Genomic DNA, 72089 nt, shown 5'->3' with positions numbered 1-72089 from the left:
ATGTTGGGTTCTTGCGTGTTGGTGGACATGTCCGGATTTTCACCATTTTACCTCCATCATTAATACAGGCCCCCATATATAGCCTATCGTGCGCATCTTTGTTTCTGTTTGGATTGTTACTACTCTATTGTATTTAACAAAGTATCCAAAAGAAAACACGCCCAATAAGCTAAGTAAAGTTAACATACAATTTCTCTAAATACAAAATGAACATATAATCGTAACTTACATTATTGTGAACCTAGTCCTAAATAATCCTGAATATCATGTCACAATTCCAAAGAATAAGAATGTATTTCTATACCAATAGTCTTGAATGTGACGATATACCATTGATGCTGTCAATAATGTTTTGTTAAATTATATTTCACCCAGGTGCCTTGTGCGAAAAATTCCTGATGAGAAAGTGTGAAAAACAAAGCCAACAATAATTCAGAAATCCTCTTTCCATAGATTATATACGTTTTCTGAGTTTAGAGTTGGTTTGGAGGCGGGACGTTTCAGAAATGTGTCCATCTATTTAATCTAGTTATCTACTTCATTCATTCATTATTTTCCCACTGAATGCGACGTTTGCATATTGAGACTGTGAAAGACTTGTATGAATTGGTAAAACAATTAAATAAATGCCCCGACGATTTTATAGTTTCAAAATGTTGCCATCTTGACCTCAGCACTGACCACTGATCGTTGTAGTCCAATCAATGGCCTTATATACTAACATATTAATTTTAAAGGTCATCCGTAATTTACTTCTAAAAACTGATATTAAATTTAAATTTAATTTAAAAGAAAATGGTTGGAAAAAATATGCCAGCAAGCAGAAAGATAAAGAAAATACTGACAAAATACTTATCTGATTTCGTTCCCAGGCTAAAATATCCTTGAAATATATTTCCATTTCGTGAAATAGGGAACATTTTCACTAGAATAATTAATACTTTCCTCAGTTGAATGCCAAGTCTATGCTTAGCTAAAACTCTTTCTTGCAAAATGATTTTATTTCCACGGTCATTTATTCCACGGTCATTGTTAAACATTATTTGGATGGAACGAATATTCTGTTTTAACAAAGAATGATTGCTTCCGAATACTAAATGTTTCCTTTTTAGCCCCGTAGATTTCCATCAACGTCCGAACTTGGCAGTGTTGCAATTAGAAGCCGTACATATGGGGTGGGGATTCCGCAAAATACAATATTTGATCAATTGTTAACAAGTGGATCTAATACATTATTTCTAATTTCGAACAAATAAATATTTTTTCTTCTAATTTACTATAAAATGTGTATCTTGTAAACATGTATAGAACATTTTAAACAATAAGAATATCCTTCTCTTCTTAGTGGCCACTACTTTCTGACAGGATATTAAAGATATGCGAATACCTTCCAGGTTGTTTCATAATGAGTCTTGATAGAGGATGAAGGCACATGACAAATGCAAGATATCTGCAGAGTTTATGTTACAGTAGCTAAGGGAAAGGTGAAGCTCAGGACCAGATAAGTGTGAAATTTCAAAGTGACCTTGTATAAACATTCAAACTTAGTAACAAAGAAGTAGTAGCTAAAAGGCTTATGCATCTTTCCAGATTGCATGTTGCGAACGTATTATGTCTAAAATATGAAATTCAATGTTTAAATAATCTTGATTTATTAATAATGTCAACATTTCCTAATAACTTGCCATTCAATGCAAATCAGAGTGAATTTGTTTATAAAGAATACCGAAATAATTCAGTATAATTCTTATTCACAAATGTATTCCTGAGTATAATACAGAACACTATTCAAATATGTTACTGGTTCTATAAAAATGGCAGCATTCAAAGAGGAGGTTGATGAATAGATGGTTAGGTGTTACTAATTTACAATCATCACACAATACAAGTTCAACATGGATAGCTAAACTGTGCTTCAGAGTATTATAGTATGTTCTGAGGAATGATATAACCTCAAGGAGTCACTGTTATATCACATCTGTCTGCGTGAGTTAGAGTCTCGGATTCAGCCAGTGTAGGTATGTGAGAAAGCTTGCCAGTAGTTTGCGTGGGTCGGTGGTTATTTCCAGGGTTTTTTCGGGTTCTTCCTCCACCATTAATACTGGCCGCCATGTATAGCCTATCGTGTACTGGAAAATGGCGTTAAACCGTCAACAACAACAACAACAACAACCTCTATGAGTTATTTTAATAAAAGCTTGCCCACAAGAGCAACAAATCAATATCCAGTAATACATATTGAATCAAGCATAAGGCTCATACAGAAATGCGTATAATTACCAACAACAAAACCCAAAGGTATTAATTTAATTATTATGAAGAAATTGTATCTGCTGCAATCATGAATGACTGCCAATGTCCATTGGTCTAGTTTGGATATGTGGAGGAACGAATGACTTTGATAGTTGAATGTTATCTCTATTTATTTTGCATTTTTTGGCTTTTATCTCATTGGTTATATGTTATGCATATTTGAAAGTTGTAATTGACACCCCGTTTTACCCCAAAATCATGTTCATGATGTACCTTATCAGTGATGTTTGTTTTGTAGACAATATAATAGCTAATATTTCTCTGTGAGTACAGATTAAGCATTAAACATTGATCATTCTTATGGTGACATCCGAAACACAAACAGTCTTACTGTTGTGTTCAGTTTTTATGTTTAGGTGGATTTATTAATTAAATTATTCACTGGAATTACTAAGTGCTAGGTAATATTCTTGAACTTGAACATTAATTTAGTATATTCAGGCAAGGACATGTTTAAATTATGTTATTGTGATGCATCCAAAGACTGCGAACGCATCACCGCATTCCAGGGTGCTGGAACATTTGCACATTTAAGATTACAGCATATCAACACATTTAGTGTTGGAGTTTATTTGGAACATCACTGGGAATTAATTAGGTCTCTATTCATTTGTACTTATGACAAAACGTTTAGGACTATTTGGGTTTTAATTCACAACGCTGCAAGTTCTTTTTAATTTTCACTTTTTGTTCGTGGTAGATACATTATTTGTTGAATTGTACAAACAATTATATTAATCACATCATTGTTAATTCTCATTTCTATTGATACCATGTAACCATATGGTTATACATTAATCAATTATTCAGGTAACCTGTTACTCAAACTTGATATGGTATCCGTCAGCTTTCACAGTTTATTTCAGAAGAAAATGTTCCTAGTATTGGAACATTTCATTGTGAACGAGACTGGAACAAATAATGTTTGATCTATTTTGCTTGGTAGACATAACATTGTTGCCAGAAATAAGCGTTGTAGAAAATTTGTATGTGTTTTCTCGTTAAGTGTTTGAATTTTACATATAGGTCGTGTTTCATTTTTTAGCTCCATAAAAGAGCCCTGCATAGATCATGAAATAAGGATAGCAACAACAATGGTTATTATTTCTAAACACTGAGAAAAAATAATTGCTTCTTTAATCACTTTCTAAACTGACCTATTGGAATTTGGGACAATACTCCACTGGTTGGGCTGGCTTTATTCTTGGAATAAAAACCACACATTTGAAATGCTATTCCCATATAAATAATGGGCTAAATCAAATATTTACTTTTGCAGTGAAATACATATTATATAGACAGCATTCAAGTTATGTGATGATACTATTTTATACCTAATATGAACCGATGAATGTTTATTTTCTCAAACGGTAAAATAATTTATGAATGTCTGAAGAACATGGCTTTAAACTTCCAGTTGTTAAAGTCCATGAGTATTTAACTTTCCTTTATAAGAGTTGTATATAAAATCAGTGCACCAGAAAGGTGAAATAGCTGAGTGCTTGAGGCCTTGCAGCTTTATAAAGATTTTGATTGCCTTATAATTGGACTCCAGTTGAGTGATTCTGACTTAGTCAATATTTATTTGGCAATAACTCTCAGATAATGAAACCACTTATATATTGAGAATTGGAATAACAAAGAACGTTTATTTCAAAAATATGCCTTTTCGTGCAAATAGTGTATACTATATTATAGTAGTTTTTCCTTTGTGATTTTTTTTCTACATTAAAGAGACTGCAAATGACAATTGGAATCATTTGGTTTAGCTCAGTTGAAAACCTTTAAAAACTTATTTAAAAATTTTCACAAAATTCACAATATTAATTTAGCATATTTTTAAAGTTTATAAAGTTCCAGTGAAATAATCATATACATGTATTTACAGAAAATAATGCTACCTATATGTTTACATTAGCAGTTTTAATTTCATGATGTAGCCACTTTAAATGAGACAACATATACATTTTTAATAAACTGGCTAAAACGTACTGGAGAAAGAATTAATAAGCTTAATACTAGACATTCAGAAGGTGATCAAACAAGTTCATGCATACTAATCGTGTCTTCAGTATTTATAGGCTACTGGATTTGTATGGGAAAATATGAATGAGATTTTTGGATGGAAATGCTGTACAACCTTGGGAGTGCAAGTGTGCTTCTGTTCTGTTATTGAATGTTTGAAATTATAATATGGAAAATATATGAAGTCTTTCAATTGCAATTATCCAAAAGAAGCTTATAATGTTTATTTAATTTTGAGTGCAGTAAGGAGCATACAATTGCACTTTCAATATAGTAGAAAATTACAGTACCATTTAGAAATGGTTAATCAAGCTTCAGTACCCATGACATGGCTCATGTAATTCGCATTTGCAGAACTATCAAAAAAGTACATTTTGAGAAAATTCAGGATGTAAAACTGTAAGTATATTGTTTTGCCATTCGTATTACCAGCTAAAAAAGATAGTTTATGCCTTGTCACTTGCATGTTATTTGTAAGAACCCAGTAATTTTATGAAATCTTGCGTTTATCCCCGCCTAAATCCAAAACATTGTAGCAAAAATGTTTAAGCGGGGTTTGGCAAAGCATCTGCTACGTGGCAGTCAACGAAACACTCGCTTTAGTTCATTCTGAAACAAATTTAATCAACCAAAACGTAAAATGCCAACTACGTAGGTGTACATGATTTGTTTACAAAGTAGTTATCATACAACAATCGCTGCACATTTCTGATATCACGTTCAGTCGCCTTTTTCGTTGAAAGTTTTATTTTGACTCTATGAATTCATCCACATTGTCAGTTTGTACATCTCTTCTTTCAAATGGCTCAAACAATTGGTTTACTTCATCCACATATAAATAAAATAAATCAAACGCGCTGGCGTCTGCGTCCATGTTTGTTTGCAAGTATATCTGTTTATCTCAATAACATTTAAATGAAATAAAAAGAAAGAAAAATATTATGAGTTTTAATAAAACATGATTAAATTCAAATTGTCTTTATTTTTATTTGCTGCTGCCTTTTTGTTGTTTCATGTCTTTTTTAACCAAACATCTCTATCTCTCTCTTTCTACCTCAAAAGCTAATATTTTGAAACCTTTAATAACCTATCCATCTTTCTAACATAATACATGATAGGAGAATATTATTAGACGGTTTGTACTACATTATTTTCTCTGAGTCTGCCTGTAAGTATGTGTTTGTCTGATTTTGATTTTTAACATAGGCTTAACAGTTTAGTCATGGCGATAAATAAATGTCTACAGTTTGGCAGATTATAGTGATTTAGTACAGTACAAGATTATCGTGTCCCAGATATATGGCATCATGTCCCACCCATTCACATTATCCTGACACAGGCTTACCAGCTCTAACACTAACCTCCTAATGCTGAGTGCAAGCGAGGCAGTTACTAGTATCATTTGGTATGTTTCGACGGGGGCTTGAACACGCGACCTCCCGCACCCGAGGCGGACGCTCTAGCTGGAGCGGTCTGGTCTGCCTGTAATCTGCATATATCTGAGCAATAAACATTTTAATATAATTTCTCGTAGCTCTGTATTCTTTATGGGAGACTCGATGGATCAGTGGCTAACGTGCCAAACTGGAAAATTAAAGTGTGTGGGTTCGAATCCTACTATCAGAGCAGGCTGGATCAGCTACCATGGTGTATCCTTTAGCAAGGAAATTCACTTCAATTATCTTGGCACTAAATAACCTACTTGTTTTGCTGTCCTGTAAATATATGATCAATAAACATTTTGCTCACATTTCTATCGGTTCTGCTTTTGTGAACATATAAAGAAACGGGACGATGATAACCCTTTCTAATGGTCTGTCCAATGGTAGAATTATTTTTGGGTACTGTTGTGTGGTACTATTTTCTCTGGGACTGCCTGAAAGCATAATTATGTTAAGGAGAGATTGAGTGATACTGTTTTCTCTGGTCTGCCTGTAAGCAGAATTATTTTGAGAAGGAATTGTATGAAATTTCAACTGGTAGCCTGATAGCATAATTCCGTGTAGGAGGGATTGTGTTATGCTATTTTATGTGTGTCTCTGTGATAGAAAATATTGACTAAACTTGACGATATGGAAACAGCCAAATGAAAATGAAAGCATATATATTCCAATAGATGGATAAAAAAGCACTTTGGTCGGTTGGAAATTATTTTCCGTTCTGTTTTATGTATGTATATATATATATATATATATATATATATATATATATATATATATATATATATATATATATATATATATATATATATACATACATAATTGTTTGTTAGTACCCGATACACTCTTTTAGCACTGAAAATTACATTACTGACATGGACCATGTATCTCCAACGTGGACCAACTTGATCTTTTGAGGGAACCTTGATTACAAGTTCGTAAATATTTTCAAAGCAATTTAAAATGTAATTACTAATGTCAAAGATTATGTTTGCATTTCCATAAAGCTATAATTTTTACATAAGTTTTGACAATTATTTTGTTAATTTTAAAACAGAACACTCTTCTTGTTGAATGAGATCTACGTAACGCAGTGAGATGCAAACATGGACAAAACTGAGCAGGTAATTATAGCTTTAAGTTACGATCAGTACAAATTATCTCAAGGCTAATTACTACATGAACATTACATGAAAGATAATTATTGAGAAAAACTGGACCAAAATATTTGCTCTCCCAAAAGAGAGACGGTATCATTCAACATCAGTATGTTCTTATTTTTACGAGTAGACACCAAAATGACCACACAATGATTACCAAAATTGTATGCCGTTTTCATAGGTTAAAACGATGTAGCATATGTAGTTTGTGGTTTGAGTTTATTTCAATACGGAATTTTGGATGCCTTTGTGTTGTGATCCCTAACTTCACTACGGTGTTAAAAGAGAATGTGTCTTCGATTCCAGGCTTTTGACTCACTGAAGCATTTACCTGTACCTTTTCGGAAATGCACTCCATTCATGTGATACATGTGAAAAATCTAATTTCATTTGCAACGTTATTTACTTTAATAAAGCACGCATATCAGATAAAAATGCTTTTCCTAATGGTCCTAGCATGCTATTAAAACGATGAACCCTTGCCAAAATGTTTGTGTACTACGTCAAATGTTTTGACTTCACCGGTGTATACTTCTACATGTGACATATGCATTAGCAAAATAATATGTTATACAGCAACATTAATAGCACTTAGAAAACACAAGTTTATATGAATGATTACGAAAGAAATTTAATTTAGCCTTCCTAATGCGTTACCTATATTTGTTACCTATATTTGTCAGTATGCTTGCATGGAGAAAGATTATATTAAATTCAAAAAGAATAAAACTGGAAACAATAATAGTATAATAAAAAAGTATTACTTGTAAAATAAAAAAATAGATTTAAGTTTAGCGCTGTGTTTATTTGTTTATTGAATTCATTAGCACTGTGGACGTGCAAAACATCAGTCTTGGAATGTACTGTTATTGGAACTTCCAAACTTGCTTGCATCCTTCATAAGTTATTTTTATTGATGTGTACTCAAATTAGTTAGAGAAGACAATTATTTACTTATTTTTATTATGTATTTATTTATTTATGCATTTATTTATTTGTATTTACTTTTTAATTAATTAATTAATTAATTAATTATTATTATTATTATTAGTAGTAGTGGTAGTAGTAGTAGTATTAGTAGTTGTAGTAGTAGTAGTAGTAAAAATTTCCACTATCTACGAATCAAAAAAATTAAATAGGTCAACATATGATCAACATTACGATTCTTTAAAAGACTGGTCACAAGAAATCTACCACAAAGTTATGCAAATCATGTGCTTTAAAAATAATTTGACCCTGATATAGAAAGAACAGTCGATACCCTTTCAATTTTGTTCTGCATGTGCTAAAGGCAATACAACAAACTGTTCCGTACATTATCTTCCTAGGAAGACGGTATCCTTGAAATTATATATTTACATATTGTAATAAATATTGGTCAAGATCGACGTACAACGATATCATTAATTATCTGTTTTAATGTCATTTTGTATCTTGCAATACTGAAGCGTATAAATTTGGGTTTGATATTTTGTTAAATAGGGGAGTTTTATGTTTATTTGTTGTAATATGGTAGTCCTCGGTTTTGACGCACTTAAGCATTCAATTTCGTTGTTCAGAAATGTACACCTTACTCTTACATAGTGATACCTCATAATTCATTGATGCATTAATTATTTTAGGAAAGAGTACATATGACTATGATATATTCCATCATATCCTTCTGCTAGACCATTTGCTTTGTGACAGTCACCATTCATAACAATATGTTTATGAATTATTTCTCTGAAGTGCATATGCTTTTATAGAGGTAAATTACTTTGAAGAATGACAATTGCACAAAGGCAAATAAGATACATTATAATCCAAATATCTAGTAAATTAAGCCCCAGATATGGTACTTTATCGTAATGCAAAGAGGTAAACAGCGGTTAGTTCCTTTACACAGAGTCCACCATAGAGCAAAGAGAGGAAGAAAGAAGGTAGTATAATGTGACTAATGCATTAATAATAGCTTACACATATGAAGAGTCAACCGTAGCAAAAGTCTCAGATACATTTTCCGAAACATTCTAAAAGAATCCCTCACAAGTGAATTATTCTGAAAATATCGCTGAGTAAAAAGACTTGGAAACAAACTGTCTAAATGTCAAATTAGCTAAACCTTTCACTTTCGGAGAGTTACCAGACTCACCTGCTCGAGTCCTTCAGCAGGAAAAGATGATATCTGCTCTCAATTTGTGAAAGATATATCTTATAAGCTCTAAATACTCCACATAAGCTTTATTAAAATTTAGCAAACGTCTCTCAGTCGTGGAGAGAAACAACAATAATGCCAATACTTTAATGTAGAAATGACCAGACAGATCTATTCAGCTATCGCCCCAAAACATTAGAAGCTGCGTTTACAGAACCATGCACCGAATGATAAATTATATACTCCTCTGGCACACTAAGTCCACCACATTATTATCATGTGGATTCAGGGAAACATAATAGACCATCTTGTCAGAAGTCTTGTGGTTGTTGTTAGGCATGGCTAAACGCCATTGTTCAGTACATGATAGACTATACTTGGCGGCTATTATAAATGATGGAGGAAGAACTCGGAAAAAAATCTAGATATGAGCCAGACAGAGGTGAGACCTCTGTAATCTGTAAAGGCGAACGCCACCAAAGGGCCACTAGATACAGATCTTGTTCGACTTTATGAAAAGCATTTATAAAGAAAGGCATATAGTAACCGGCTTTTACGACTATATGATAGCTTAGGACAGCACGTGCATGTACAGCATAATGAATGATTGATGCAAGTTGGGTCGAAGGGACCACCTAACCAGCTATCTTTCCAAATGTTTAAACAATAGAATCTTCAGAGTTAAGGTAGGCAGCATATTTTCTGAAAGCTATCCTCGGGAGTAAGGTGTACCCAGGGCATTAAATCATCAGTCACCCTTTTCAAGATTAAACTTAACAGTGTAGTGAAATGCCTTAACGTATGAGTTGACTGTACATTATAGTCTGACAACTTTTGGACAAGCTATCGATGAAACAAGATGCATACAACTGAGCATACAGTTGAGACTAAAACAAAACCAGAAATGGGTAGAAGTAAACGAGTTTAAATTTTTGAAATCAAAAACTAATTTTATGCGTTAATGCCTATTGCATTGAGTTCTTGATTACCCAAAGGGCTATAGTTAGAATTGTGTTTTTCCTGTTGTTGACGAGAGCAAATCTTTACGGTATATTTTCGATCGTAAACTACCTTATACATATTATATACCTCAAGGACAAATTTTAAAAACCTCGAGATTTAATACACGCAGTGACTAAACGTGGATTGGAGAGATCATTGGAAGTTCTTGCTCCGGTTATAAGTTTCATTAGTAAGAATGAAACTTGAATGAAACTTTACTATGACTCGATCTGCCTGTTAATCATAATTGCAGCTGCTTGATATGATACGCAGATAGAGATTTTCTCATTATGTATGTATATTAGAAATTTAAACTTCAGAAATCCTCTATACTGAGTCCAATGGACCATAAGTTTTTCCCCTGACTCTTCTGTATTCTTCCAAACTATCGTTTATTCCATCTAAATTCAGTGAAATCAGAACATTCTATCGTAGCAATACGTTTGAGCGTACTGATATTCGAAAGAATGATACCAATTTGGAGCTGCAATTGCTCTCCCTCTCCGTCCATTCCATTGGCACATTCTCAAACCAGTTGCCGAATAAATCCTCAATTTCTACTGCATAATTACGGTATCACTCGAGGCTATGCGCTATAATGAAACCTTAAAAATCCCAATTACAACATCTCGAATTCGCTGTCCACAATGAAGGTCTTGCAGAATATTAAACCTGACAAAGGGTTAATAACCAGGATATTACCTGATATGATGTTCCTGTACCATATGAGAACGTATTCTGCAGTGGCAGAGGCCTAATCAGATTTGCATAAAAGGTAATAAAATGGCAGGCAAAGCATCCAAATCTGCCCTGCAGTCACCTCCTAAATGGCGAACCCCCTAGGGAATGTGAACCCTCCCAGTGTCCACTGAGTGTGGGCATATCGCATTTGACAATTTCTACCCAGTAACACAAGAGCATTTTTCTCTTACTGTGCTTGAAGAAACTGTATGAGTTTGTAGGACCATAGGATAGAATATTTAAGCTAATGCGTTTCATACAACAAAGTTTAGTAATGTAGTAATGTAAAATTCCTCCCAGTTCAAATATGCACATATCAACATAAGCATCGTTCATGGGGAACAACTAATGCCAAAACTAATTCAACACATTGCCCATATTGTATTACAATAACACAATCAATACACAGCATAGTGCAACAGATAAAGTTCTCCATAGTATGTGTGTATGTATCTATCCTGACATTATTATATTATACCTTAAACACAGCAGTCTTTCCGTGATGTACCACCAAAACTACTTGTGGATTTTTACTTAAAGAATGTGGACTTTATGAAATATTTTGGCGCTGTGACTTAAGGGTTTTAGCTTTATAGCTGTAACTTATACTTTATATGATTTTTAAAGTATTTTATAACTTTACCATTTGTATTTTATCCTATAGGAGAGTATGTTTATGCTTGATTTGAATGCTTTATCATCTATAAGATTTAAAAGTTTTGCTTTCAAAGCTGTGAGCTTATTTTTAATTGCCACTATACAGCCTGGATATCGCTTAAGACCACTAAACTTTATGAGCAAGATATATTTAACTGAATGGCCTTGCTTATAGGCACATGAATTTGAAGGACCTGGTGCGCTGAATTTCGGAGGAACAGAATCTGTTGCTGAGGGTATATATCCCCATGTTCCAAACAGGAACGGGAATACACACCTAATTTCAAATTTGAATGGAAACACAACCCCTATTCACCTACCAGATGGGCCCCATTTTCAGGAACGTATAGTTGACGATCCTGAGTTGCTGAATTTTGGAGGAACAGAGTCCATTATGGAGGAGATAGGCTTCAACACCAGGCTGTAAAACACGCGCCAATTTTCCAGTGCAATTGTAAACACAGTTAGCATTCCACCATTCGAAAATCTTTTCTTGGATCAATGATATTGCTATTCCATCTTAATACATAATTATACTGTTTTTGCTTTATCTATTTCTTGTTCAATGGGACCATATATTATCGAAATACTATTATTCAAATGTATTAATATGGGCTGACAACATATAATATGAATAAACTGTTCATTTGTAGTGTATGAGTTTGTAATTGTTTCACAAAAACTCGATATACACTAACTCAGCCTTTCTATAGTGTAATTTGAAATATTCTTGAAAATAAATGCAGATAGTACAATGCGACAAGTCGGACAGTGAAATAGCACCAGATTTGATTGATTGAATATAATTATCTCACGCACAACTAATTTGCCTTGAATGGAGCACAGACAACACCAAGTTGTTAAAACTAATCATGGGGAAATGCATATTGAAAGGGGGTTCGTTTTTGTTGCCAATATGACGTATTATTCACTCTGACGTATTAATCACACATCTTTCCTCTCTTCGAATTCTCATCAAGTATGACAGTGTAATTGGCCTTTAAGTATGAGTCTAGAGGAATATGAAATCAAATTAGTGCTCAGGATATAACTTTACACTCCTAGTTTGCATGTTATCCGAAACAGTGCAGTGCATCGTAATCTCTAGAGAATGGTTCTTCTGCACCTATGCTTTGAATTACTTGCTGAGATCATAGCTTTTTGATTCGACTATGACAAGAAAGGACAAGATAGTTCATATAATAAACTGTATGATTGTTTATTAATTATAGTAGCGTGGTAAGTCAAAAGATCGTACGTCTTTTTACAAATACGTTTATTGTGAGAGTATAGAATGTATTAAAACCTGTAACCAACACTTTGTATGCACTGTGTTATGGTCATAAAGTAGATGCCTTTTTCGGACAATAGGCCAGATAGCAAATTGTTGTTTTTTGTATGCATTTTACAACTTTTGGATTTTTCGCACTGTTAAGAAAAACCTCATAGATTTAACAGATCAAAAAGTTAAGGCAGATTTGAATTCATATGACAATCCCCTTGTCAACGTGTGGGCCATTACTCCAATTGTAAATTTGAATTTATTTGTTATCTATTTGGATGTTGGTTTTGACTGATACATGTTATACATATTTTTATTGTTATATAAATTACCTTCTTAATTTACTGGATCTTAGCTGCGGGGTTTTTCAATATTTTTATATAATTTTGAACATTTTGTTTACTTTTTGGCTTGCCCGGGAGCTCATGGTTTAATATTCAAGGTAGGTTTGCAATCTACAAATTGATGATAATACCAGTGACCATTAAGATATAATCAACAAAGTGGAAAAGAAATTAAAGATGTTGATATGGCAAAACAAGAGAATGCGTTTCAAACATCAAGGCACCGCGAGCAGTTTGGCACTATAATTGGACAATTGTTTGCTAGAAGTGTAAATTGCCAACAAAAAGGTTTCAGGCCATCTGCCAAAATGAAGATCAGTGGAGGAAGCATGACTTGTACATAGTTGGACATTGAAGTACTAAGAAATGCCCGGTGGAAAAGTAAACAGCATCAGCTATGAGAACGAAGAACCTAGCTTGCACACCTACGGTTGAACTTACTACTGCGGACATAGACATAGCTGTTTAAATCATCGACAAACGAAGATTAGACGCTTGGTTAATCAAAATAACATTTGGTGGCACTATTTATAGGCAAGTCATCCTTACAGCAAGCAAAATACATTAAGAATTTGGGGAAGTTAGTTTCGAAGAAGTCAAGAGGCCACACGAATTCGTTGTTACTGATATTGTGCAGTTTGCTGTATTGGAATGTGTCTTTTTGGCATAAAAGGAGTACACTCGTTGCACGTGCAGCAGACAATGCAATTGATGGAACAGTGCATATTTCGTAGTTTTAATCCGACAAAAGACAATATACATTTTCACGCTTGTGTTTTGTGTCCTCAAGCAAGTGCAGCATTATACATTACAAGACTTCATACGCTAGTCATAGCAAAACACAATGTAGACAGAAAATCCTTAGGACACAATTTTAATATGCAACTATATATATATATATATATATATATATATATATATATATATATATATATATATATATATATATATATATATATATATATATATATATAGATATAGATATATAGATATATATAGATAGATATATAGATATATAGATATATATAGATATATATATAGATATATAGATATATATAGATATATATATATAGATATATATAGATATAGATATATATAGATAAACGTATACACACTATTAATTAAAAAAAAACTTACAAATAATAAACGAAGGGAATGGAGTTAGCACGAATGATGAAACAGAGCTCAACTATCCAACACCAAACACATACAAACACATATGAACGAGACAATAGATTACATAGCGCTGAAGTATTATCATCCATAATAACACACCACCAAACACTATTTACTATCCAACACCTGCACACAGAAAAAAACAAATTGACAAAGTCCAACAAGAGGAAAGCTGCCTTACCGGCAAAATTGAAATCAGCAGTCTGATCAATACATGTAGCTACAATAATTACAACAAGAGTGAGGACAACAACGAGAGCCAGCGGTGGTTAACTCTGACGACGAACAATTTAAGACAGTTGCAACTGATAATTGAAGATCCATGTCATTTTATGGAACCCTGTTTCAAACCGACGGATATTTTGAAAACTATCCACACATCTTAAAATGTGATAAAGCTCAATCTTTTCCAAAAACAAATAACAATCCTCCCAAAATTTTCAGTCATATAGCTTCGATGTCTGCGTTGTGACAGTTTATTGTGATATCTAGAACTGGGGCATCATGCCACAGATATGTAGCATCATGCCCCACCCATTCACATTATCCTGACATCAGGCCGACCAGTCCTAACACTAAACTGTTATTGTTGAGCGCCAACCGAAATAGCTGCTAGTATCATTTTGATGAGTCTTTGGTATGACTCTGCCGAGGTCGACCCACGACTTTCCTCATCCGAGGTGAACGCTCTAACTACTTAGGCCACTACTCCAAAAACTACTACTACTAATAATAATAATAGAAGTAGTAGTAGTATGCAACATATGAATATTTTGATCTTCCCTTATGTTTGCTATATTCTCGACAATATGAATCACAACTAAATTAAATTTATTTGACTATAGTCCATTTTTCTTGTGTGAGGCTGTCTTATTCTTTTTGTTAAAAAGGAATAACGTCTTATCACTCTGAAATATCTCCTCTCTCACTTATTTTAGCTGCCTTCATTTTCGATTGACTTCCGGGACTTTCGAAGAACACATTGTTTTTGATCATGACACCATATTTCTCTCCTTACTTTGGGTCGGGGGATTGGTTCTACTATTTTAGGATAAGGAGTTCGTTTTCATTCGGCGTTGTGGACATTCTGATTGTCAGTGTGTTTTCCCTTGACAGATATTATTTGAATTTTCACTTATATATATAGAAAATGTACGGTTTTAAAGACGCCCAGACAATTCATTTCTTGTCTTGATCAACAGCAGGCTGCAACGCATTAATCTACACTGCTATTTTGGATGAGATGCTTTCCTTTTCACAGAACAGCAATTCGTAAACCATGTAATCGTTAAAGGACAAATCATTCGACATTTGATGTAAATATGCTCCACTAATTATGTCCTAGTTGTTGAGGTGCTCCTTGTCACACAGGGTACACGAGTTACAACTTAGTAAAGAACCTTTTACTAAAATGAAGTTTCACCAAACTAATTTGTCTCGAGAATATTTTGTCCTCAAAATTGGTATGTGTTTTGGCTTGTTCCGGTGGTAATATGTTATGCATATTTGTATTTTGTAATTGACTGTGTCAAAATTCAAGTTAACGGTCTACCTAACAAGTGACATTTAGTTTGTAAACAACACTTAAGGCGGCTATTATTCCTCTATGATTATATATTAAATACTGAAATCATTATTAATTGAGGTTTACTTGAACCTGAGCTGAGGACATTTGCTTCTTATTTGGAAAGTCCTGAACTTAGAATGTTGTAGAATGGAAACTGACCCTAATCCTGTCTCTGTTAGTGTATCTCATCTTTTATATTAATGTTGACTACTTCAAAATTCATCCGCCCTATCTTAGCATCTGAGGTGGAATGAGTTATTATGTTCAGACTTTAATTTGGGTTAAATTATTTGTTTAAATTATTAACTAAAATTCGTTAATACTTCCTGGATCAAATCACTAACTCAGAATAATAGGGAATTCATTCACGAACAGTTTGGATATTATTATTGTGATATATCAAAATACGTCTGACATATTAACATTTTCGAGACTATAGGCGCGATAGCATATTCAATACCGGAATTTATTTGGAACACCATTGTAATATATTTATAACTGTATTCATCTTGACATGTGATATAATGTTTAGGAGAATTTGGAATTTAGTTCACAATATTGTAATACCCTTTTTACATTTTCACTTTGTGTTCTAGGGAAATAAAGTATTTGTTGAATTTTACAAGACGTGTTGGCTGGTACCCTTTTCTATTACCTAGTTTAAGACTACATAGAAAATTGGTGGCTTTCGTCCGCGATACGAATTTCTTTAAAATATATCAGAGATTTTGAAACTTAAATTTGTTTCAGAATGTTCTAAGTCTCGGGTATTTTAATTTCCCACATTTGATACATATATAGTGAAATCAACAAGCTTTAACCCCCCCCCCCACACACACACACAGAAAGGATAAGAGTTTTTTTTAAAAAAAAGGATGAATTGCTTCAGCTTGCCAAGCAACATGATCTTCATGTAACGAGGGAGTCTTTAACAAAGCAAGAAATAAAAATTAGTTTGTTCCAATATTTAGCGGAAAAGAAAGTTTTCGATTGAAGTGCTTTATATTTGATTAGTTAGTCTCTATCGGCTCTGAGATGAAAGTAATACAACTGAAATCAAAAGACCAGATGGAAAAAAAGCAAATGCAGATGCAATTACAGAGAGAGGAAATAAAGAAACACACGGTAATTTTGTTGCTGAACGAGGAAAGGGTTGAGAAAGAAAGAGAAGAAATGCAAATGAAAAATAAGAGCTGGAAATACAGGGATAAAGAGAATAGAAAGAAAGTGAAATGCAATTTAGATTAAATGAGTTACGAGTTATGACATGAAAAGAGAAAAGTACCCACCTTACACACAAGTTCAGTTTTTGATCCTTTTAGAAATACCAGGTTAGTAGCCCTTTTAAAGACATAGAAGTAGATCAATATTTCCCTCATTTTGAAAATAATGCTGAAAAATTGAAATGACCAAGACAGCATTTGACTACTATTACAAAGTGTACTTACTGGCAATGCTCTTGAAATCAGTCTACACTTCACAGTCAGTACAATAAAGCGCAGATTACGATCTAGTTAAATAATGGATAGTAAAGGGTTATGAGTTTGGTATCAGAGATATTTCGACAAAGTTGTAGAGACTGTAAGAAAGAAATTGTCCAATTCGAATTGTCTGAAAGTGCTTCTCATAGGATGACGATTATTCCTTTTATCAGAGAGATTCATTTGTCACTAAGTCTTCTTTCTGTTAGTTTTTTTAATTTAAAAAACCCCATCACAGGCACATAGTAGAACTTTTAAATCTCAATGTGGCACAACGTATAGGAATCAAATTTCTGCTAAGATTCATCAAATTTCTTATCGCTTCCTACATGCACATATTACACGAAGAAAGGGCTCGTTATTTCTGACTACTACAGATTGAAAAATAAGCAACATAATAAATGCAGAGATATACCAAATGCTATTATTCTAGGACGTCAAGGCCACGGTCGTGCATTGAAGCAACATTTTGGTGGGTCAAACCAACTCTAGTCTGATTTTGTTATGGTGAAATATAAACCATTGATATCGACCAGTTTCATATCAGTTATTTACGATTCTGTCAAGGTTATCACGACTAAAATTTTATGGGATACATGAGCTTCTCTATATCTTGTATTATCAACTATTTTGCCTTTTATTTGAGAAGTCTTCTTCGAGGGAAAGTGTTCTTATTCATGAAGTAGAGTTCGGCGTAGTTAATGTTCCTATCCAGTGCGTCAGACTTACTGCCATGATCAGTGACAGTCGGAATAGTGACGTTGTTACCAATGGATGGTATTCACTTATTACTAGGCGACAATCTATCCAAAGATAAGGTTATTGTTCATTCACTTGTAATTGAAGTCTTGTTTGAATCAGAAAGTCCATCCTAATGAAAGTAAAATCCATGATTTATACCCTGCATGTGCAGTTGCTTGAGCTATGGCAAGAAGAGTTTTTGAGAATGATCATGCTCAGGAAGGTATTCCTATAATTTACACATTTATTGGTCATGCTTTTGATGAGGTCATCTTTCATATTCGTCAATCAAAAGGTATTTATCGCATGGATCCTGTGTTGACTTATCATTATGTTTTTTTTTCTAGTCAGGACGATTAAAGACAGCCAGTCGTTGTCGAACATGAACAAGATGCTGAGGTATCCTGCTTGTTTCAGGGGGCTATTAGCGAAACGGAAGCTACATGAGTACATGTTTCTTCTTTCGTTAAAATTGGGGTGCTTATGAAAAACTGGAGACTACCCGATTTACCTGCTGATAACGAGTGGTCGGTGAACTATGAAATTGTAGTTTCAAAGTAGTATAGACAGGAAATTCTTACTCTAGGACATAAAACTCCTTTATCTGGTCCTTTAGGAGTCAGTTGGACTGATAACAAGATCGTGACACATTTGTATCTTCCGAAAATTAAAAATGATCTTTGTAAATGCTGTAGACCATGTCACGCTTGTCAAATGGTAGCGACATCAAATTAGAAGACACCTAAGGCTCAGCTGCAACCTATTCCTGCATTTTAGAAGAATAATGGTGGACCGTTTCGGTTCTTTACCTAAGACCAAGTCAGGCAATCAATACTTTATGAGAATAATGTGTGCTTCATGAAGATTTCCCGAGGCAATGACTTTTGATACTAGAAAAAGATTAGATGATGGTGTTCATTCGCTTGTGTTTGCATTTAGAGAATACGTTCAAGAATCATTATGTTTTATTCCTTTTGAACTGGACTTTGGCCATAATGTTCGATAACCATTTAAATTATTGAAAGAGAAACTTCTTTCAACTGAAGATTTAGAAATTAATATTCTTGACTAAGTTTCTGATTTCAATAAAATTTGTCATAGGCTTGTGAAGTAGCAAGAAATAATCTTCCTCAGTCTTAGTCAAAAATGATATCAAAGTATGACAAAAATACAAAGGAAAGGAGGTTTCAGCCTGATGCTAGAGTTCTGGCTTTCTTGCCTATACCTCAAAATCCTCTTCAGGTTTAACACTGTGGTCATTATACCGTTGAAAAAATGTAATTGACTTAAGTTATGTAATTAATACTTATAAGATATAAATCAGTTAAAGGAGTCTTTTCGTATAGATAGCAGTGTTCATCATTCACTTAACATACTTGTACCTGCCCCGCACTGTGCGGATTTAAATGATTGAATAAAATCTGACTGTAATACTTTTTGTTTTAAATAATCATCGAAATTCATAAATATTAATTAATCTTGACCATATAATTTCATATAAACACCCTTAAGAAAAGAATGAACTAAAACAGCTATTAGTTGAATATGAGCATTTGTTTACAGATGTTCCGACAAGAACAAGTTAAATCTAATTTGATATTTAAATTATAACTTACACACTTGTGAAACAGCATCCGTACAGGATGAATGCTCTCAAACAGTAAGATTTGAAAACAATTCAGCATTTGCTGGAAAATGATTTCACAGAACCAAATTATGGTAACTCGAGTTCACCATGCTATTCTAGTCTACAGAAAAATGAATATAGTTACTAAAACAGATTTATTTGCACTGTCTAAACTTATGAATAAATTGACAGAATTTAGAAATGCGAAATGTGTCTGCAAGTTTGACATTTTGAAAGGATTCTGGGAAATTATATTGACGAGAGAGGGCAAAAGAAATTTCGGCATTTGTAACTCCAGATGGACTTTATCAATATGAAAGGATGACTTTTGGGATGAAGGGTTAGCTTTGTATTTTCCAATGCTCAATGAACGTGATTATACCCGGTCTAGGAAATTATGGCGCTTATATCGATGACATGGAAAGCTCACTTGGAAAACAATCGGATACAAACTTGACAACTAATCCAAGTAAAAGTGAGTTTTGCCGTATGTGTGTCACATTTTAGGACATATTGTGGGACACGGTCAAACTAAACCTATAGTTTCTATGGTCATAGATATCTCTGAATTACCTGTGCCTATCAATACAAATCAGCCGATGCTAGTTTTGGATATGGTCGGATATTAACGGAGATTTTGCTCCAACTTTTCTATAAATGCTTAACTCCAGACCAGTTTATTGAGTAAGAAATCACAGTTTCGTTTGTTTGAAATAAGCCATGAGGCTTTATATAAGTTAAATGATATACTTAAGAGTGCGCCAGTTCTTTCAGCTCCAAATTTCAAATAGATGTTGCTTCAGTTGATGTTGGGTTGATCATCCAGTGTGTTATGTTCCTAAAAAAATTAAACATCCACCAGAGAAATGATCCCACAAATGTGAATTAATGTTTGGCATTGATATTGACTTTGCACAACTTTGACGAAGGTCTTAGTTCTCATTCTCCGATTATTGCATTTCACAACCCCCTTACTTTCACTAGCATTATGAAAAACAAATCAGAGATTATTTAGGTCAAGTTTCATGTTGCATGAATACTATACCGACATTTAGCACACGAAGGGAAAATATAACTTGATTAAATGTACCCGTTCACGCGTGTAGAACTAGTATATTTCCTAATGCATATTTTGTGCCATTCATCAGACATCATCTGATGTAACTTTAATTTTATGTATATTTGATTTATATGCAAAGAAAGTTTTATTGTTACATCTTGCTTTTCCTTTATACGGGTAGATGCTATTTATATTTAATTGGTATTGTTTACTAGCTTTTATTTCATGTTATATGTTACGTTTATCTGAAATGTTTAATTGACCTTAGTCTAAAATCAAGTTAAAGTATACCCGACTAGTGACATATCTTTTAAATAACATAACATTTCTTTTTGATTATATATACATTACTCAGATCAGTATTAATGAAGGTAAACATCTTTACTTGTATTTGAGCTTACTACATTTGTTATTCACCTGGAAATTCTTGATTTTGTTGACAACGTGGAATATTTTAGAAACGAAACTGAACTACATCTGGGAACTATTATTGTGTCAACTTCTTATATTACTGTTATTTACTTCTAACTTGCTCAGTCTTCCCTTAACATCCAAAGTGGAACCAGTCTTATTGTTTTGTTCAAGTTTAAAGTTGGGTGGATTTATTAGTTTAAATTACTCGCTGGAAGTATAAAGTACTAATTAATAAATCTTGAACCAAATCATTAATTTGGCATTGTAGTGTATTTATTCAAAGACATTTTGTGTTATATTAATGTGATACATCAACCACTTTTGGCACATTAGCACATTCGATACAATTGGGATATCAGCACATTCAATATTGGAATTTATTTGGAACACAACCGGGATTCATGTGGAATTCTGTACATTTGGACTTGTGACTTTTTATGCTATGGAAATAATTAGTTTGATGGATTTTGCAATACTTGTTGGTTTTTGTTTTTAGGTATTACTTAGTTTAAGAGCACAGAGACATAACACTGTAATGGCCAGTAGTGTTGATTTTTAGATGTGGGCAAAGTTCATCAAGACTGTGTTGGCCAGTAAATTGCTGGTGAGAATCAGTAGGTGTATCTGCTGGTCAGTAACACTGTATACTGGTTAGTAAGCTAGTTTAGCATATGGGTTTGTAAGACTGTACGTTGATCTGTAGGTGTGTGTGAATGTTTGTTGGTCAGTAGATGACTTGTGCTGGTTAGTCTCTCTGCGTGTTTGTCTGTATGTTCCTGTTTTCTTTTTACATTAAGAATTTGCTTGTCGCCATATTTCCACACTAATGTTAATCATATAGACCTCTAAGATTAACGCTCCACTTTCTGCCATTGATTCAGTTTTGTACCAACCACCCTCTCAAAATGTAGTTCCAGAGAAGAATTTAATTGAAATTTTTAGCATTAACTTACCGCACAGTGTTATTTTCGCCCAAAAGCAAAACAAAATGTGACATGGGAAATTTGATGTTAATTAATACTACTACCTTTTTGCCATGTAAATGCTAAATTCCTTTGACGCCATTGTGCCACACTATTCTACTGACACATTTTTAATACAATGTAAAATGACCAGTCGTCAACCTGTCTTTGCCTGATCATGCTTGTTTCAATGGATATTATTTTCTCCTACGTGAAGAAAATGTTGTGGAATATTACGGAAGCACCCATCCCCGCACCGCTACCAGAGGTATCTAATTACTCCTTAACAACGCACTGGCCCATATATCTGGCGCCTTGTCAGACCACCTAAAAGACTACAGCATTTAAACGTTGCACCAGTCATCATAATCCCTAACTTAGCTCCAATTGATCTTTGGCTGAATCACATTAACAACGGATCTCTAAGTGGAACACGATTTGAAACCCACGTGCGGTAAGAAGTGGAGTTTTCCTCTGCAACATCATAAGAAAATGGGAAAACAAAATGGCCATTAACAACTAGATAATCAGGTTGAAAACGTGTGTGCAGGTGAACAGGGGTACTTTGAGGGGGTGTACTGATGTTCTGTTCAAAGATGATGAACTTTGTTTAACAGCGCAATACTATTCCGAGGTTTTAAACTACCCCTCGAACAACCTCAACATGGGCGCCGCGCATACGGGCAAGAGGAAAGGAGACACTTGCCCCACTCCGGATTTCACTTTTCAAACATCGTTTGGCCTGCATACCTAAATTTTAATGGCTGACCACTATCGGCGCGCCCCACCCACAAGAAAAAATTTATAGGGGTGCTCTTAATTATCACTGAAATTAGTTTATTAATATATTTCAGCACATAGTAGTTGTGTGCTTCCGCAATGGTAAAGTTTACAGACATTTTCAATATCACCCTCTTCCAAGCTATATTCCCCATCTTTTAATTATATATATATATATATATTAAAGAATATAGATGGTATAAGGGTACATAGTACCATAACCGGTTTGTGTGAACTTCGTGATGGGCATGTGCTATCAAAAAAAAAATATGTTGATCGTATAGGTCTCATTCAGCTGATACCATCTATACACTGAGTTTGTTTAAAATGTTTTGGATTTTGATAAACATATTTCTGTTTTATTGGCATTTGACGTCTGCCCTCTAACCTTTTGCATCCAATAAAACTAAATAATTATATACACAAGATCCCATAAACCATATGTGCTCTTTTGGGAAGATTTGCTTATTCTTAGCTCAATATATGGATTTTGTTATGTCATTTCTTTTCCACAAACAAATGTACATATATCAAATTATGTTGAAGTGATCAAAGAGCACATTCCTCATGAGTTTTGTTGCCATTCTCTATGAAGTTAATAAAATTAGAAAATGTTGATATATTACAATATATGTTCGGAGACTTAAACGTTCAAATGGAGAGAAATAATTGTAAGGAAAAAACTATAGCGAACAGAATAGTGCAATTTGATCATAATTTGAGAGATGAAATGATGTAGTTTGTCTTATGGTAAGAAAAAATAGTTTCTCTCATTTCGGGTAATCAACAATTCGGGGTATGCATTTAGTTGTGAAATGTGTGAAATAAAATCTTCTTAATACAAAATGACATGGAGTGATCTTCCAACATGCTAATGAAACATGAGTTACTACTATGTTGTTTGATAAACATTTAAGCATGTATCAAATAAATCCCCATATATATATATATATATATATATATATATATATATATATATATATATATATATATATATATATATATATATATATATATATATACCTGTAAACAGTCACACATATACATGTCGATAAACATATACATGTGCCCATAAAATATTCATGTTCGTGCCCTTGAACAATGATATTTATATGCTCTTAAACATATACATATTTTCATCAAACGCTCATGTGTATGCCCGTAAACAGATACGTATAATCATTCCCTTAAAGACACAGACACAGATATATATATATATATATATATATATATATATATATATATATATATATATATATATATATATATATATATATATATATATATATATATATATATATATATATATATATATATAACCAATTCAAAACCTTTCAATGACTACCTCATACTGACGGACGATTCTGTTGGACGTAGGCCATTCACCCAAGATAGGTTTGTCAAAAGGTGTTTGTTATCGTCAGCATCATTCCATTTTGCCTACTACTTGCTAAATAAGGATTTTTAAAATCAAGTTTTAAACCAATTGCTTGTCGAAATAGTGCATAAAAACGGAATTGGAAATAAAGTAGTTATGACAGGAAAAAATGTATTTTTAAACATTCTTATCACTTTTCTGTTAGTCAGTGCTTCAAAGTCTGATTTGTTTCATTTTTAGAAGTCCTGGAATAAAACATTTTCTGTAAGAATCTTCTAACCTGGGTGATTGAAAGAAGAGATAATAATGAGTTGTTTCCAATACATAGATATTAAAATATACATGTCCAAAAGATACATAAATATACTTGTTTATAAATATGTATATATTTCCATTTACGACTTATAAAATACAAATTAGTACTAGAAGCAGACGGAATTAACAGCCTGAACATAAATAAATAAATTTGGGAAAAAAATCCTTCCAAAATATTAAAAATGATAAACGTTAAATGGTAAATATGTGAAATGTTTTTATTGTTTTCGAATGATCTAAGATAAGAGATGATGGTAAATCAAAATCATAACAATTTAGGGCAAAAATTGTTAATCTTAACCACATTCCTATGATATTCGCATATTAGTTGCTTATGGTCAGATGTCATGTCAAAGTTTGTTATCAATTAGTCGAGAACAATTTTGAATGATGACCTTTGGAACGCAAAGCCTCAGTAGTAAATCATTGACAAAAATATTTTTAACGATATGAACTTCAAGATGAATCTAAAGTAGCTATTAATAAATTTGAAATCCATGAAATGATTAGTAAAGAACTGTCTGAAAAATACTAGCAAAAACAATTTTCAATTTAGAACACAGTATACATCCTGCACTTTTTTGAATAGAGCTTTATAAAGAAAACTGAAATATGCGTGGAAACCAGTTTTCTTTAGAATGACATAGTCCTCTAAATAAATAAGCTTCTAACCACTGTGTAAGGCATTTTTAACATTGTGCTGAGAGTTTATCTATATGTACTCTTAACATGTAAAGACCATTTTAAAATGACCTTGACCTTTCACTTTTTGACTTTAAAATCATAAGGATTAGCAGCAGAGGAGGTGAACAGATCTTTTTGTAAAAGCGTCCAAATACCGAAAAAAACCTTCCTAAAAAAAGGGATTAATAACCGTAAAAATCAAAATAACTAACAACATTGAGGACTCTCTCAGAGAGTTCTTCTCAAAGAGTCCCTCTTGGGGGGTTATCCACACTATTTCTCCGACCGTAAACTCGTCATTAGTGAATACATTACAAAAACGAACCAAATTGAGGCCGAACCTCCTCTGCTGCTATTAATTTAAAAAAATATTGTTATAATAAAATGGTTTATCCAGAATCTCATACTGCAAGGATAGCTCGAGAACGATTAGAAGTAATCAAAAAGTTTCTTCCTGTTAGAGACTCATTTAGAAAAAACCTACAAGCGCAACAGGAAGCACAAATTCAATATGAAGAAGACATTAACAAGTTATTAAAACCCGTCACTGCAGCTACTGAGAAAGTTACAACTGTCAACAAGGAAGATCTTCTTCCAGTATCAAAACAAACCGCAGAACAAACTTAAAAAATAGCAAGAAAAAACAGACAAAAAAGATTTTACAGGATCTTCCAGCTAAAATAACCGCCGAACAGCCCCAACTCCAATGACAAGCCATTGTCACTGATCCTGTTGAGGGTAAGGAAGAACAAATAAAGGATATTACTTTTTCGGAAAAATTTACTGATGATGGTATACAGGCAATAAAAATTTTTATATTAAAAGCTAATAACGATATAATAGAGTTTGGTTCGTTTGCTGCTGAAAGTTATCTATCAAAACATGATTTTTTAAAAGCCGAATATGTTAAAAATATTAGTCGTAAAACATGGTTTGATTGGGGAAATAAAATAAATCAGGGTATTGATCGAATATCCAAACGAGACAGTATTTATAACGTCTTTTTGGACGGAGTAGCATTGCATAATGAGATACAACCAAAACAAAAAGAACAGAAACAACAAAAACAAGAAGAACAGAAACAACTAAAACAAGAAGAGAGAAAGAAACAGTTGGAAAAAATTAAACAAAAAAGGGAAAAAATGACAAGAAGTGGAGGAAATGACATAAGGAATAAGTAAATTAATACAAAAAAGTAAGGAGTAACTGAAAAGTAAGGAAAAACAGCTAAAAAAGCAACATCCTTCCTATCAACTTCCTCCACCTCTGCAACAGACGGAGACATGAAGAACCAGAAGAAGAATTTCATGATGCACCTGGTGCTACTGGCAGTGGTTTGGGAAGTAATTTTGCTTGTCCTCATAATATCCTCAATGACGTGTCACGGTTAGAAGTTCTCATGGGAGGAAAACGAGCTGGTAATAACTTGCCAGAAATAATTGATGAAGCAGCTGATATTTGTCAACGATTATTTCAAGGTGGTATTATGGATATCGGTGTTTACCGAGAACTTCCTGATGAGCTCGTTGATGGCTAGTTGTCACAATGATTAGATAAATGGCAAATAAAATAAAATGATCGTACACAATAATCATCGTAAGTCCTTACCGGTCAGAGCAGTAAACTCTCGATTACCACTCTACAGAGCAATTTACGGAGATGGACTTGGTGATGTTGTTCAGGGACTATTTAGAAGGTTAGCTCCAAAAGTAGCGCCTGTTGCAAAACAATTATCGATGAAAGCTATTGATGTTGTTCGTGAAAAACTCCTGGTGCAATTGTCAATATTGCTGGTAAGGCTTTCTCGGCGATCAAAGATAGACTAGCACGTTTAATGCGACGAAAATCACACCCACCAGTAAAATTACCAAGTACTGAAATTATGCCCGCAGATGTCAGAAAAATAACAAATCAAGCGCAAATCTAAAACTAGCGGCGTTAGCAGATCAAGGACTCGGTGAACCAGGGAATAATATTTCAAGTTTAATATCAGGAAGCGGAATTTCCCGAAGCGGAGTTTTTCAAACGCGGTAATCAACGTGTTAAACGAGAATAATTATAATAAGATGTTCAAGCGCATGTCCAACACAGCATTTGACATGGAAGCACCTGTCCATAAAGATGAATCTGTACGTGATTATCAGTTTTATTCTTATGACGCACGATTACCAGATCAACGTGGAAGAATTGAACTACAAGTTTATGACACAAGTAGATATTTTCTACCCTCTGAGGCTTTTTGAGGTAGAAGGTAAAATTGTAAGAACAAACGATGCTAATTACGCAGATGCAGTACAAGTTGGTTTTGTCAACAAAGGTATTATGGCATTATTTGATAGCGCCACATATGGAAAAAAGTTAGAATCGATTCAGAAAGATGTCGGCATTGCTACAACAATAATAGGAATGGCAAGATATTCTGATGATTATACAAGATCAGCAAGTCCCACAATGATGTTTGTAAAAGATAATACTGGTCACCCGAATGAAAATCCGTATAATATAAGCCGACCAAGAAATTTTGCAGGAAACGCTGACGCTGATGTGGCGCCAATAGTTCATGGTTCTAATGAAAATTTCAACTTGGGATTTGCAGCGCGTAAAAATATGTTGCTAGGAGGTGATATAAGTTTTTCATGTACAATTCCACTATCGCATATTTTGGGATTTTGTAGGAATGTTAGAAAGTTATTTTTGGAGCTAGACACACGGTTGTTTTTGTAAGAAAGGGTGATGATAACGATGCAATCTGAAGACCTGCTGGTGATGCTGGTAAAGTAAAAATTAACAAATTTTCCTTGTGGAAGCCGGTGATGACTCCAACGATCGCAGAAGAACAAAAATTACTTTCTTTCAAGGACACAGGTGGTAAATCCTTGTTGTCATGGTTGACAACAAGCAAGGATAGCATACAAAGTGTTGCTAACGGTCAGTTTACATGGCATATAGCATCACAACAAGGTTTTTTCTGCACCGCGGCATATTTTTTTATTGCGTTTCAGAACTATGATCGTTTAAATAATCAAGAACGTACTCATATGATATATGACAAACTTGGCATCACAGATATTTCTTTGCGTTGCGAATAAACGTACAACAAGAACTAACATAAATTATACAACTAAATCATTGAGGACGTGTATATCATCATTTGATATCATTCATGGACGTGATCAAAATGTGGATACCGATTTGCAAATATCAAAACATGATTTCAGAACTTTGTATCCGATTTATTATTTCGCTGGAGCATCTTGATCTATCAAAACAATCTGTTGTTGATATACATCTCAAAGCTACATTAAATGCATTTGGTGTTAATTACAGAGTAATCACGGTTATATTCAGCGATAAAGCGACGTTACGTGAAGGTGGTAGTGGTCGAATGAGAGTCGCCGATGCACCAGTAGAAAATCTGTACTCACCATTTGGAAAATAGCAAATGTTTATCATTAAAAAAGTCATACAGTTCTGATAACGTAACTCTGACTCCCGGTCAGGTCAAGAAACTTCAATCAAATTCAACAAAAAAATGCTGAACAAAAATAACGTTAAAACAATATACATTTCTTGTGGTTGTCCAAATAAACTGTCACTAACCAAGAATCAGATTAAAAAGTTCTATAAAGCACTTAAATCAAAAACTGGAGTTCAACTTCATCTTTCTCCGAGTGCCATTAAAGATATTGTTAAAACAGGTGGTATTTTCCCACTTCTTGCAGCAATACCAGCTTTAATAGCTGCCGCCGCTCCAGCCGTAGCAAAAGCAGCTGCGTTAGGTGCTGGTGAAACTGCCGTTGGAATGGCATTTAAGAAAGCAACAGGAAAAGGGTATAAAAAAGGAAGCTGTTCTACGATTACCAGGATCTCTTTGGGGAAGAGGTCTGAGGCTTCCAGGATCACTTCGTTAGACGCTTTAGCATGAAATTTTGATTTCCTTGATGCTGCTAAATAACTAAAAATAAAAAACTTCAGAGGTGTGTTTATGCGAAATCAATTACCACAACGACCAAACGGCGTTGAAACAGGTATTATTAATCTAGACTCGAATTCAGGACCCGGTACTCATTAGGCATCATACGCAATTGATCCACGAGGAATCGTTTATTTCGATTCGTACTGGTTAGCTCTACCTCGTGAGTTTATCAAGTATGTCGCGCTACTTCACGCGCGAGTTTGGTATTCAACGCTACCCACACAAACAATGACAGATCCGCCAATACGCGACCGTGAAGTAATTAATGTACTCGACGCTATATCAAGGTCTTCCGCGGAACCTCATACAAGTAACCGCTTCGTTGAGCGCAAAGCGTTTTAAACAGATCTTAGATCTTATACAATGGTTGATATTTACGGAAGATCTTCTTCTACCGGCGTTAAACAAATGAAAGATAACATTGATCTGTCGAAGTACGCGACTAAAGATAAACTCACTGATATCACTGGACAACAAATTTTTACAAAAGTCATGTTACTGAAATAAAATTAGTCAATTCTTATCAATTTTTATGTGCTGAACACGAATATGACAGTCAAATTGCAAAATTGGCTCTAGTTTTTTTGTAATCTGCAAGAAATTAATGTTTACATAACGAAATGCATTCCAATAGTAAAAGGTCAACTGTAATAGCCTACCTATAAAAAATCAAGTCATTGACTACATCTTAGATTTCTTCGCCTGTCTCTTGTACAGCTGTTCGGGAGCATCTCTGAGGAGTGTCCAGCAGTAGTCAGCCAGCATTGTAGTGGACCATTTTCCCTGGTATCTTTGTTCCATTGTTGCGATATCTTGATGAAAACGTTCGCCGTGTTCATCACTAACAATACCACAGTTGCTAGGAAAGAAATCCAAATGGGAATGAAGGAAGTGAATCTTTAGAGACATATTGCAGCCAAGTTTCTTATACTTCATCAACATGTCTTCTACTAGTTCCTTATAGTTTTCTGCCCTAACATTTCCGAGGAAGTTTGTAGAAACTAGGCGAAAAGCATTCCATGCTTGTTTCGCGTCACCTTCCAGCAAGTTGTTGAACCGGTCATCTTTGAAAAGCTCTCGAATCTGAGGACCCACAAAAACTCCCTCTTTAATCTTTGCTTCGCTGAGTCGAGGGAATTTTTCATGCAGGTATCGGAATGCTGGCAAAGTCCGGTCAATGGCTTTCACGAAGTTCTTCATCAAACCTAGTTTGATGTGAAGGGGTGGTAGCAAGATTTTCTGAGCCTCAACCAGAGCTGGGTGTTGGATATTCTTCTCTCCAATGGCTACATTCTGCCTGTGAGTCCATTCCTTCCTCATGTAGTGCATTTCCCTTGCTCGGCTATCCCACTCGCATAAGAAACACATGTATTTTGTATATCCTTGCTGCAGTCCCATTAAAAGGGCAACTACCTTCAAATCACCACAGAGGTGCCAGCTGTACTTGTTATACTCAATGGAATTCAGTAGCTGCCTTAAGTTATCGTATGTCTCTTTCATGTGGACAGCATACGCTACTGGAATAGATGGAAGAATGTTTCCATTGTGCAAAAGCACAGCCTTGAGACTCAGTTTCGAAGAGTCCACAAATAGTCTCCATTCTTGTGGGTCATGAGTGATTTTTAAAGCATTGATGAGGCCCTCAATATCGGAACAGAATATCAGATTACTTTCCTTTCTGAAGAAAGGCTCCAATTGCTGGTGGCGCTTTCGATATGCAGTAATTGTGACATCTTCTTCTAGAAGATTCCATTGTTGGAGTCTTGATCCTAGCAATTCTGCCTTGTTCTTTGATAAGTCCAAATCACGAATCAGGTCATTTAGTTCTTCCTGCGTTATTCTGTGTGGGGTTGATGATGCACCACAGTGAAAATCTGGATCACTGCATGCTGATGGACCAGGAGAAGAACAGGTCGACTCACCTTTGTCTTCGTCAGATGAATCAAGAGAATATTCTGCTGGAGGTTCTGGAATAGGAAGTCCCTCACCATGTGGAACTGGTCTCAATGCAGACGGAATGTTTGGGTAGACTATTCTCGACTTCTTTCGCTTCGTTATTCCGCCGGAAAGAGGAGGAACCAAGCAGAAGTAACAGTCATTTAGGTGGTTACTTGGCTCTCTCCACACCATTGGGACTGCAAACGGCATTGATGACCTTTTGCAATTCAACCACTGTGAAAGCTGTGTTGTACATGTAGCACAGCATATATGCGGAGCCCAAGGCTTGTCTTGGTCACCAACCTTGCATCCGAAGTAAAGATGATATGCCTTCTTCACTTGAGAATTGATACTTTTCTTCTGGTTGGCAAATGTCACTTCCCCACAAATATAGCAAAAATTGTCCGCGGTATTAACACACTTTCGAGGCATTACTGTTCTTTATTGTACGTAAATGGATAAAATAATAAGTTTTATGTAACAGTAGCTTGAACTGTCTCGCACAACGTCTAAAATATTTTAAATGCTGAACCTATCTGATTGGGCTTTATATAGTACACTGCTTACGTCAGCTTCAGCAGCCGCCTGGCATTAGTATAATAGGCCTACACATGTATAGTACACTGCTGACGTCAACTTACTTCAGCAGCCGCATGGCATTAGTATTGCATTGCATCAGAAAATGATGCAATCAACTGTGGATGATGTGAGCATGATGGTATTATGCAATGTTACATCATTATTCCGGATGTTGCTGCAGTCCTACTGGAGAAATTTACACAGTGAAACATAGAAAATGAGGTATATGAATATCTTCAAAACGAGAGCCAATACAAATTTTTCACGGTTATATTCGTGTTCGGCACACCAAAATACTACAGATTAGGGCCTTTTCAAGTCAGTAATGATTTCACTGTTGACCAGTGTATTATGAACCTGGCTGGAGTTGACCAAGATGAGGTTGCTATTTTTCAGGATCGATATGGTAAGCTAAAAACTAGCAATATCAGGTGGAATGATATAGTTCGACGAGTACTCGGTGCGGTCACGGATAATATCCCTGTGTTTACTGACGGTGGTAGAATCAGGGATTCAAGTATGTCGTTTGCAACTATCAGACATGAAATTGTAAGAAGTGTTGCTAATCGTTAGACAAACACCGGCTACGCAATGACGGCAGAACTCAGCATGAACGGGAATAAGATAGTAGTGTTAAGACATCCAACATCCGACGAAAGAGCAGCAACGAAAAAATATGTTGACGTTAACTACAACTCCGTAGATGGTAAACTATCCACGTTGCGGGCGAGTATGACGTTCACGTAAACGCGTATGCAAATCTTCGCAGAAATTTTAGAAAAATTAGGGAAACCGCGGAGGAATTCTTTGGTGATTCGTTGACCTTTGACGTAAAACTCTCTGATATCAAGACGAACATCGACACGATTATAAAAACACAAGAAGATATCGTAAGTGGGATTCCTGAGATCGTTAAGAAAATTAGTTTGATTAAAATTCCACCTGGGTAACTCCCGGGCATATTACCAACATCCTATACACAGTATCATCAGGATTTACAACATGGTCAGAGCAAAATAAAACTCTTAGATATACCGCAACAGGTCACTTGTGTGTACAGGCTGTCTGTGTTTAGTGCTACAAAATTTGAAATATTTACAATGTATCCATGGCGTCATTCAGCTGACAAGTTTTCTGGAGTTTTAAATATCATATTAAATAAAGGAGCCGAATAAATATTTATTCTGGAAGCAGCTGATAAGAACTTAACCGCGGTATCTTACTGGTGGTGTCTAGAATTTGTAACTGAAACAACTCAATTGTTCACTGTGTAGAGTATAATGGACGTTCAAAATGATGTTGCATCGCGACATTATAGATATAAATCAAGCACGTGAATGGCAAACAACGATGAAAAATATCATCGAAAAATACACGATAAAAATAAAGAAATATCGCAGACGATTAGTTATCGTTGACGTAATTGTTTATTCAGCCTCCGCTGTTGTTGCATCCACTGGCGTATTATTATCAACAATGACAATGATTGCACCAGTAGTCATGACAATCTGTATTCAAGTCACGACAACAATTGCTGGTGTTTTCAATTTTATTGCAAAAAAATATATGTACTTGCACGAATGAAAAATTATCTGATTATACGATAAAATTACATACGGCGACAACAGCATACTCGAAGTTATCTTCGTTGTTATCAGCAAGTCTCAGTGATGGAATCATCTCTGATTTCGAGTTTTCAGAGATGATTAAAATATACAACTACGCTGGTATTACAGGTACGAGTATAATCAATAATGACATCAGTAGAGCTACTTCAACAGATCGTGACAAACAGAACTCCACCAAAAACAACGATGATCTCAGTAAGCTAGACTAATCCTGAATTTAACATCAATTTTCCAACTGCAATACCAGTAAAAGAAATCGCACTAGCACAATTACGAATATATCATAGTTCGTCAAACATCAGATCGAAATCATTTAATGGTACACCAGCAAATAATTCACTCGTATTTGATAATAAGAACAAACCCGATGGAACTCCCGATTGGCAGGTTGTTGGAATACCAACTGGTAGTTATGAGATTGAAGAGATCAATGCAGAATTTGCAGTAGAATAAAATCAATAGCCAGAAAAGAATCAATTAGATCAATTAACGTTCATGAACCGAATTTATCTGCCACGATTGAAATACATTCGTCTGGTCATGTCGTTGATATTTATCAATCATCGATAAGAACCGTATTAGGTTGGCCTGAAATCCCGCCCGAGTATCATGGGCTACAAGAACCAAAACTAATTGAAGTTCTCACGGATGAAACAAATTTAATAACAAATCCAAAATACCGAAGCAAATAACCATGGACTGGTAAGGATACTCATATTATTCATGATGGAAAATTATATCCTATGGTACCGTTTTCTATCATTGATTATGATCGTAAAACTTCAACTAATATTGTTTATTAAAGATATTTCAGAGAAATAGCTAAAACTATTAAAATTGAATACACAACAACATTAACGACATTAGCACGTTTATTTAAAAATTATATCCTGGAGTATCCCAATATTGATCTAAAACATCATATCATTGCAACGATACAACATTTAAATCAGATTATTTCAGACATTAAATACACTAATCAGACTATTGTTGAGGTAATAAATGTAAATACTTATATAAATACAGGAAAAAAGTATCAAACAAACATATATTGATCGCTATAAAAAAAACTGAAGCAGATTTATTAAATTTTATGCTACCAGGATTTGAAATTTGCAAAATATTATCATTACTCAATGATCTTATCAATGAAAACTTTCCAAAATTTGTTGAGGCATGGAGAAAAAAGCTCCACCTCCGGTTGTTCTCAGACATGATAACGATCCATACCGAGGCGGACGCCATATCTCACAAGGAATCGTCAATATAACTTCAACGATCGCGGTTAATCTCGTTTGTGATGTGATCAATGGCAGCCATCCAAAAGATCTTGGAAAATCAAATCATGCTCAGCAAGGATATATCTTATACACGTTCACTCCACAAGTTCCACCTGGGAGTTTGAACGTGCAAGAACCAACTAATCCTTTTTATCTACGGTGTCATAATAGTGTATTATCACGAATAAATTTTAAACTCACTGACCACCTCAGACACTTAATTGACCTGCGTGGGGACGAATTAATTGTGAATCTGTATGTGAAATCCTAAGGATTTTTATCGTAATGATCTTTGATCAGAAATATTTATTTATTCTAAAATATTTCATTATTATTCTGAAATATATTTTAATCAGAAATATTCTGAAATATTTTATTCTCAGAAATATTTTGAAATATTTTATTATTATTCTCAAGTATTTTTTCTGTCAGAAGTATGATGAAAAATTTTATTATTATTCTGAAATATTTTTTAATCAGAAATATTCTGAAATATTTTATCATCAGAAATATTTTGAACTATTTTATTATCAGAAATATTCTGAAATATTTTATGATCAGAAATATGCTATTTTATATGAAATCAATCAGATTTTTGTAATTCTGATTGGTAGTTTGATACTCAAAGTCGTATAAATTGATCGGTTTGTTAATTCTGATGGGTCGTTTGGTACTCAAAATCGTGTAAATTGATCAGTTCGTTCATTTTGATTGGTAGTTAGGTACTCAAAAGTGTAAATTGATCAGTTTGTTAATTCTGAGGGGAGGTTGATACTCAAAATCGTGTAAATTGGTCAGTTTTTGTAAAAAAAATACCACAAAAAAATATTTCAGAATAATAATAAAATATTTCAGAATAATAAAAGAATAATTCAAAATGATAAAAAATATTTCAGAATAATAAAAATAAATTTCACAATAATAATAAAATATTTCAGAATGATAAAAAATATTTCAGAATAATAACAAATATTTCAGAATAATAAAAAATATTTAAAAATAAAAATAAAATATTTCAGAATATTACACATGCTCGGTCATATTTGTTTGGTCAGACATAATTTTTCTCAATTGTCTTATACGAGTATTAATCGTTTTCTTTGCCTCGTATTCACGAGATAACTCAGATCTAATTTTTTATTTTGCAGCAGAAAGAGAGAGAGACGAATTCCTTGACCTGATCATCTTTTACTGCAGCTAATGACTGAAACATCGCCGCCTGAATTCGTTTTATAAACTTTTACTCAGACGGTAATGTGTATCCGTTCTCATTTTTACGTTCTTCTAAAATTTCAAAATCAGAAATAATTTTTTCAGGATTTAGTTCCTCAGATATATTTATACCGGTTTTTTTTCTTCTAGTTTTTTAGTAGCTGAAATAATATCATTAATATTTCTTTCTTCATTATGAAGTATATATGTATATTTAAATTAAATATTTAACAAAAATAAACAGTAGGATGATGAGCGGTTGTCTTTCATAGGAGTCCATTTAGGGTCTGTGTGTCTTTCATGGGGTCATTTCTTTGAGATCTTTCTTATGGTCTTTTCGGCACCCTATGACCGTTTCTTTTCGGCCACATTCTTTCTGAATGTTTTTGTGGGGTTCCGTCAATGAGATTTAGTTCTTATACATCCACGCTACTGTTTATTTTGGGGGCGTCACAATTTCTTTCATAAACATATCTCCAGCGAATTTTCCAAGCGAAACGAAATGTTAGAATATACAGAAGATTGTCTATGCACTTCAGTTTCACCTACACCTCCCCCAGGAGAAACGCCGGGGTCAGTGCAAAACGCACTCACCACGAGATTTTTCGTGGTGAGAGATGTACATGAACGCTTCGGGCTTGCTGGCGCTCCCATCTTATACAGGAAAAACCCTACCATCGGTACAGTTGACAAAATGCCAGCTACGAGATTTGAACTACTGACCCTCAGAATGACAATCAGCCGCCCTACCACTGTGCTATTGTTCCAATCTGCTTGTTCGTGTTTCAGAAATTATTATGCAGTTAACCATCACTGAAGAAATCAGTACTAAGTATTTTTTCCCAAAATACAACTGAATTTTAGTTCCGAACACATGCATTCAGAAGAAATGCGCCATATAAACGTATTTCTGCTTAACAAGTCACATTTAAAAATTTAGTTATTTTCGGAATAATATATGTACCCCAAAATAATTCGGGAAACGTTCTGGCTACTTGCTATTTGCTTTATTATTACTATCGCAGAAAAAAAATACAGATGAACCGGGAAACCGAACGAATTTAATAAAATGTAAATGTTGTTTCTTAAAAATATATTGTTTGTGCTTAATAAAAAGATCACATGTATCATAATGACAGTCATTGATATAAAATAACGGAAAATATAAGGGAGATAACTGATACTCTTCCTGTAAGCCAAAGGAAAATATAAGGAAGATAAATGATACTCTTCCCAAAAGCCACTCTGGACAAATCGAAATTAAATAAGTACGGTTTTTCAAATTAACGGTTTCTCAACTGACTTTAGAAATACATAACAAACCACAGAAAAATAGTATTTACAGGTCTATATTTAAGTACAACAATTTTCCGCTTACACACAATGCTTGTGATAATATTTATCTGCGAATGTCTTGAAAAATAAGTAGTATGAGAGTGGCAAATGCTGACCCCCAAAAATAAATAATTAAATAAACCTAATTCGAGATAATTACTTGCTAAAGATGATAGTTTATATCCCTAACAATAATAGAAAATAAATTTTTGTTTATATTTTTTGCTAAAGATAGACTTGATTATATTGTTTACGACGTATTTTACCACATGCGAGTTAATATCAAAATAATTGCCAGCTGAATGTATTGATTGAAAAATTCTCTCTTCGCAAGTCTCTGTACTGAAGTATTACTCTAGGAATTTTTGAGTGTTTACCACTCCCTCCGCGAGCAGAGTTCTCACTCTTTGTAATAGCCTGAAGGTTGGATAAATTATTATTAAATTTTTGCCCATCAATATGATCAATCACAAGACCGTCTTTGATCACCCCAAACACTCATATGCGGATCGGTGACAGAGATACCTTTTCTTCCCTTCAACATTAAATCTAAGATAACCGGTATTATCAACGGAACCAACTGGTTTTTTAACTGATAGTGTCTAATCACACCATCATTATTTGCTTCGTAGTTCGTTATATTAGAATGCTTTACAAAATTCTGCTTTATATTTCGCTCCATATATGTAATATTATTTGTTTAAATCATAATTTGCCTGAAAACGTATTAAGATAATCCTTTACAGATTTTATAGCTCCGTCCCTGACAGAGTCAGGGTTATTATTTCTTTTTTATCATAGTATCTTTTAAGTTCTCTGTATCTTTTTCCAGAAGATTGTGCACACAACTGTGTTTTAGCTCTAACTCCAACACCATATCGCAGACAACGTATTGGTCCTAAACTTTCACCACGAACCCTTTGCAAGTGTTGTCCGCAGAATTCGTTTTTACAGAATTTATTACAAGGAGTTAATGAACTATCATCAACCATTTGCATCGAGATATTTTATACATAGTATGTTAATTTTAATATTTGTTCGAAATATAATATGAATGAATTCGATAGATTATCCAGAATCAAGCCCTGGAAAACATATAAATTTAATCTCGTCAGGATATTTCCTGACTTACTAATAAAAGATCTGGTTGATCCGGAAAAGAAAAGTTTAATTAATAAAATTCATGGCACCAAGAAAGAATTTCATACAGATGGTGCATATCACGTATGGTCAACGTTCAAAATTATGCACAACACCAAAGTTGTCATCGACGCTTCGATGAATGACGAACGAGCAGCTACTATCATTAATTAACTCCATGATGAATATCAAGGCAATCGAAAATATCTTTTCAGAATAAAATTTGTCGTGCTAACAGAAATAGATAATTGGATTATCTGTAACAAATATGATCCTGTACTCCATGGTGAAAAAATTGCCATACTGAGTAAAAATTCCAAACCAGCAATGTTGACTGGTATTGACAAACCGTATTATAAACGAGCATATCATGTAACAGCAGTTATTTATGGAATCTATCCGATAAATGAAAAACCCAGCGTGATAATCTGAAACCGATGAAATTTTCAAAAATAAACTGTGTAGCCGAACGAGTAACAGAACATTTTACCGTTTCGACTCGTGGAAATAGTCTAACGGATAAAAGACGTAAAATAATAAACGAGTGGGGAGAAATGGTTAAAGATAGCGGGGCGTCTATCAAAGATGTCGCTGAGTTAGACAAAAATAAATAAAATTCCCAATAACCGTAAAAACGATAACTGGAGAGATTTTGTATGAATAAAAATATAAATCAAAAGGAGTTTCGATTGAAATTATTGATCATAACGCGCACGCGTGGACTAGCGTTGTAACAGTGTTTCCACGAAATCGAACTGTTAAATTTTACCCCCCAGATAATTCTGAGGGAGGCAAGTTTGATTTTATTAACGAAATAAGTAAATACGATCCTGTGTCAGTATGGTTATTTCAGAGTTCTGAGAACGACGAATCAGATGGAAATATTTGTATGGAAGAAAAAGTAAATTTGATCAGTTTGTACGACCTAATGGCGTTATTTATCGAACAGATCTTCTTCACACAAAAATGAAACATCTTGCGCTGCGATATACTGATGATACTGACGAACTATGGAGCATCTGTGTTACTGTTCCGTCAGTTTGCTAGAAAGAAAATTCGTGTTAATCATCTAGATTTTATTTTCTTGATGATATAATATCGAGTTGTGTCGAACACGGACACGGTTGACTATGGAATACTAAATACGATTATAAAGATGTTATTTCGGTTGATTTGGTTGCATGTTATCCGGAAAGATTTCATGGATACGGAGATTGTTCGGTATACTTCAGGAGATTCGGCCATCCGACACACGAAATTATTAGAGTATCGATAAATTAACGATTACCGGATTATGACTTAACTGGATTCGCTTGTATCGAGTCATTCGAGTTTGCTAAAGATCTCCATACGATTTGTTATGTTTGGTTCGGTAGGCATTTATCAGAAGAAAAAATGTGGGCACTAATAGTACTATTACGATATATGCTTCATTGCGTGATGTTAATATCGCTGACGATCAGTGAAGCAATTATATCATATCGGAAACAAACCGAAGTTTGGTTACCACAACAAAAAGAATATTCCGATGATAAAAATCCTGATAAAACCGATTACGAGAATAAAATCGCAAAAGATCGCAAGAAAAATAATTGGCAAGTTCACCCAAGGAGGATCATATGATCATAAACGACATTGTACAAGATTACTTATGGACGATTCTGAGTTAGATTGTATTATCGCTGATACAACGAATAGAAACACGTTTACAAGTCGAGAAATAGCTTTCTTGCCAAATGGAACTAAATTAGATACAATTGTACGCTACATGGACGGTGAGTCACCTCAGTATACTCATTGAATATCTTCAATGTTAGCCTACGTTTCGTTAATCTATTATTGATGATAAATAAGGTTTCTGAGTTTGCTGTCAGAGTCGCTACGGATTCGTTTGATATCAATAAAAAAATATTCAGGATTGTTGGAAATACTAAATATCGATACTTGTGCATCGTGGGGTTTGTGGAGAACAAAAAACGAAAATATACTTAATTATTCCGAATCCGCTGATGTTGAAGTTAAAGATATTTATTGTAAAATATATCAGACGTTAAAGCTATCGTCTGCACCATCGGTGTACGATCCAATAACCAGAAATAAAACGGTTTATCTAAACGGATCTGAAAGTTCTGGTAAAACCACTCAAGCGATCGAACTATTGCAGAACTCATATGATCGTGCTAACACCTACACACAGACTCGCGAGGGAAATGAAACAACGAGGAGTACAATCATGTACTTATCCCAGCTTCTTCCATTGGAAGAGTGATGCATGGACTCCTGATCGAATGGGAGATAAATACCTTCCAAGGATCATAATCTGGGATGAAATATGTACAGTATCATCAGAAACATTAAAAAACATTTCTTGATTGGTTATTAACAAGAAATACTGCTGTGATAATATTCGGCGATCTTGGTCAACCACCACCCGTAGTTGGACCATCTCCACGTGATTGGCTGAGAAATTTCGTTGATTACTACGAAGAATCAAATGATGAGCATAGAGCACTTGATGCAGAATTAAAACAGTTATAAAAAAATTAATCAGATTACAGCCTAATAAAATTCAATGTGAAATTATGCGTAAAATAATTTCAGAAACGTCAATAAACGACTTTCTCCAAACGTGGAGACCAAATGATTTGATAGTGGCAAGTAGAAAGATAGTTCGTGATACACTTCAGCAGCGGCTGTTTCAGTTACATAAAGAAAAGTTTCCAACGTTGCCAGCTCTGTTATGTTATCAACCAGCAAATACACGCGGCAGAATATTGACGTTGATATACCAGGAGAGTCAAGGAAGAAACAGAATTTAGTATTAAATGATGTTGTCACAGCCGAGGTCAATGTTGTTGAGGATGCGCTAAAAGCAAATAAATCTCCGTGGACGCTAGGATACGCGATGCCAATTCATTCGTCTCAAGGATAACCTATTACCGATAGAGTTGTTTGGATTATAGATGATCGTATCGTGTGGTCAAATTTAGTTTATCTCGCAGTATCCAGAGTCAGAAGAATATCTCATCTGCGGAGAATTGTCTTGGACGTTACAGAAACTACTGGCGGTGTCCTCGATGACAATGGTATAATAAAAAAAATTAGCTAGTTATAAGCGAAGTGACAAAAAAAAGCGATTTTGATCTTGATGATGAAATTATCAACACCCTGAAACAACGGCAGAATAATCATTGTGCAAGTTCTAATTGTATAATACTGTGGAAGTACTCGAATAATAATCTAAGGCAATTTGCCGTAGATGGAAAAGATAATCGTCTTGGCCATACACGCAAAAATGTGATGTTGACCTGTTTTGAGTGTAATCGGTGCTAGTTAAGTGATCACGATGGTAATTGCGTATCTTCAGGAATTATTTGTAATTGTTCACGTGTAAATCCACGCTGAGGAGCAGTTGATTCCAGTCTGTAGATTGCAGGTCTACCAGTAGATTTAGTTGTGTTAGACATCTTGTACGTCGTAATACTCCAAATAGGATCAGTCGCTCTTTTTTTACCACCTTCAAGTTCACCGGGTTCGTATAAATATCTTACAGTAACATTACCTAATACTGGCTGTGCTGAAAAATCACGTCGTTGTATTGGTATATGCGCTTTTGTAGTTGCATCAATGGGTTTCATGTTGGTTGTTCGAGTAATCTCATTATTTAATGGAGTTATCACTCTTGGTAATCTTGCAACCCATTCACGAGATCTTTTATCTTGAATGAATTCCTTCGCGTATTGATATCCAAATAACCTCTCAGCGAGTGTACGATTAAATCTTTCAATTGCCTGATCACGATGAATTGCAGTATGCCCACGTCGTATTTTGACATTATGTCGCTTCATCAACGATGATACTGGACCAAGAAATTCTTTGCCAGGATCAACCTGTAATAGTTGCGGCCATCGCAGACCACCTTGTGGTACATGTCCTCGTTGACAAATTCGTTCAAACGCAGAAGATGCTTCAGATGATGTTTTAGTTGATAACGGTTCTGCATCTTTATATCTACTTGAAACATCAACAACGGTTAACGCATATTTATATGTTATTTGATGTCTACGTTCTTTAATCATATCATGAAGTAAAAATAAATTATCAGCCTGATGAACTTCATTAGGAACACTAACATCGAAATACGCGTACTGAATTCGATTCGGTGGTGGTAGGAAAATTTGCCATATTGCCTGTTTGGATAACCACGCTTTAGCAGTATAATGTTTGACTTTTGCTGCGTCAGCGAGTTTACTAATTGCTGCTTTACCCCTCCAGTATCGTCTTGAAGAATAATAAATCGATTCACCAATAGCGCTAATTTACCTTTCATCGCGGATCTTACTAACCAGTTAGATAATGATTCTCTGATATTTTTATTTTTTATAGAATTTAATGAATGAATCAACTTCACATCTGCAATATGTCTGTCTTGTAGGTTTTTGCTTTTATATGCTACATCGTGAACGTGACATGCTTTATCAATATCATTTATATGATATTCACCTGGTTTTGGTTGATCCTGATTATCAAGCCTGATATCGAGTCGAGTACCAGGACCGCAATAATTATACCCTCTAGATGATTCTTTCCTGGGTATTTAGCCCAGGGAGTGCCCGGAAACTTGGACATTAATTTAGCAATATCACCACCATCATTTTAGGTAAAACAGAATACCTTTTCTGTTACATACTGCACATTTTCCACCATATGCTATTCTCGCATTTTTTGTTGTAACCGTGCATAGATCATTAGTTAGGGTTTTAGTTCTACAACGTAAACTATATAGATTCCTGTATTTATATAATATGGATATAACTGATTTCTCAGCAACTCGAAAACGAGAACCTGTCAAGCACCATCCTGCGTTACCAAATTCCATCAGAATGATAATAATAGGGCCATCTGGAAGTGGAAAGACACAGTTGTTACTTAATCTTATAATGAGATGTTTAAAATGGGATAATTTGCATTTGGTAGTCCCGTCTGTAGATGATCAACGCTGTTATGATGTACTTAAAGATTTTAATGAAAACGCAAGATTATTTGATAAAGATAACGATGTTATCGAGTTTTTAACCGATATTGGTGAAGCACCATCCGTAGGGTGATTTAGACGGATTTATTAATAATTTGGTTGTATATGATGATGTGATGCTGGACAAACAATCAAATCCAGCTAGGATTTTTTCTCGAGGTAGACATAAAAACACTGATGTGATCTATGTTACTCAACGATATGTACAAATACCAAAAGTGAAATAAGATAACTGTAATATTTTAGTTGTGTTTAATGGAGTCGATACGCATACGTTGCGAAATATTCATCTGACTTGGTGTGGCGGTGACATGGATATAATTAAATTTAAAAACTTCTTTACACGAACGCAAGCTCCTCCACACGGATTTATAACAATAAACTTACATGATCCCAGAACAAGATATCGTGTGGGTCTTGATAGAGTTTTTGGATAAATTAATAGCAGCAGAGGAGGTGCGACCTCAAGTTGGTTCGTTTTTGTAATGTACTCGCTATTGACGAGTTTACGGTCGGAGAAATAACGTGGACTAACCCCCAAGATGGACTCTTAGAGAGGAACTCTCGGAGGAGTCCTCAATGTAGTTAGCTATTTTGATTTTTAAGGTTATTAATTTTAAGGTTTTTTAGGAAGGTTTATTTCGGTATTTGGACGCTTCTACAAAAAGGTCTGTTCACCTCCTCAGCTGCTGGATTCTTTCCTAAAGCAAGTGAAAGTTGTCCACAATATTTGGTATCTGCAGATGGGGGACATCTTGTTTTATTGTGCTAAACCATTTTTCTTCTTTCAGTCAGTGACAATGACTTTTAAGCCACAAATCAATAAGGTTATTCCTCATTCTAAGTGCAAGTCATCAATAAACTATGGTAAATGTAGATGATGGATCAATCAAGTTATTCTTTACACCTTAAATTTGTAACAGTCACATGACTAGACAGTCATATGCCATCATAACACAACATACTCGACATTATGACAGAAATATAAAAAATACACAAATTTATAAAATTGGAAGAATACAGGTACTATTCTTCAAACCACCAAATGACTTTACCACTGGCCAAAAATATTAAAATCATCAGACAGCCTTTTTTTCAGTTTCACTACGTAGGCCCTATCATGAAAACATGTGACAACATTACCTGGAGAATATGAGTGATATACAATAAGTATTTAAAAGGCAAGGCATGAAAATATAAGAGGCCATTTCATTTTGTGTGTTTCTTTGCAATTGGTAAAATTAGCAAATCTTAAAATCCTTATAACAAAAAATCTTGCAAGAGAACAAATGCCCAATACAAAAGAGCTCACATTTATAAACTGAGAAAATGAATAATTTTCTTATCAATTTTATGCAGTTATGACTTGATGCAACAGTGCGTCAGCTTGCTACACTCTCTGGTAATTGGATACCCTATGCCGTCACCGTGTTGACTTATAGTGATGGTAGACTGGATTTCGTAACTTCCATGCAAAATATGATACAGATATATAGCAGTCTGTGTACTAACCAGTCTACTAGACGAATCTAATCCACTGAGCATTTAGATTGACTATATACAAATATGTTTTTGGCAATCATCCAAATAATATATACTGTAACCTCCAAATATTCTTGTCAGAACTCAGTATATTTAACTCTTGATCAGTTCAGCTTCAGCTGAGTTATACAATTCTTTCCATCAGCTGGTGGCTGAAAATTACGAGGTTTTCTCAACTTTCATCTATAGTTGCAAAATGCAAGGGCATTTCATGGTTGGAAAAAAGCATTTTCTCCTGACCTTTTCCTTGATTTTCTGGTAGCGTGGATACCCTGTTAACTAGATGATTTGAATTATTGTGTAAAACTGAAGTTAGCACATTCTGCCGTAACACTTCGAACCTCTGTAAACAAAGAATACTTTTGTATTTACATCCAGCTTTTTCCTTAGTTTAATCCTGAGCCCTTATATACAGTTAAAAATGAAACAATATTAAATAACGAAAGCAGATACCTATGTTCTCAGCCTTCGCATGTTGATATATCAAGCTATTTGCACTGATTTAAATCAGGAACGAATATTTATACTTTAGAGTTTATTAGAAAATCGCCCCTCCCCCCGATGCACATAATGTGCAGTGTAATTATCAAATCTGAGTTTTATGCAGCTCAACCCATGATATTGGCATACAATAAAATACAAGAAAAGGAACACGACATCATTGATTGTATAAATATAGAAGTTCTGATGAGCTTTCTTCAGTTGTTGAGGAATCCTTCAGTGACAGTTGATACCCTTACAATGAAATAACGATTGCATCATTTACGTTATACCAATTTTCATGACACATATGATCAAAATTGTTAGAGTTACATTTCTGTTACTAAGGTTGCCAAGATGGTACTTAGTTACACTAAAAGAAAACTATGAAGAACGATGGCATATTTATAGCATTAGTTTGATGTATAGAACTTTAAGATCATGTGTTAAAATAGGTCTTAATTTACGCTTACTAAACAAACCTTACAAATGTACAGCTTCTTTACTATGGAAACAGATATATGCTAATAAGTTCCTAATTGTACATCCAGAATACAAGTTTTGAGACAGACCGATCCCAAATGTGTTCTGAAAAATAAATTTGCCATTTTCAATTCATTTCCATGGAAAATGTTAAGAATTTTCAGTATCAGATATGTGTTCCTTGATTCGACAGAGTCTGTGTCAATTTATAACCCGTTTGCATGAAAGCGTGAAAAAAGTGATAATTAAGTACTGCAAATAAGAAGATTGACATTTATACCTCAAGTTTCATTATAGTACAAACTTTCAAAAATATATACTAAATGGATTTCAATTTATACTCCTGAAATGTATGATAGACAGAAGAGTTGGTATAACACTGTTGCTTTTTGCAATAAATCACGCCATTTAATCTAATTTATGATCACTACCTGATATGAAATACAAATGTCTCGACCTGAAAAAATATTCGTGCTACAAACATACACTGCTGCTTTAACAGACATATTAATTTAATAGTAACATCACAGGTTAGCAAATGAGCAATACAGAAATGCGCTGTTGATCATGAACACGATGTGTTGTTTAGTTTTCATTCACAATAACAGTATATCCATGTCGGAAATACATGTCAAATATATGCTTCATTACATTTGCTACAATCATTTAATTCCCGGATACAGGAAGCATTACTGTAAAACACATATTGTATACTATGTGATAACTGGTATAGCAGTAATATAATTAAAGTTAAGATTTTACTTCTCGTTTCCTTTTCTCCACATGGCTAGATGCTTTTATCGCAAGAATATTCAATGTGTGTATAAAATTAAGCAAACCAAAAACATAATTGTACCCTGAAATTATGTGGTGGCTACCCCAGTTACGACTTAGTATTGTTCGAGTCTAGTGTTTCCAAATGTCCCTAATTCTCTCGAGAACCTACAAATACTGCCCGATTTACATTATGAAGAAAAAACAATGGCAGTGAAAGACGTAAGACAGACCTTAGAAAGTGCCACAAACTAAACGAAACGTCATCAATTTTTACGTGTACATATACTCTCACATCTCCTGCATCCCTATCCCTGGATGGAGTGGAATGTATAGACCAAACGAAATAGAGATCTGTTCTCAAAAGAGTTCAGGTACAATGATTTGTGAACATGCACATCTTCTGACGATGAATAAGATCCGTACCAAGTTTCACAGCAAACCAACAAGACCTGCACATGTAGTTGCATTCATAAACACATGGTATGCACTATATCAAGCTTGGAAGTCCAGAACGTCACCAATTTACATAAAAACTTGACAGAGAATAAAGATTCATATATGCTCATCTTTTGACGGTAACCATAATATGCACAAGTTTGGAACATACTCATGATAAATACTTGCTGGAAACCACTAATGAGAGTTTGTCATATAGTGCTAGCTGACACCAAAAAATGGCTACCAATGTCCACAAACATTACTGGAGCACAGTCACTTGTTGATATGCTCATGTTCAGATCATCTAACGTCCCTCAACGAGACATGCTGTAGTGGCAGATGTTTTGGGATTCCAATATAAGCCTATTTATTGTTTCATCTGTCGCGGTACTGTTACTAAGTTCAGTTTCATAAACAAAAAAAAAAACACAATTTGTGCCAGGATACTTTGATTTAACAGAGTTCATATTAAAGTTATAATAAAAAATATAAATTGCATCTATGGGTTGGTACCCCACATTAGAAGTGCTTTTCCTGGGTCCCAGGTATGTTTTACAGGAACAGCGCCAATGACTGAGTATTGATATTATATCCGATATTGTTAACAAAGTGCATCATACCAAATTTGGTGATCTAAATGTTGTCTGATATTTCCAGTTTTACCTGTTTAAATGTAAACCTGTAAGTGAAGTGCAACAGTTTTAGATCATTAAATTTCTGGTGCACAAATGTCAAGATATAACTACACCTTTGTTCAATCCTTTTATTAAGAACCAATCAAACACCACAAGTGTTACTAAAACCCAAATTTCAACAAGATCAGGTATTCTGCAAAAGCCGAGATGAAATGAATTTCAACATGTCCAGGAGAACATCCTTATTGCATTTTCAATGGTCACTGTTTTCATTTCAAATCAAAAAATATAATAGAAGCATTTCAGTGAGATGCGGTAATCCATTAATGAGGAAACAGCAATGTCTTTTAGGATTACCACCATGCCAGCTGGAGGGTCTATAGTATTCCTTTTTGATGAGATGGTGGCATTTACTCTTGATGTGTGCCTTTGACCGTCTCTGTTGGCACATTTTCTTATCCTGCAGGCTCTTTATTTGTCGGGATCCTGGAAGAAGTCCTTGCATGAGCAGGTGGCCAAATGTTGTTTTGATTGTGGGTACTGCATCAGTCCATTTAATTTTTCCTGAAACAGATCTTTGTTCAACTGCATTTAGATTTTCAATGTGCAGTAACTTTCATCTGTGGTTTTTTAAGTCCTAGAATAAGATAGGATATGATATGTACATATTTAACTATTACTGAGCTACACATATGACGATAAAATTGTTAATACATATTGGCAGCCTTTGTTGGAATAAAAATAAAGATTAAGTCACTTTCGTTTCTCAGGCAATAATTGGGGGTGTGGAGGGGATTGGGTTGGGGCTGGTCAACAGGCATTATATTCCTGGAATATCATCAATATAAATTGTCAATTGTGTGTTTGGAGGTTCGTATTGAAATAAGATGATTTGCTTCTACATCCATGTGGAACTGAAGGTGAATACTTGCTTATGTCTACTCATAGCCAAGGAGAGAGATTTTCAGTTATGCATATGTATCATGAATGTTGTAATTCTTACTTATACAAAATATTTGTGTGGCATGCACTTCATCATTAATCTCATGATCAGCGTCATCATTTTGCCTTTCTTGATTTCTAACTGAAATATTCAAACAGTTCCACGCATTTATTCGTAATTTACTTTTTAAATATTAGCTGAGATTAAGATATTTCAATACATTACATAGAAAACGAGGCAACTGAAACCAATCACCTGATGAAATAAGCCTAACTGAAAATGAATGTGGATTAGACATAAGAGAAGCTTTTTGAAGTTCTATCGATTGGTTCAAGAACAGTCTTCACAAGATTTTCAAAGTTTCCCACATGTACTACCCTGTCAGCATACATTTTACAACTGTGATATCTATCGAGTTTGAATGATGCACAAGAGATGTTGAAATTATATCCTGCAGTTTTAAAATTGCTGTGTAAAGGTTTCTTCATTTCTATTAGTGGAAGAGATACTTGATAGCATATTATCATTTTCTGCACTGATCACTTAGAAGTTTGTGTTAAGATATCAGCTTTGAAATTCAAAGTCTGTCATGCAATTTTGAAAAAGTTTCCTTTGCTCTATGATTTATAGATCACGTATTGTTACGGTGAAAACAAGAGAAGAAAAAAGGAAAAATGTAAAAGCCAATATAGTTATTTCAAAACGTAGGGAAAGAAAGGAACTTGGAGAACAAAGGATAAAAAACTAGGGCAGCTTGAAATACATCAGGTTGCCAAACTCTGATTAAATAAATATTTTCAAGACACCTCATACCCTTATCTAAATTTTGTACAACTTACTTCTTTTACATGTTCTCCTGTGATGTGTCGGGGAACCAGTCTCCGAATCTGCAAGAAGAAACAAAACGTTTAGCAAGGGTTCAAGACACATTCCATGATGGAGTTTTAGCCCTATTCTGACACATGATTCACTTCAATGGTAATTATATATTTGACACTAGAATGTGATGCACATACATTGCACAATTAATTCGTGGAAAAGTAATAAACAAACCCATTAAATACCCATGTCATATGTCTCTTTACTTGTAGGAACTATGGGAAAAATAAATAAGAAATTTCCTTAGCATGCCAACTTCAAAAAACAAAAAACTGCGTTTCTTCCCACAACCTATTTTGACAGTTACAGCTGTAATATTCTCTTTGAGATGTAGTAGGTACAATGCTGGTCTTGTCACTCATATCCACCGTGATCTTCCTTTTTGTCCATTTTTTTCTTTGCAAAAGTACTAGGCGTGCTCACTAAAAATCATGTTCAAGTTGACATATCGATGCAATGCTTTTGTCAATTAGGCCTACCTTATCATGCTCATGAATCATTTGTGAAACATTTGCACTACACTGATATAAATAATCATAGCGCATAATTAGTACATATTGGATAGTTTTAGCTTGATTGCAACATACTTATCACCCTATTATTTAAGTTTTCTATGGTATGGTATTCACATTTTGGTTCTGAAAAATGACATTTCATCATTGTACAACTAAGTGACACCGTTTACTTTCTTGCGTATATCATGTCAGGTGTATGTGTGAATAAACTGGTAGTTTGAATCGCCTCAGTTCATTTGAATGTTAAGCTCTTGGGGAGACAGGTTAATAAATCCCACATTACCGCTCCTTCCCCATTATGTTATTTTATGGTGCATTTTGGAAAGAATTTACACAATTCTGTTTAGCATTTTCCTTTTTGTATCTCATTAGAAAGACTACAAAATCATGATGTCATTATCTAAGTGTATCGCATTCTGAGAGAAAATATAGTTTTCATTGTGTGAAATGCTCACATCGAGTACACTATATGTCCATTCAATTTTCATATTGGGTATATAACTTTTAAATATATAGTTCAAATGTGCTTTTTACATCTTGTTTACAGGAAGGTATTCTTAATATTTTTCTTCATCATTGTCAATTTTGTATGAAAATAAATTGTTCCTTACGGACCAATTATGGGGTCACTAATATCCTTAAAAGAAATAAAAACATGACATTGGCAACAATTACATTCTAAAAATGTAATCAAAACAAGTGCAACATATCAGTAACACTGATTAAAAGTTCTATAGTGAAACCCATGTACAAGTGCTACCATTTGAATAATGTTTTATTCTAATGGGTTTTATAATCAGGTAACAAGAGTACCTTCAATGCAAGAGGATACACCCACCCGATTTTTAAAAGTTCACTATGTGGACAAGATACATGTCTACACTAAATGCAGGATCCGTACCAAAATCGCATAACAAAATGCAAGCTTTTGTCAAGGAATTTTTAAGGTTTCCAAAGCCTTTTCAAGACAGGTTTGCTTGCCATTTCAAAATGTCTTACTACAGCAGTGACATCCGGAAACGTTATCAATTAGTCATACAATGTAAGACGACTCCCGTGATATTTATGTTTACATTGACGTCTTACTACCTAAAAATGAAGTAATGTATGTTCGGTCGTCGAGTGACAGCAGATTAAAACAATGTTGCTTTAATCTGACTTTTACTTATTCTGATGTATATTTTCTAACAAATACAAATCACTCAAGCAAATAGGTGTGTTTTCAAGTTATGTTAACCTACATTTCAGTTGGCTTGAATGCAAGGAAAGCTGGTAATCCCGAATTCGGTTAAAAGTATCATGAATATCTTGAACGAATTAAGTTATCTAAACACTAACTTCAATATTAGCATCTTTTTATTCCTTTTTTTAAAGGAAACATTCTTCAAATTGATCCGATTTTATCATTCCTGGCTTCCATCGTATTTCAGCAAACATTGTCAGTATGTTCCTTCTTTGGGAAATTTCAAGTTTTTTCCTGACTTTTCAAGCTTTCCTCAGATAATTCCCAATGAGACACACTTCAAGCTAATTTCAAAGCTTTTCAAGGAGCTTTTGCATTTCAAGGGTTTTAAAAGACCTGTACTCGTCGGGTCAATGGATTTCCCTAACTTCAGTCACTGTGACCCAGATTACAGAACTTTTGTGCCCAAAATTGAGAGGGTTTTTGTGCAAGCTAACCACAAAGTTTGGTAACTGTAAATGTAGATGGAAAAATAAAGCTATTGTGTGGAAAATATAAAAAAATTTAATATATTCGCCAAAAAATTATAACAATCTGTATCAATAGGAATTGATTGATGTATTAAATGAAGTTACGGTTACGCTCTTACAAAACGCAGCAAGAAAAGAGTGAAGACAACAAGCTTGGTAAATTTTAACAAATTTCCCTTGATAAACAAGGTAAAAATGAGAAAAAGAACTTTACGAATCAAATCCAAAAATAATCCAAGAATGAAAAAGTAGGAGTTCTAGTAATAAAAACTCCTAATGAAACTGAAATAGAATCCCAATGAAATCCAAAATGGAAGACAATGACGTATGCTGTAGTCACCGTCGTCCTGATGTGTCAACAGTTCTGTGTTGAATCACAGAAAATATTCCAGTGTTTGACTTCTTGTAAATTTCGATAACTCTCCTTGTCCAAGACTTAGTTTAGAGCACAGGTATTTCCAGGGAAACATAGTCTCTTGCAATCCCCAAAAAACAAATTAAAAATTTAACTCAGATTGGTCACAATAAAACACCTGTAAGTGTCAATGTGTAAAACCCCGAATACTTAAATTCTCTTTTGCAAACAATTGTACACTAATTTAAGACGCGAATGAGGATGATGGCCACATGATGTTTCTAGAACAAGATATAAGCATTTTACATGCCTAACATCACGTACTCCCAGTATGACCTCGATTTCAATTTATGAACCTTAGTCTGAGAAAGAATAAAACAAAATAATAAAACGTTGCTTACTTCAACTCTTACCGATTATGAATCAAGGTCAGGAACTAGGTTAACATTAAATATAAAGTTTGTATTATTAGTTGTTTATGAAAAACAGTCAGTTGAAATAGAACTGAATCGATTTTCTTAAAAATCCAGTAAACAAAGTTACATTACAATAGCATGAAATGGAATAAAAAAATTAAAACTAACAAACAAACAACTAAATTAAATCCAATATAAATTAAATCAAATACATATATAACATTTCACAGGAAGAAAACAGATAGAATAATATGTTATGCCATAAACTGCAAAACTTCATCTTGGGTTAAGGATATGTATGCAAGCGAAACATTTAAAGAATACCTAACTGCCACTGTTGTAGACAACATAATTTTGCCACCATGTCGCATTTTCCCATAAATCTGAGCTCAATAAATATCGGAAGACAATATGACCCTGATCTTGCTTTGTAATGACTCGACCTCTCCAGACATGTAAACTGTATCCACGTTTTAGCTTTTCTGAAAAAATTACCTGTACTAGATCCATTATACATGTCAACTTTTGCGATGTCACTCTCCCTATTCTCTTCACCGGAATCAAGACCTGAAATTTTAATTGATATGTGCATAAAGAGTATAAACAGTTCATAGACCAAGACTTGGAGCACATAACATTAATGTGGTAAGTTTTTAAATTTTACTTAAATAATGAAAATTACCAATCTCGATTGTGAATTACTAGAAATGATTGATAATAATTGAGAAAATAAAGTATATACATTGTTTAAGGTTTGTTTTTAAACATTTATTTCGAAATTACTAACCAGATCTACATATAAATACAACTATGCCTATCCAGTTACATTTGTCTATCGTATGTACTGACATAATTTCCAAAATGGAAGAACCGATAAACAAATGCATATGAATATTTCAGATCCTGAAGAGTGTGGTCAATAAAGAGGAAATGTGTTTCACGGGACAGATAGTACATTTTATGTTCTTACACAAACTTTTACTTTTGATACAATGATGATATAATTTTGTGATGTGCTACTTTCATTCATGATTTTTGCACCTGCATCGTTACCCTTGTGGTTAGTAAGAGGATGAAAATACAATCTCTTGCTTTCTCACTCACGATACACTTTGCTTTGTTCCTGTTTTTGACCAATATGACCTGTCAATCTCCCTTCTGACCGATGGTTAATGCCAGTTTTAATACAATCAGACTTGACCACAGCTATGGGGTTAGGAATAAATTAACACTTTTCATTGCGGGCATGTTTAAGTACCTGTATTGGTCTCGGAAATTTTCATCATGACCTGTAGATTAATTTCTCCATCCTCATCCGATTTATCACTATCAGCACCATCTCAAATATTGCAGCATCTTCTAAAAGGTTGAAAACACTAATATAAACTGAAACAGTATTCTGAGCACGTCATTCAATTTGCAAATAATTGAACATTATTTCTGAAAGAAAGCTTTGCTGTATTTTTCCTTACTTTAACTTCACCTGCAGAACAAATTTTGCTCATTAACCATTGATTCATAATTACATATAAGAACTGTTGACCATTTCATTGTTCAGTGCTTGAAGCCAAGAATCATTCTCATCATATCGAGTATCAAACATTAGCGCAATAATTCCTTCTAAATCTCCGATCATAAAATTCTGAAGCATGCATTATACAGACACTTTTGCAATTGTAATCCTTATTCAAGAACACCAATGTCAAACATTAGAAGTCAATGCATATAGTCAATGTTCTGGATAGCATTTTTGGTTGTTAACTAAGAACTGCCAAATAGCTTTGTTCAACTATGCCTAAGTGAAGACACTATTTCAATAGGTTTTGAGGCAAGATAGCTGAGGTGCAATCTGAGTCATGTACTCTATATCAGTCTTTAAGCAAAAATTGTCTACGTTCACTTCTATTGTCAACATTTCATTAATTTTATGCGCTTACTGTTACTATGACTTTAAAAAAATACCACTTTAACTTCTGGATGTAACTGAGGTTACTTCAGCTCTACAAGCAGTGCAAATGGTTTGGTAATAAGATTCTACTCTAATATACCTTCTAAGTCATCAAGGATAATATCTTCAGGTGTTTTCCCCTTATGCGTTGCCACCTGACCCATATCCACTGCCATCAATAGGCGGCTAATTTTGTCAAGCTCCACCGACGACTCGTGCAGTCTGTAGTAAGTTTTATAAGTGTCAACTTCATGGCCTAAATAGCATGACAGCCAATCTGACCTTCTTTAAGACTCATGACCAATATAAAAATATACCATTTGATCCTCTGGTGATTTCATCTGATTTCTTGTTACTCGGAAAGTAACGACTTTTTCCTCCGATGAAAGGCCTATATTGTTCTTGCCAAATTTTGACATTAACAAATGGAGTGAAGCCGCAGTTCCCACAATGAAAGTAATTTGGATACCTTTTGACTTTTCCGCAGTAATTTACAAATGGTCAACCTCAGAAACATCCATGTCATTGAAGATAAATGCAGGAGAATAAAAAACTCACTTGCCTTTTTATTTTTTAAACTGAGAATCGATAATGTATCGTATCGTAGGCAGTGTATCGCGAATCGTATAGCCACGTGGCACAGGTGTGTCATTTCACCCCTAGAAGGTATACAGATGGAAAGAATGATAGTGGACATATTTTATATAATTATTGTTGCATAACATGGTGAACATGTTGATATTTGAGAATTTGTTACAAGAACCAATTTGGGTATTGATAAAGGACATTGCTAAAAAACAAATTTGATAAAAACTATTTTCTGAAAAAATGTTGCTGCATATTTCCTCATTCTTGTTGCAGTGATTTTTTTATTTCTGGTCACATCCTGCTTCAGCAGCAACTTTCTGAAGTACTTGTCAATTGTCTAATAATCCAGTTTCAGATTGTGATGCGAAGTAATAAGGGATGGATTTATGCACAACACAGGGAGAACGAGTTGACAAAAGCACATCCAAGGCTGCTTTAATCTCATCTGTCAGTATACGTGGAACTGGTCTGTCCCTTTTTCCTTTTTCCTTCAAGCTGCACCATGTCCAGTCTGTAAAATAAAATGTTTCAAACACACTGAGGACCGTGTATACTTTAATATCATGATGCTTTCTTATGGGGCAGATGGGAATAGGGGAGAGGCCACAGATGTTGGGAAAGCATTATACGAGCTGTGAACATCAGTTTGAAAAACAATTTGATAGATTTAGTGGGGGGAGAAAATTCCCACTCAATGTCCAGTTGTAGAAAAAATCCAGAGACAGCGGATAGATTGTAAATCTTATCTTAATATATAAAAATTGCTTCAATTTAGTTGCCTCATGAAAAAGCAGAAATGATAACGCAACAAAATATTCAAGAATTATTTGAACAGATAGATCAAACTCTAGATTCAAGGCATGTAATTCAAACTAGGCAAATTACAAATATCTTGACATTTCTCTTTTCCAACATCAGCACTCTTTGGGACACATTCCTTTCCTTGTCCATGTATATACATGCAACTCGTTTCATTACACAGTATTTGCAAGTAGGAGAAAGTTTTCTTCCAGTGTTATATAGACTGAAATATTTTTCACCTTCTTGGCAAAAATTGATTTTCAGTTGTATAAAAGACCCACGACTACAGGAAGATTGTTAGGTTTACATTGAAGTTCCAAAATACTCTTATTCATGCTGTCTATGAACAAAGACCTATCATAAACCAACAAAAGATTTCTTTTGAAATACTTTAACAGGTGGGTCAGACCCGAAAGTCATGGAAAGTCGTGCATGATTACCTCCCTTTCCTAGAACTGTACAATACATGAGTAGGGAAGATGATGCATAAAAATGCTTTACATCTGCAGATGGAAGGTGCGTGGTCACTGGTGCACAAATAGTCCCATAAGCACGTCGCGCAGAGAGAGAGAGAGAGTGTGTGTGTGTTTCAGGGTATGTACCATGCGAGTTAAGGTCTGAAACAGAATTGAAACCGAGTGAGCTTTGGATTAAATGAATAACTCTAACACAATGGGATAGGCGATGGAAATTTATAAAATGATGAATATATATATATATCATCATTTTATAAATTTCATTATATATATATATATATATATATATATATATATATATATATATATATATATATATATATATATATATATATATATATATATATATATATATATATATATATATATATATATATATATATATATATACAATGATCCTCCCACGCTCTCAATACACGATTAATCCACTCACTCTACACGAACATTCACAAACTGAAAAACGAATATATGACTCATGTAATCTTACGTATGGAACGTGAGATTCAAATAACCTCATGGACTGCAAATAATCTCAGGGAATTTAAATATGTTTCAAATAATATTATGCGCTGTGAGAGTCACATAATATCCTATATTATGCAATGTAAGTAAGATTCACATAATCTCCTGGAATACAAATCAGATTCAAAATAATCTCATGTAATTGAAAATGTAACTGAATTGAAACATCAATTGAACAAACATGACTCTTGACACTTGTACAGTCGTATGATTCATAAACTGATGAACCGCACAGTTTCACCGAATCCTTGGGTTGATCCACACTTATCGGCCGCTCACACCCTTCACGGATCCACCACATGTGCAGACAGACATACGTATACACATACGTTCAGACAGCATACAGCACCCTTGTAGTGGCTACGCCTACATTTGTGGCTCGACCACGTATACAGACACACGTATACACATACGCAAAGACAGCATTCAGCACTAAACAGCTACATTCAGCCCTACACAGTTACAGTCAGCCCTAAACAGCTACCGTCAACCCTAAACAGCTACAATAAAACCAAGCTAGTCATAATAATATGTTCTGAATCAAAATCTTTAGATATATGCTAATAAATTAAACTCTAACAGCAGCTTGTAATTCAAAGTTCATAACGCGTCACATCTGCGTAGTAGTATATGCATCATTACACGATATGCCATTAAAACCTGAATAAGCTTCACATATCAAATGAAATATAAATTTAACAATTACCCTTATGGCTGGAAAACACAATGGAAAACGTTCACTCCTTGACAAGATCCAAAACGACCAGTGTGTCGCTTAGAAACTGAATCTACCTTAAATACATAGGAGAGTGAGTAATAATCAGGGTAAAATACCCGTGTATATCGTGATTTTAATGTCTCTCGTCGCAAGTAATTTTCGACGAGATACATGCTAGTACAATCGCTTACCTGGGAAAACAATTATTCACCCTAGGTAACGTTGTACGCATATACAACGAAAAATGGTCAAGTCGTTCTAAGGCAAAACCAAGATATTTCTTGCCTTATTCTGTGACAGGGTCTGTCAACAAACAACGAGGAGAAATGTAATCTTTCAAATTACTGACCGCCCATTTAGTACGTACGCATGAAGGGGGAACGGCGGTTTAACCCAAATGCATACGCTTGCATATGGGGGGTCTACTGATAACGTAGGTACGAATAGGAAATCGGGGTGCGGGTGTATCTGTGTGTGTGAAGCCTCGATAATAATTTGTCTAATACGTAACCTGTTCGCAATTTATTGCTTTGATGCAGGTGGATTATCTGTTTTATTAAACACGTTAATATTATTAATCTTTGATAGTTTCTGCGTTGATTAAATATAGGCCTTTCTATATAATTCGGGTGTGAGTGTACCATGCGAGTTATATCAAATTATATAAATTACAAATATCTTGACATTTCTCTTTTCCAACATCTGCACTCTTTGGGACACATTTTCTTTCCTTGTTCATCTATATACAAGCAACTCTTTTCATTGCACATTATTTGCAATTCGGAGAAAATAATCTTCCAGTGTTATATAGGCTGAAATATATTTCACCTTCTTGGCATAAAATAATTTTCAGCTGTACAAAAGACCCAGGAGTACATGAAGACTGTTAGGTGTCCTTTGAAGTTGAAAATAATGGCATTCATTCTGTCTATGAACAAAGGCCCATAATAAACCAACAAAAGATATGAAATACTTTAACAGGTGGAGCAGACTCGAGAGTCATGGCATGTAGTACATCATTACCTCCCTTACATAGATATGTATGCTCCATCAGTAGGGAAGATGATGCAGAATAATCCTGTACATCTACAGATGGAAGGTGCGTCGTCACTGGTGCACATGTAGTCTCACGAGCGGGTCGTGCAAAGAGAGATGCAGGTTCTGCACCATGCGAGTTAGGGTCTGTCAACAAAGAAAAAGAAGAAATGTAATCTTTCAACCAACTGGCACGCGTGTCATTCAAAAGAACAGTACATAAAAGATAATCATAAATGCACAATAAATCAAACTATGTAAATTACAAATATCTTGACATTTCTCTTTCCAATATCTGCTCTCTTTGGGAAACATTTCCTTTGGGTGTCTTACATTTAGTACGTTCGCATGAATGGAAGAGGTGGTTTAACCCAAATGTATACACTTGCATATGGGGGGCTACTGACACTATACGTACGCACATGAAACGGGGATGGGGTGAGGGTGAAACCTCGATAATAATTTGTCTAATACGTAACCTGTTCGCCTGGGTTCACTTGATGTTTTAATTTTAGCGGATATTAGAAAAACTTGTTAAAGTTGCGCAGCTATGTCTTTCATTCAGCCATATATTCAATGTCGGATGACTGGTGTATTAGACACGTTAATATTATTAATGTTTAACTGTTTCTGCGTGGAATAAATATAGGCCGTTCTACAGAATTCGGTGTGTGTGTGGTGTACATCAAGAATACTTACTCGGTGTGTGTGTATAAACAAAGTATGCATGTGTACAGGGATGGGGGAGAGGTCAAGCATTGCCAGATTTTTGCTCATCTACTAAATGGTTGTCACCTTTCCTTGCAATGTATATACAAGCAACTGTTTTCATTGCACATTATTTGCAAGTAGGAAAAATAATCTTCCAGCGTTGTACAGGTTGAGATATTGTTCACTTTCTTGGCAAAAATAATTTTCAATTGTACAAAAGACCCACGACTACAGGAAGACTGTTAGGTTTATGTATTTACAAGCAACTCTTTTCATTACACATTATTCTCAAGTAGGAGGATGTTATTTTCCAGTGTTGTATAGGCTTAAACATTTTGACCTTTATGTACCTTATGAATACTTTGGAATATATAAATACATTTGAGGCAATTTTCAGAACATTTCTGAACATTATAAATAGTGATGAAACGATAAACCTCGGCCACATATCGATATGATTCCTGATACACAGCCTATGATACAATACATTATCGATACTCATATCAAACTTCATGGTATTTTCATATTGGTGGTATTGTGAGGTAGTTTTGTTTTGTATCGGCATATTGGTTGTACTTTTACCAATCAGATTACAGACAGAAACAGACATATCATATCATATCTGCTTCTCCTATTGTCATCCTGGACAAGAACAATTAATACGTAAGTGACAGCAATTTCGAATCAACCTTTTAGGCCATTTCAGGTTGCTCCTTTAGGTCAATTGCTGGACTCATCATGGTCACCAAGCCCTTGTTTCCCACTTTAATTATCACGTTTAAAACATTTTGCTATTAATTTCAGGTCTTCGCTAAAATTTGGAAGGTACTATCTTAAAATAATAGTGAAAATTCTTTTTGAGTATGGAAGTGGAAATGACTAAAAGCCATGTCCATCACCACATCCAAAACAACTGCCATGGACACACACTTATTTCTGTGAGTGAGAAAGGAAGTTTAACAATACCCGTTCCCAGAGCTGCCAACTTTCCAAAATGAGAAATCAGGAAATTTCCCACTTTCAAACATACAAAATCAGGAGATTCTTCTCTCATGACCTTAGACTTTCTTTAAACATAATTATAATAAACGTATCTGCATGCAATGATATTTTGTTTATACTGGTTATTGTTTCATTCATTATGACAAAGTAAGGTTACTTATCAGGCTGCTTTTGTTCAGAAGTGACACTGTTGCAAATTTTGCCCTCTTAAGAAATGCTATGTCAAATTGTTGTTCAAAACAGCAACCAAGCCGCCGAGATTCAACAATCAAAAGTGTTTCCAAAGTGTCATCGCCAAGTGATGCTCTAATGCTGGTACTGAAAGTAAGCAACTTTCAATGTGCTGCCTCTCCTGGTCATAAAAAAGTTACTACAACAGTATATATCTTTGAGTCATTTTGGTTGCTTTCATTTGTAGCAAATGAAAAAGTTCCACATCTTAAAGCCATTACAACTTTTCTTGTTCTTTATAACCCATTTCCCTGATGATAGCTGACGTTTTTGTTCTAGCACAGCCATACGTCTTTGCTATTTCAATATCAAGAAACATTGTCCGAAATAATGTACCAGCGTGAAAGGTAAAGCTTAAGGGCAAATTGTGTTAGAAACGGAATGGCGAGAACAAGCATTCCGCATTAATAACGCTGTCATCGTGTGCTCTAAAAGTTAAATCTCTTTTTATTACTTCCTATGCAATGTACATTATCTCTGTGTTTCTTTTGTATCCGTGTGTTTCCATATATCACTCTTCCAGCCATGAGAAATTAACAAATCACACCGGCACATGCTACAAAATGCGCAAAAATACCTTACCCTAATTCTATTATACATGGAAATTCTTGTGTACATTCCTTTTTGAAAACTGTCTGATATTTTTTGCCATTTTGCATGATATATGTCTATAAAATGTAACACCATGGTCGATGTTAAACAAAGAACTTTCCACTGGTATGTTTAGTGCAACCGAGTATCCATTTCCGTCGCACAGTATATAAAAGGATGCAGACTCTCTTCAAACATAGAAACGGACTGCGACTTTACAATTTTATCAGGTCCTCTTGTCGGCGACAATAACAAACCGTGAAAAATTATAGTCCAGGCGGGAGAGTACGTTAAAATTTACGAATCACACGCCTAAATCGGGAGGGTTGGCAGTCCCGCCATTCCCTTTCAAGAAATTAACATGGTGACTTTAATTTGCATGGTTTTGATTCTACCTCCTTGCTGGTTCTGTGCTATTTCTTTTATCCCATCTGCATGTTCAGTCCATGATGGCACAGCATCAAAGTAGACAATCCAAAATTGGCCCTTGTGTATGATCTAAATACTTTACAAATTACTGAACTGACACTTTGGCTCAATGTTAGTCTGATGCATTGTACCTATTAAGATCAAATTCGGATGTAATATTTCTGGTTTGTCACGAAGTGTATAATCTCAGTACGTTCTGATTTGTGGTTATCTTTTTCCTGCAATTGAACAAACAATGGCCATGAATCATAACTGAATGCAACATATTTCACTGCATGACACCGTAACCTTAATATTCAATACAACAAAACAAGATGTGAAGAAACGTTGAAAATTCACATAAAAATGGTTATCAACTGATCAGTAAAGTACTTAAATCATATATAGGAAACAAATTTTGAATGTCATCTTTATGCTGATATGTTGTCAGTGGCTGGTCATGGAGATGAAATATAATAAGCAGCATGTAATTGGCGAAAGTGTTGGGGCAGATTTAAAAACGTGTTACTCATTTGCATTTACTAATTTGCAGAAGCCGAGAGGGCCCTTGCAATTATTGTTTTTTCATAGTGACACCTGCTACCAATGGCTGTCTGAGATGATATCTCAGTTTAAAGAATAAAAGGGCAAATGACTAATAATTATTCATGACTGCTGAAGATTATAGCAACGTATATAGAGCAAGTAGAGAATCTTCATATCTTGGATCAATATAAAAAATATGGACAGATCGATATATAGATTGTTCGATTAATCCCAAGTTTTAAATATGAAGAAAAAGAAGTCGATCAGAAAGATAACAAAAGATAGGAAGAAAGCATTTATTTAAACCAATAATCTTCACCTCCCTGAACACTTCAATATGTTCAATTTGTTGAGGACGAGGGTGACAACAGGTTAATCTTCAGCTTTAACAACATTATGCATGTCAAATACTACAGCGCCAACTAGAATGAATACGCATGTCATTCAAGATGCATTGGAGTTTGCAATATTTTTGGAGTTCTGCACCCTCGCCTAATTTAAAACATCTTTCTCTCATCCAGAAATACATTAGCATATAGCATATATAATGCAGGACAAACTTCCAACACTTCACAACTCTGTCCATAGCTGGCTCAATACATCATAAACGTCATATATCAAGTGTTTTTGAATGTCGTCTTAGTGTCTACTAAAAACGTTTCCTCCATGTAAGGTGTCACTCAGGTGGCATTAGTCTCGTTCAGGTCAGAACTTGGCATAGTGCAATTGATTCCTATTCAAATTCTTGGTACAGAAATCTTTTTTGAAGCAAACCATCAAGTCTCCTTGCTATAACAACCAGCATATGCAGCTGGCACACTCACTGTAATTTTCCTTTTTCTTTTTATAATTTACTACAAAAGTGATTTTATGTAGCTGACCGTTTCTCCAGAGTAATCATAGATCTAGTTGTAACAGAAACATTATTTTGTATCCTTGTCAGTACTGTATAGGAGTATATGCTGCACATATTTACAGGAGGGATCATTTCAATGGTAGGCTGGGATAGGGATCATTTCAATGATAGGCTGGGATAGGGATCATTTCAATGGTAGGCTGGGATAGGGATCATTTCAATGGTAGGCTGAGATAGGGATCATTTCAATGGTAGGCTGAGATAGGGATCATTCCAATGGTAGGCTGGGATAGGGATCATTTCAATGATAGGCTGAGATAGGGATCGTTTCAATGGTAGGCTGGGATAGGGATCATTTCCATGGTAGGCAGGGATAGTGATCATTTCAATGGTAGGCAGGGATAGGGATCATTTCAATGGTAGGCAGGGATAGGGATCATTTCAATGGTAGGCTGGGATACTTCAAACAATTACATAGTCAGGTGTTAATGATAATCTGATGCAGTAAATTCACATTCCTGTATGAGTTCAAACTTTGCAATGTTGGAAGCAAGACTTATCTTATCTTAACACATTTGGACAACGTAAAAAATAAAGAATAGAAAATTTTATTGACAATAAAAAGGAAGATGAAATGTATTCTGCGCAGATACTTACACTTATAGTATCAACCAAGCTGCTATTAAACCTCGGATACGCTATGTGGATTGTCTGAAAATAACGGGTTATGATGGAAATCAACCAGACTATATTGAAATGAACAATGAAACAAAATTCATCTCACCTAATGTAGGCATCTGGAAGGACACATTGTGCGCAGATACTTACACTTATAATATCAACCAAGCTGCTTTTAGACCTCGGATATGCTATGTGGATTGTCTGAAAATAATGGGTTATGATAGGAATCAACCAGATTATGTATTTAAATGAACAATGAAACAAAATCCATCTTACCTAACGTTGGTATCTGGAAGAACACATTGGTTTCAATGACACTTACTAGCTTTGTAATGGCCAAATTTTTTAAAACAAAAATATCAAATTAAGTCCTTTTGCATTGTCAAGTAAAGTTTACACTAAAGGCAGGAAAATAAAATGATGTACAATACACGCAGTAATTATACCATTAAATCAAAGGAATTGACACTTTAAAGCAGGAGCCTCAAACACGTGGCCCAGTAAGTTATTTGGGGAACAATGCCTGATTATGGCTCTGGAATGTTTCACATGTCTGACCACTGTCAGTAAATAAAACATATTGAATAATAAGAGAAATTGCATTTTTATCCCTTTCTCCTGGATTGCTCACCGATCCCGGTGAATTCTACAAATAAAAAAAGTTTAAAAATATATGAACTGGTCATAATACAATAAAAATAAATAGTAGGATTCCAAAACAAGTATGCTTGTTTCTGATAATTATACCTATTCAACATCAGTATATTCAAGGATGTGATAAAATGAGAATGGAATTGTTTTGTACTGAATTCCCAAGAAATGTGTCAAAAGCACATCTGCTACTATTCGTACATGGAAGGAATGGTATTCTGTATTTCCCTCATAAAATTAAAATTGAGTGAAACTTTATTACTTTTACGTTTCAAGTGATAATTACTGAAAATTGAAAAATACACAACGAGTTTTGTTTATGTTCTAAAACAAAATCAAAATCTTTACACTCGTATTATCCTTGAAGATTCTGTCTCGGTACCAATCGCTTCTGTACATTTGATGTACCTGCACTTACCAGCCCAAACATCTTTCACTTTACATTTGGTATAATGCATACATCTCAGCCTTTTGGCTTTATCACTTACATAAATTACTTCGAATATTGGTAATGATCATCTCCACACGTTACATATTTTACTGTCATTGAATGGAAGAAAACCTTACAGTTGTTGAATTGTAAAACAGACTTTGATGCTTGGCAGATTATGTCACTCCGTTTCCATACATTTGTAGGAACAGCATGGTAGAATATAAACGCTTGGTTTTATGTAAGAAACAAACAAAAATAACAGCATCCCAACTGCAACAAAGAAATGTGACTGGTTTAGCAAGCTTGTTTACATATTACACATATGCTAGTTTAGTTTTACTTAGCAATAGTGCAAGTGGCACATACAATAATATCAGAACGGGTGGTAAAATCGGCTGCATGTTTACACAAATAGATACGCTGAAACTTTGATCTTTCAAGTGAAACAAAATACTTTGATATGTGGCATGCTTACTGGAATTAAAAAAATGAGTATTTAACTGTTTTAATTTAGTGGAATATGTGGATACACTGCTTATCTGGAGCATAAGTGCAGCATGTAAACAATACATATAAGAATGTACTTCATTTGTCACAGATGGGTACTTGAGATATGTTACCATTCAATGAAACCATCTTGAGAGACCTTGACTCTTCTTTTCACATCTACCGCCACAACTTCCCCTTTTTCCAAGTAATCCCTGTCCTTTCCTTTTGCCCACACTGGTGTCCCAATGGATAGGAGGAGGAACCCCAGAACGTTCTTCTCATATTTCTGAATAAAAGATTTCTTGTGTGCATGAAATATACAAATGAAGCTATCATACACTGTATAATCTGCAACTTCCAATGCTTTCATGGTAGTCAAAGACTCACACACATCAATGCATATCTTACAGGGCAGAATCCGAGTTTATTTCGGCCTTTGGGAGATGCACATGGAAGGGGGTGGGGTGGAGTGGACATGCCTATTTACTCCCCATAATTAAGAGTATTGGATGACTGAAAAACAACGGATACTTGTCTGCGTTATTTTACCAAAAACAATATTGCACCTTAATAGTGGAAATGAAAACATTTAATGGTTTTGCTACATGCCCCAGCTGCATTTTAAAGTCAGTCACAGTTGATAAGCACCTTTCAGATTAAAGTTACACCTATCCCTAATCCCTTTTTCTTCAATTTACCTTATGGCGAACAGAGATGACATTCATCCACATGCACCATCTTTTATGCAATCAACTATCATCTCATTTCTAAAGACAATTCATTCATACAAAATGGGTCTTTATTTATAGGTAAACTGTGGTTCTTTCCACATAATCTTCTCTAATTTGCCATTCCTGAGATGCTGAAAAAGAACAGTTAAAGTAGATTGAATCTCTCTATTAGACTTGTAAAAGTACCTTTTCTTACAGATAATAAACTTGTGAAAGAGAATGCAAGCTTGTCTTATCAAATATTTCCATGTATCAAATAATGTTAAGAGAGAAAAACACATTACCCATGTTCCAATTTACTTGTCTACTAAATATAATATGTAAAAAAAGAAAACCATTCAATGTTACATGTGAATGATTTCTAGACCTGCCTTATGACATTTTGAACGAGACTTGACGAAAAAACAAACATACTTTCTTATTACTTCCATCAAAGAAGGTATTCTCTTTGAGAAGACAAGGGTAAAATATTTCTCCACTTTCCGAATGCCATCTGAAGCTGAAGCTACAAAATGAAGATATGTTCAGTCTTTCTTTTCAAAAGGTTCTATATAAAAGATGAAAAACAATACACAAAATACTTCTGTATTTAATCAATCATTTCTCTCATGATTTGGACCTCATAAAGACTATGCAGCACAGAATAAGTTGAATACATCCAAAATGTCCAGAAAATCCATTCCACTTGGAAAGGTCATTTTAAAATTAAATGAGAAATTAATGAAACAGAAAATAGAAAAGTCCTCTCTTCAACAGTCCAAACCCTATGCAAATATGGAAAACCATTTTCGGATATGGAAATACCCTAAATGCTAAAGGAGAAGAACAGTATTAAACTTCATACTGATTATAAGAACAGATGCAGGCAAAATACTTTACTCTGTCTGTTGATAAAGTCTTGAGAGATTCGATTAATCTAGCGAAAGTTTTAATTTCAGTAAATTAATTTCCATTCTTGCTGATGAAAGTATGGATGCTACCAAATAATTGTCAAGAACAACATAGACCATAGATAAAAAGGTAGATATTTTGTGAAAGTGTAGAAATGAAACAATGGATAGACTTGCATAAAAATGGCCATTCAAAATAGTAAAGTACTTAAAACATGCAGGAAATGTGTGGCTTGTCTTATTTTGGTGCTGTTAAGTTAGGAGTGACAAATGCAGATAGTATGAAAAACTGAAGCAGAGTCATCAAGAGGTCAGATCTGACCTGCACGAGTTAGTTACCTACTGTTAAATCTATGTGTGTGTGTGTGTGTGTGTGTGTGTGTGTGCGTGCGTGTGTGTGTGTGTGTGTCTTCACTTTCCCCTTCAATCAAGTGCTTGTGGGTGGGGGAGAGGAAATGAGTTTCTTTTGAGTTGAAATGTTTTTTTAGGTGGCATATGGTTCAATATGGTACCAAATGATATGGATATACTAATGTGATGTCATTTTGCTATACAATGTAAAAAAAATTAAACAGTTATTGACTGGTGGAAATGCACACACACACACACACACACACACACATACATGCATATATATATATATATATATATATATATATATATATATATATATATATATATATATATATATATATATATATATATATATATACAGTTCCATTAGGTCGCATATGGTTCAATTTATGTTTGTTATACGGGTTATAGGCACCTGACAGTTGATGGGGATTTTATGGGATTTTAAAACAATTTGCTTTAAATGATTTTACTCTCATTTTTGTTTCCATCACCTAAACTCCATCTGCAGACAAAGGTCTTTCCAAATATCCAGTTATGAGGTTTGTAGGTTGAACTTTTTTTGATAGTACTTGCCCATCACCAGGTTCACACAAAACAGGCATATTTGCGCGCACACACACACACACAGATATATATATATATATATATATATATATATATATATATATATATATATATATATATATATATATATATATATATATATATAGACATACATATTTGTGGGGATATAGTCCTTGCAGGAGAAGCCAAACCAACGTGTAGCCTTAAAAATAAAATAAAGATGGAGATGGTTTGTGGGCACCTAAATAATGAATATATACTTTGGATTAATGCATTAAATATCAAGGTGCCCGCAAACCATTCACAGTCCTCATTTTCAGATTACATTTCAACTGTGGGTTCCTTACAATTGTAAATGATCTATGTATTACTTATAAACCCTTGTAATTCATGCATGTTTATATCTTCAGTTATTACTGATCATTTATATGTACTTGTGTTTTGACATGGAACTTTCTTTCAAGATTATAATCATTAATCATTACTGTATATACATATTTGCAAGATATGCTGGTAAATATATGTATAATTCCAAATGTCTCTGATCATTGCTTGACATTACAATTAATTATTTGTTTTGGTATTTTATAGATATACACGTAAGGCTATTCTTCATTTAAAGAAAGTTCCCTATACAACCAGAATTGCACATGGAAGCTGTCAAGCATGCATGTACATTTATAGTAAACAATAGCATGATAATACCGGTTTATGGACAATATGCTAGATATGTATATAGGTTTGTGGGAACTTAGTATTTAGAGAAGTAAAACTGACTTGTAATCTCAAGAATAAACAACAATCGGGAATTGTTTGTCGGCACCTTAATAATGAATATTTACTTTGCATAAATGTGCTTATGATTCAGATGCCCACAAACCATTCCTTGTCTTTTTTATCAGGTTGAATTTCAACGGCAAATCCCTTACATGATTTATTTATTACTAATACAATCCTGTGATGTATTAGTCTTTAAATGGTCCGATAGTACTGATTATGAATATGCACTTATGAGGTGACCTGTACCTTCCTTTCAAGCATTTAATCTTAAATAATCCTTGTATATACACATGCCTAGAAAATACCTGTAAACATATTTATAAATCCAAATGTCCATGATCCTTTCTTGAAGGTACAGCTATTGTTTGTTTGGGCATTTGACATATACAGGTATGGTAATTGGATAATGCTGGAATGAAAGTGTTATAGACAGCAAGAACTTCACTTACATCCTGTCATCTCACATGTTTTTATAGTTAAAGATGTACACACTACTATGTACTATTTATACACAGGGTTCCTGCCAGAAATTTAGAGAAAGATTTAAGACCTTTTCCAGACCAAAAAATAAAAATTTCCTGACCTAATAATGTGAAATTTGTTTTACCTGCGTAGCCGAGATGATGCTTTAGTCTTAACTTTGGAAGGCCCTATCCAGGCTTTGAAGTCATCAGCTTCTTCCCACGGTGGTTGTTAACACAATGTTCAAGCATTCTTTAAATACCAAAATATAGGTACAAGAATGTCAAATCAAATAAAATACAATGAAATTAAAATGAATACTCATTAGGACAACACAAAACTTAATGAAATAACCCATGGAACAGGGTTAATACAGATCAGGAGAGCTGAAATTCAATGATATTTCAATGACCAGCTTTCAGTGACTACTCACGGTATCAAGTGTTTTGCTTCCGTTACTAATCTGAATACAAGAAACAAATATAAAAAAAATACAGAAATAAATAAATGTAGTATGAAAGGGAAATGATATTGAAAAATTAATTGTTGGACAAGGACAGTTATCGAAATTTACAGAATTCAAACACTGAACTATTATTTTCTGTGATTCAACAAAGAACTGTTGACACATCAGTACGACACTGACCACAGCATATGTCATCTCCTTCAATTTTGTATTTCATCGGGGTTCGAACTCTATTACATTAGAACGTTCTATTACTAGGACTTCTATTTTGATGTTCTTGGATTATTCTCGGAATAATTCTGGATTTGATTTGTAAAGCCATGATTTGTTTTCTTTTTTTACCTTGTTTTTTGAGGTAAATACATTATTTGTTAAATTTTGCAAAGCTCGTTGTCTTCACTCTTTTCTTGTAACTGTTTAAAAGAGCCTTAACATGTAACGCTATATATTACTTGTTCCAAAACCAGATTATACTTTTTTGCATGTGCACTGTCAATCGAAAGGTGAAAAGATTTACTAAAACAGATTGATTTCCATTTCCGTGAAACGAAGATTGCATTGATAAAATTTGATATACAGTGTATGTTACCAAATTTGACCTTAAAGGATTCTGGCCAATTCCACTAACTTCAGATGAACGTTATCAATATAAAAAGATGCCGTTTAGATAAAAGTTGCACCTCAGTGTTTAATGATCATGATTACATCTGGCCTAGATTGTTATGATGCTTACATCGATGTCAGCATCTTCTACAACGGCACCTGAGAAAGATCCATTAGAGACAATTCGAACATTCTTAGACGGACTTACTGATACAAATTTGACAATTTATCCTTGAGTGAGTTTTGCAGTGCTTCTCTTACATTTCTGTGACATATCGTCAGGCATGGACAAGTTAAGCTATAGCTGTTAAGGACAAGGCTATCTCTGAATTCCCTGCGCCTATCAGTAAAAAAAAAAATGATTCGATTATGGAGTATTGCTGGATACTTTTGGAAATATTTGTTCCAATTGTTTCATTATTGCTGAACCCCTGAGAAGATTGTTGAGCAATAAAAAACAAGTTTAATTGGTCTGAAAAATGTCAGGAGAATCTTGATAAGTTAAAGGCTATACTTAAGAGTGCATCAGGTCTTTAAATTCCAAATTTCAGTCAATCATTTCAAGTGTCTGTTGATACAAGTGATGTTGGGCTTGGTATAGAATTGATTCCAGGAATTAAAAATGATGTAGATCATCCAATGATTTTTTCTTCTAAGAAATTAAATATGCATCAGATGAATTATTTCTCCGATTATTGCGTTTAGTGATCACAACCCCTTTATTTTCATTCGAAAGATGAATTGCAAAACCCAGAGAACATTAGCGTTAAGTTTGATGTTGCAGGGATACAATATTAACATTACGCACGTTAAATATAAATTACAATTTAATAGCAAAAGGTTTTTCACGTGTGTAGAAATATTGTTTTGTTTATTGTATAGTTTGTGACATTAATAAGATTTCATCTTATATAAACATCTTTATTACACGTATATTTGACTAATAATTAAAAGAAAGCGTTATTTGCATAAAAATTTATTTTTCTTTATTGGAGCAGATTATTTTCATTCTTTGATGGTTATTTTTTTAAATTCGTTTTTATTTCTTTATGTGCTATCTTATTGTCACATTGCATGATAGAGTTGACCTTTTCCAAATTAAATTTGTTTCCACTTGACTTGAATTTATTACTTTTTCTTCTGTAAACAACGAATACATAGCAAACATATTCTCTTTGTGTATGTGTTTAGTATTTTATGATCATTTTTAATTGAATTGAGAATCCCCCGATGTAGCTGGCATACTCCAGCTAATATATCATATTTGTAGCAGCAGAATTTCTAATTATAACTAACATTGTTTTAGAAACATTAAGAAGTGCATAGAGGGTTTTTTCCAATCGGTAATTTTTCATTTAAAACAAAAATTCTAATTGTGATCTGAGGTCACGTAGTGTACTATATAATCTTGTCACTGGAAAATTATTAATTGGTGCTTTAAGATCTAGTAGAATGTGTTAATTCATTTGGCCTGGAATTTAAGTTTTCAAATTATTTATGTTATTTTTCTATGGATATACTGAGTGCTCATAAAAATGTAATAGTCTTGGATATAGACATTCACTGGAATTTAGAGTGAATTGAAACATGGCATGCGATTGTTGTTTTTCAACTAAAGACTTTTGGTATAATATTACAGTATAGGGCAGCACAGACACATCAACCACTGTCAGAACTGGGTTTATTTTGAATTTCCACTAAATGTATTGTAAACGTTTGTTATTATAACTTGTGTCTGTAATTCTATACTTCGTTTGACATTTAATTCGCAATACTATAAGTTCTTTTTTGTTTTCACTTTGTATTCTAGTTTAAAAAGATATTTATTGCATTGTACAAAGCTTGTTGCCATTCGCTCTTTTCTGTTATTTGTTTTAAGAACATAGATTCGTAACATTATATAAATTAGTGATATTTCTCTGTCATCTCTTCACAGAAGACTGGGTTATCTTTGTTTGGGCCTTT

The 72089-nt window shown here is 34.2% G+C and overlaps 1 protein-coding gene across 2 annotated transcripts; it reads right to left on the bottom strand.

Moving 5' to 3' along the window:
• Positions 1–45524: 45524 nt before the first annotated feature.
• LOC149782143 (uncharacterized) lies at positions 45525–65551 on the bottom strand. Of its 2 annotated transcripts, XR_016414561.1 has the most exons (8): positions 65403–65551; positions 63846–63899; positions 58670–58819; positions 54633–55631; positions 53843–53943; positions 52909–53066; positions 49546–49593; positions 45525–48400 (listed from the first exon to the last, which is right to left on the bottom strand). XR_016414561.1 is itself a non-coding variant. In XM_089934827.1 (7 exons), the coding sequence occupies exons 1-3, from the start codon at positions 65416–65418 to the stop codon at positions 55450–55452; spliced, it is 348 nt and encodes a 115-aa protein (XP_089790953.1). In that variant the 5' UTR covers positions 65419–65551; the 3' UTR covers positions 45525–48400; positions 49546–49593; positions 52909–53066; positions 53843–53943; positions 54633–55449. The 2 variants fall into 2 exon arrangements, 1 of the variants encoding a protein (XP_089790953.1); XM_089934827.1 differs by lacking the exon at positions 63846–63899.
• Between the last annotated feature and the right edge of the window lie 6538 nt (positions 65552–72089).

This window comes from Sinohyriopsis cumingii, chromosome 15, assembly GCF_028554795.1.
Source record: "Sinohyriopsis cumingii isolate HCF-2022 chromosome 15, ASM2855479v2, whole genome shotgun sequence".
Lineage (NCBI taxonomy): Eukaryota > Metazoa > Mollusca > Bivalvia > Unionida > Unionidae > Sinohyriopsis > Sinohyriopsis cumingii.
Note: the sequence above shows the minus strand (reverse complement) of the source record. Positions and strands in the feature narration are given on the sequence as shown.

Bases quoted from the DNA above. Each gene is read 5' to 3' on its own strand.
- LOC149782143 (XM_089934827.1), bottom strand. The intron at 55,632-58,669 runs GTAAGGGAGGTA...TTTATTTTACAG, and splicing joins GATGGAGCATACATATCTAT to ACTGGACATGGTGCAGCTTG.